This window comes from Muntiacus reevesi, chromosome 8 (genome assembly GCF_963930625.1).
Source record: "Muntiacus reevesi chromosome 8, mMunRee1.1, whole genome shotgun sequence".
NCBI lineage: Eukaryota > Metazoa > Chordata > Mammalia > Artiodactyla > Cervidae > Muntiacus > Muntiacus reevesi.
This window is the reverse complement of record NC_089256.1, coordinates 23476320-23546922: the sequence shown is the minus strand read 5'-3', so window position 1 is coordinate 23546922 and position 70603 is coordinate 23476320. Positions and strand designations below refer to the sequence as shown.

The 70603-nt window shown below is 53.0% G+C and overlaps 2 protein-coding genes across 2 annotated transcripts; one reads left to right on the top strand and one right to left on the bottom strand.

The window, feature by feature from the left end:
* The first annotated feature begins 12979 nt into the window (after positions 1-12979).
* LOC136173181 (stefin-C-like) lies at positions 12980-17887 on the top strand. The gene is made up of 3 exons (XM_065942630.1): positions 12980-13133; positions 16988-17089; positions 17547-17887. The coding sequence occupies exons 1-3, from the start codon at positions 13059-13061 to the stop codon at positions 17673-17675; spliced, it is 306 nt and encodes a 101-aa protein (XP_065798702.1). The 5' UTR covers positions 12980-13058; the 3' UTR covers positions 17676-17887.
* Positions 17888-24466: 6579 nt separating this feature from the next.
* On the bottom strand, positions 24467-55149 carry PDXK (pyridoxal kinase). Its single transcript, XM_065943603.1, has 11 exons — positions 54901-55149; positions 41557-41611; positions 38078-38182; positions 37367-37450; positions 36541-36587; positions 35412-35497; positions 34315-34360; positions 32194-32305; positions 31162-31298; positions 30039-30105; positions 24467-29772 (listed from the first exon to the last, which is right to left on the bottom strand). The coding sequence occupies exons 1-11, from the start codon at positions 54985-54987 to the stop codon at positions 29660-29662; spliced, it is 939 nt and encodes a 312-aa protein (XP_065799675.1). The 5' UTR covers positions 54988-55149; the 3' UTR covers positions 24467-29659.
* Positions 55150-70603: the final 15454 nt, after the last annotated feature.

Genomic DNA, 70603 nt, shown 5'->3' with positions numbered 1-70603 from the left:
GCCACTTCATTCTTTGTGGGGCTATTAATACTCCTCTGCTCTTCCCAGTAGCTGATGGGACACCTTGATTAGTTCTATGAAGACCTAGAAGACCTCCTAGAACTAACACATAAGACAGATGTTCTATTCATCTTTGGGGGTTGGAATGCAAAAGTGAAAAGTCAAGAGATATCTGGGGTAACAGGTAACTTTGGCCTTGGAGAACAACATGAGGCATGCCAAAGGCTAACTCAGTGCCACCAAGAGAATGCAATGAGACCTGGGGGACTCGTGTTTCAGTCTCATATTGAAGAAGGAATTCATAGGGCCTGGACTCCATCTCAGGCCTGTCCGTGCTGATCGTGCTCGGCTGCCTCTCCAGTGGACTCTGAACTCTCTGCTTAGTGCCTGTGGGAACAACAATGGAAGGATAAGACCCCCTCCAGACAGGGGAATCTTGAAGATCACATCCAGGTTGCTCATTACCTAAGAGAAAGCACACCGTAATCACCCCTGTCTCCGGACAGGTCATAAACTTTTCCCGTATCTATCAGGATGTAATCACAGGCTTATGGATTATTAACTGGTTGGAATGTAACTACGGGCTTATTGATTATTGACTGTTTGAACACATAACACTTGAATGATGGGGTTATTGTAGTTGTATTTACCTTACCTTTGTTTATGTAAGTCTCAAGGGAATTGAGGTGGTGGGTTTGGACATGTACACATAGGGTAGGTGGTGGGGTTGGACACGAACACATGGGGTATAAAAGATTTTCACAAATGCTGGACGGGGTCGTTGGCTAAGAGGAGACTCTGCCTTGGGCCCGCCGGTGTAATAAACTGCACTCCACTATCTGCATTGTCCTTCTGAGTGAGTCTGTTTCCCGGAACGCGTGGCTATAACATTTGGTGCATGGGCCGGGAAACTCCTCACTTTGAGGAGACAGGTCTCATTTGAGGCCACCCCGAGGTTTTGTGGCTTGAATCTCCTAGAGGGGGGAAGGCACCTCACCCCTCTGGAAGAATTCAGCCTTTCAAAGCCCGCTTTCTTTGCTTTGGCAGGTAGTGAATGGCAGCAGGGAACTGAGCGCTCAGGTGAGGAGGAGCCCACCCAGTAGGGCGGAAGAGGGGGCCTGATCACCCCCCTGGGAGGGACCAGAAGGGAGTCGCATAGGAAACTGGTTTGGGTTGGTGACAACAGCTGTTCGGCACTCAGGTCGACGGCCGTGCCAGGGATAAAGAGAGGGAACTTAGGGTTTAAGAAGGTCAGTCAGGAGGTGTGTCCACGCCGTCCTAGGGAACGTGCCGAGCTGTCGCCACAGGTTTTTCTTTTTTTACGAAGAGGATATTGATTTCTGCGTGCTCATATTCTGCCCTCCCCCAGGAGGTAACCATCTGCTGTGTGACCCATCATCTCCCCTGCCAGGGGAGACAGGTAAATTGGCTTCTCAGGAAGGCCCTGGGACGTGGGAATCCAGAGGTAAGAAAATGGGAGGAAGCGGATCTAAGGCCACTGTATTGGAGAATATGATTAAGAATTTTAAGAAAGGATTCGATGGAGACTATGGGAAGAAAATGACACCCGGCCGGCTCCGTACCCTTTGTGAAGTTGAATGGCCTTCAATGGGAGTTGGTTGGCCACCAGAGGGAACTATGGACTTAAACCTCATAAAGGCAGTCTATGCTATAGTTACGGGAAAGCCCGGACACCCTGATCAGTTCCCGTACATAGACTCTTGGCTGGGTATAGCCCAAGACACCCCCAGATGGGCCCGTTTTTATGCTCATGGCGGGGAAGGAAAAATCTTGATGGCCCAAAAGATAACCGAGGATGAGAAGGAAATTTTACAGGATCCTGAAGGAGATGAGCTTCCCCCACCGCCGTATTGGATGATGATTCCGCCTCCTAGTAACACGGTGGCCACCGGAGGAAACAGCCAGAGACCGGTAAGCCTCCTGGACTCCTCAGAGGTCCCGACAGCTCCACAGGTTGTAGAGCCGCCCTCCCGGCAGGCTCCAGCCTCAACTGGAGGGGCAATGAGCCCACCGGACTCTACCACCCCGGATGCTGCTCCTACGTTCCCTAAACTCTACCCTCCACTCCCGGTAAGTACTCCCGGACAAGGGGGAGGAACCACTGGAATTAAACAAAGGCTCCGCTCTGCAAAAGAGCCAGAGGAAAAAATACCCTTGCAGATGCCCCTCAGAGAAGTTCAGCAACCCCCAATGATAGGGGAGGATGGTAATTATCACCAAGCTCCTGTAACCTATTACTATCAGCCCTTTTCATCGACCGATATACTGAACTGGCAAAAACACACCCCCTCTTACTCGTTGGAACCCCAGGGCATGACTAGACTAATGGAGACTATTTTCCGCACTCATCGACCAACCTGGGACGATATAATGCAATTACTATCATCCCTCTTCAGTACAGAAGAGAGATATAGGATCCACACTGAGGCAAGGAAATGGTTACAGGAGATGGTCCCTGAGGGCACTGCTAACCCAGAGGGGTGGATAGAACAAGCCTTCCCCACTGACAGACCTAACTGGGACTATAATACAGAGGAGGGAAAAATCCAGTTAGAAAGATACCGGACAGCGATTATACAAGGGCTTAGAAGGGGAGCCCGGAGGCCGATGGACATGTCTAAACCAGCCGGAATAGTTCAGAAGTGAAACGAGTCACCCTCCGAATTTTACAAGAGACCTTGTGAGGCCTACAGACTCTATACACCCATGGATCCAGAAGCTACGGGCTCCCAGGTTGTTATAAACTCGTCATTCATCTCGCAAGCATTTCCTGACATAAAACGAAAGCTTCAAAAAACCGAGGGAGTTCTATCATGTCTAGCTCTCTGTTGATTGAGATAGCAGACAAGGTGTTCCGGAATAGGGACACGGAAATAGAAAAGAAATACGAGAAGAGGTATAAAGACGAGCAGAGGAGAACAGATGAGAGGTTTGCAATGTTGGCTGCTGCGCTTGGAAAGTCTTCCGGAGACTTCCACCGCCAAAGCAAAGAAGACCCCCCTAGCTTCGAGGTCAGGACAGCCCTCCAACCGGTCCCAACGGAGGCCATGGGCTCCATTACAGCCAAATCAATGTGCCCGATGCCGCGGGTTTGGTCATTGGAAGAATGAGTGCCCAGAAGGAAGAAGGGAAAATAAATACCTCCCAGTTGCAGAACTCACTAACATAGAGACTGAATAGAGATGCCGGGGCTCAAAGACATCAGGTCCCCGAGAGCCCATGGTAACTTTAAAAATTGGGGACCAAGACATTGACTTTATGGTGGACACCGGGGCAGAATTGTCTGTGGTAACTAAACCAGTGGTGCCACTGTCTAAAAGGACTGCTGCTGTAACTGGGGTTTCAGGAGAAGAAATGGTTAAGTCGTTTTGCCAGCCCAGAAAGTGTCAGATGGGGGGTCACCAAGTGACTCATGAGTTCCTCTATATCCCTGAGTGCCCAGTACCCCTGCTGGGGAGAGACTTACTCTCCAAACTGGGAGCACAAGTGACTTTCTCTCCTGAAGAGAGGCCCACTTTTCGGGTGGGCACAACAACCTACTTACTCTCCCTCTCTGTGCCCCCTCAAGACGAATGGAGGCTACATGAGCCTCCTGGAGATAAACAAGACCAGGCAACAGAGTTGGGGATAAGGCTGACTCAGCTGTTCCCTGAGGTCTGGGCCGAAGATAACCCCCCTGGGCTAGCTAGACACCAAGCCCCTGTAATAATAGAACTCAAACCTGGCGCAACCCCGGTGAGAAAGCGTCAATACCCAATACCCATAGAAGCCCGAATTGGGATTCTGCCTCACATCAACAGGCTAAAACAGGCAGGCATCCTGGTGGAATGTCAATCAGCCTGGAACACACCAATCTTGCCGGTAAAAAAGGAAGGAGGACAAGACTATAGGCCTGTGCAGGATCTCAGATTGGTCAATCAGGCCACTGTAACTCTGCACCCGACCGTCCCAAACCCCTATACCTTACTTAGCCTCCTCCCACCTAAGACAAGGATCTATACTTGTTTGGACCTCAAAGATGCCTTTTTCTGTATACGCCTAGCACCTGCATCACAACCCATCTTTGCCTTTGAATGGGAGGACCCCATCGGAGGCAATAAGCAGCAGCTCACCTGGACTCGCCTCCCGCAAGGATTCAAAAACGCTCCAACCATCTTTGGAGAAGCCTTGGCCTCGGACCTGGAACCTTTCCAGCCTGAAAGATATGGATGTTGGCTCCTGCAATATGTGGACGACCTCTTGCTGGCCGCGGAGACCTGGGACGAATGCTGGGAAGGGACCCAAGCGCTCCTCCAATTGCTGGCAGAAGAGGGATACCGAGTATCCAGGAAAAAGGCACAAATCTGCAAGGAGGAGGTAAGGTATTTGGGGTTTGTCTTAAGGGAAGGCACAAGGTTGCTGGACCAATCTAGAAAGGAAGTAATTCTGAGGCTCCCCACACCTAAGACTCGGCGGCAAGTCAGGGAGTTCCTAGGGGCCACTGGATTCTGCAGGATTTGGATTCCAAGGTACTCTCAAATAGCCCAGCCCTTATTTGAGCTCCTGACAGGGCCTGAAGAAAATCCTGTAAACTGGACTGAAAAACCGCAGGAAGCCTTTGAGGAGCTGAGGCTAGCAACCACCTCCGCCCCCGCCTTGGGATTGCCAGACCTCACCAAACCATTCACCTTGTATGTGACTGAGAAAGATAAAACAGCCATGGGGGTTTTGACTCAAACCTTGGGAACGTGGGACAGGCCAATAGCTTATCTTTCAAAGCGACTTGATAATGTTGCCACCGGTTGGCCTGGCTGTCTGCGGGCAGTGGCCGCAGTCGCCTTACTGGTACATGAGGCCACAAAGCTGACTTTCGGCCAGGACCTGATCATAAAGGTCCCACATGAAGTCAACACCCTCCTTCGAGGAGACCCCCACAAATGGCTGTCAAATTCCCGGATTATTCAATACCAGGGACTGCTATGCGAAAACCCCAACCTCCGTATTGAGCCTTGCCAGGGTTTAAACCCGGCAACGCTTCTCCCAGTGGGAGAAGGAGGACCCACTCACGATTGCAAGGAAGTCTTAGAGGAGGTCTATGCTAGCCGTCCAGACCTCCGAGACAGGCCAATTTCAAATCCTGACTGGACTCTGTATATTGATGGCATTAGCCTGGTAAAGCTAGGAGAGCGACTGTCAGGCTATGCTGTAGTTACAGAGAGGACTGTTATAGAGGCCGGCCCCTTCCCACAGCACTGGTCAGCCCAACGAGCAGAGTTATGGGCCTTAGTCCGGGCACTGCAGCTGTCAAAGGGCAAGAGAGTGAACGTCTACACTGACTCCCGGTATGCTTTCGCTACACTCCACGTACATGGGGCGCTATACCGGGAGAGAGGCCTTCTAACGGCCAATGGAAAGGACATTAAGAATAAGGAAGAGATCCTGATTCTGTTAGACGCTGTCTGGAGCCCCACGGAGGTAGCAGTCATGCACTGCCGTGGGCACCAGAAGGAAGACACCCCACTGGCTCGAGGAAATAGGCTGGCTGATGAGACCGCCAGACGAGCAGCCGAGGACAGGAAAGAATCTGGGGAAATCCCCATGAGGACATTTGTCCTAGCTGAGCTACCCGAGCTGGCCTTAGACTCCCCGACATACACCGAGGCTCAAAACCAGCTAGCTGAAGTGGAGGGAGCCACCAAAACAGAGAAAGGATGGTGGGAACTGCCAGGTGGTAAGCTACTAGTGCCTGAAAGGATGGCTCCCTCTCTGGTGAGCCAAGCTCATCGTATGACTCACCTAGGACATGACAAACTGGAGGACTTGATCCGAAGGTATTTTCTGGTTCCTCGCCTCTCCTCTCAATGTAGAACAGAATCCCAAAATTGCAACACCTGTTCTCAGATTAACGCCGCTCCAGGGTGCAGACCAAAACCCCCAGGCATCCAATTAAAAGGTACCCTTCCTTTTGAACATCTGGAAGTGGACTTCGCTGAGATGAAACCACATCGCCATTTTCGTTACCTGTTGGTCTTGGTATGTACATTCTCGGGATGGGTGGAGGCCTTCCCCACCCGAACTGAAAGAGCATCAGAAGTGGCTCGGAGTCTGCTAAGGGAGATAGTTCCTCGATTTGGATTCCCCACCAGCATAGGATCAGATAACGGGCCTGCCTTCATATCGGATCTGATACAACAAGTAAGTAAAGCCATGAATGTAAAATGGAAGTTACACACTGCCTACCGGCCTCAGAGCTCCGGAATGGTAGAACGAACTAACCGGACACTAAAGGAGACACTTTCTAAGTGGATTATAGAGACTGACTGTTCCTGGGTGGATTTACTTCCCATGGCCTTGCTCAAACTCAGGATGACCCCACGGTCCCATGGCTACTCTCCCTACGAAATTGTGTATGGGAGGCCTCCTCCCATAATAAGACAGGTAACAACTGATATACTTCAGGTAGGAGGAGACGGGATATCACAGCAGATGGAACAACTAGGTAAGGTAATTAATCAAGTAACTAAGTTTGTGCAAGAAAGAATACCGTTCCCCTTGGGGGAGCAAATGCATGAGTTTATACCAGGGGACCAGGTATGGGTGAAAGACTGGAAACATGACTCCCTAGCCCCCCGGTGGAAAGGTCCTTATACTGTTGTTTTAACCACTCCTACCGCAGTTAAAGTTGCAGGCATTGCCCCTTGGATCCATCACACCAGAGCGAAGAAGGCATACAACACTGACCCGGAGGACGCTGAGTGGACCACCCAGAAGGACCCCGCCGACCCACGAGGAACCAAGATCATTCTGAAGAGGAAGAAGAGAACGAGACCCCGGACGAGCCCTCTACAGGATGGAGCTGGGTAAACGACTCCTGCTGCTCGGCCTCATCAACGCAATTCTGAACCTGACCACTGCTCCTGCACAGGACAACGTCTTCATCTCGTGGGCACATTCTTACGCGAACTTCCACAACTCCTCCAACTGTTGGGTATATGGGGCCATGCCCCTGTCAGTAATGGACGGACTCCCCTGGTGGGTATCGCCACTCCGTTATGGGGACTTTATTCCACTGTGTTCCTTCTTAGAGCAACAGAAGGGAACTTTTCTCTCTCTCGCCAATCATAACCTTTCTTTGCTCTCCTGGTGTAAGAAGAAGCCATCAATGGGCCAGGGACATAGGGTTACATTTGACATGAACACCAGCCTTACAGAAGTAACAAAGGCTTATACCTCATATGTGAAAAATAAAAAGGAGAAGGGTTCTTTTACAAAAGGGGGACAGGCCTCCCAGTACCTTGAGCAATACTACCAGGTCTGGGATGAACATTTCTGCATGACTCCTGAGAAAGGACAGTTGATTACCCCTGCTACTATTTGCTGGGAACAAAAGGAACAGAAAATTGGATTTGGAGACCACCTCCTAGACCCAAAAGAATTAAAATATATGGGTTATTTGCCCCCTGAACAATGTAAACAAATCTTGGAAGTTACCTATCACCCCAATCAGTCTGTTCAGTGGCCCGGTTCCGACTGGAAATATAATCCTGGAATCCGGTGGGTAGCCCCCAATGGGACCCAGTGGCTCTGTGGGCTTAATTTATGGCCATGGTTACCAGTTGGCTGGGTGGGGCGTTGCACATTAGGATTTGCTTTCGCCCATGGCGGTATTAAGCCTGGCCTGCACCAGCCTCCAGTAAACCTGCCTTATCTGCATGCAAGATGGACACGATCTGTGTTCCAATGGTATGACTATCTTGCTGCCTTGTTTGTACCCTCTGTAGGGACAACGGATATCATGGTTAAGGTAGAGGCCTTAACTAATTTCACTAAACAGGCCCTCTTAGACAGTACAAAAGCCATTCAAGTTTTGAACGAAGAACAAATTCAGATGAGGAAGGCAGTAATTCAAAATAGGATGGCATTAGACATACTCACAGCAGCCCAAGGAGGGACTTGCGCCGTAATTAAAGTTGAATGTTGTGTGTATATCCCTGACCTGTCTGGAAATGTATCTACTGCCTTGAAGGATATGCAAAATCAAGTGAAAGCCATGTCTAATGAAAATATTCCCTTTTGGACTTCTGTTCTCTCCTGGGTAAAGGGAGACTGGTGGAAAACCATTGTAACTGTTGTTATAGTATTCTTAATCATACTGCTCTGTGGGCCCTGCTTCCTACAATGCCTTGTGAATTTTGTAACCCAGAGGTTGATAGCATTCTCTCATGTGGGTGGCAGGAGGGCTAAGGTACAATATATCTCAATGAATGATGCTCGTTATGGAAACTAAGAGCATCAAGAGGGGGGAATGAAGAAGGAATTCATAGGGCCTGGACTCCATCTCAGGCCTGTCCGTGCTGATCGTGCTCGGCTGCCTCTCCAGTGGACTCTGAACTCTCTGCTTAGTGCCTGTGGGAACAACAATGGAAGGATAAGACCCCCTCCAGACAGGGGAATCTTGAAGATCACATCCAGGTTGCTCATTACCTAAGAGGAAGCATACAGTAATCACCCCTGTCTCTGGACAGGTCATAAACTTTTCCTGTATCTATCAGGATGTAATCACAGGCTTATGGATTATTAACTGGTTGGAATGTAACTACGGGCTTATTGATTATTGACTGTTTGAACACATAACACTTGAATGATGGGGTTATTGTAGTTGTATTTACCCTACCTTTGTTTATGTAAATCTCGAGGGAATTGAGGTGGTGGGTTTGGACACATACACATGGGGTAGGTGGTGGGGTTGGACACGTACACATGGGGTAGGTGGTGGGTTTGGACATGTACACATGGGGTATAAAAGATTTTCACAAATGCTGGACGGGGTCCTTGGCTAAGAGGTGACTCTGCCTTGGGCCCGCCGGTGTAATAAACTGCACTCCACTATCTGCATTGTCCTTCTGAGTGAGTCTGTTTCCCGGAACGCGTGGCTATAACAATATCTGTTCATCTTTTTGTACAGTTCATGAGGTTCTCATGGCAGATTTACTGGGGTGCTTTGTCATTCTCTCCTCCTGTGGGGATTAACCGAGCAGTCAATGTTCAGATGGAGCCACAGACTCAGTGCCTGGTGCACATTCCTGAGTTGTTCCCAGATGCCATATCTACCCCCAGAAGGCGAAAAAAGCTAATAGCGTGAGGCCAGGCTGTAGCCATGACATCAGCTGTTCCAGCTTGGGCAGTACTGAGTCCAAGGTTAGCACAATTCCAAGATCTGGACCCAAGAGATGGGACTAACAGTCTTCCCCATCGCAATGTATATTTCTGTGGGCATCAAAGTACATGTACCTTGTTATGCTGGACTTATGAGCAGGCCACTCAATTGTCAGCAAAGGGTGCTACAGACCCAAGTCAACATCATCTCTGAATATACAGCACCATGTGTCAGCATGAAGAAGTTTCACAAGAAAGAGATTTCATCCCGATTCAGATTGGCTCAGTTCAGTTCAGTCACTCAGTCATGTCTGACTCTTTGCAACCCCATGGACTGTAGGACACCAGGCTTCACTGTCCATCACCAACTCCCAGAGTTTATTCAAACTCATGTCCATCGAGTCAGTGATGCCATCCAACCATCTCATAATCTGTCATCTCCTTCTCCTCCTGCTGTCCATCTTTCCTAGTATCAGGGTCTTTTCTAGTGAGTCAGTCCTTGGCATCAGGTGGCCAAACGATTGGAGCTTCAGCTTCAGCATCAGTCTTTCCAATGTATATTCAGAACTGATCTCCTTTAGGATTGACTGGTTTGATCACCTTGCAGTCCAAGGGACTTTCAAGAGTCTTCTCCAACAACACAGTTCAAAAGCATCAATTCTTTGGTGCTATTCTTTCTTTAAGGTCCAACTCTCTCATCCATATATGACTACTAGAAAAACCATAGCTTTGACTAGGTGGAACTTTATTGGCAAAGTAATGTCTATGCTCTTTAATATGCTGTCTGGGTTGGTCATAGCTTTACTTCCAAGAGAAGAAGATTTAATTTAATTTCGTTTAATTTCATGGCTACCGTCACCATCTGCAGTGATCTTGGAGGATCTCAAGGAAATAAAGTCTCTCACTTTTTCCATTGTTTCTCCATCTATTTGGCATGAAGTGATGGAACCGGATGTCATGATCTTTGTTTTCTGAATGCTGACTTTTAAGGCAGCTTTTTCACTCTCCTCTTTGATTTTCATCAAGAGGCTCTTTAGTTCCTCTTTGCTTTCTGCCATAAGGGTGGTGCCATTATCATATCTGAGGTTATTGATATTTCTCCCAGCAATCTTGATTCCAGCTTGTGCTTCATCCAGCCCAGCATTTCTCATGATGTACTGTGCATAGAAGTTAAATCAGCAGGGTGACAATATACAGCCTTGACGTACTCCTTTCCCAATTAGGAACCAGTCCATTCTTCCATGTCTGGTTTGAACTCTTGCTTCTTGACCTGCATACAGATTTCTTAGGAAGCAGGTACAGTGGTCTGGTATTCCCATCTCTTGAGCAATTTTCCAGTGTGTTCAGTTTGAGATTTAGTGCAGTCAATGAAGCAGAAGTAGATGTTTTTTTTGAATTCTCTTGCTTTTTCGATGATCCAGTGGGTGTTGACAATTTGATCTCTGGTTCTTCTGCCTTTTCTAAATCCAGCATGAACATCTGGAAGTTCTCGGTTCATGTATTACTGAAGCCTAGCTTGGAGAATTTTGAGCATTACTTTCCTAGCATGTGAGATGTGTGCAACTCTGCAGTAGTTTGATCATTCTTTGGCTTTGCCTTTCTTTGGGATTAAAATGAATCCTGTCCTTTTCCAGTTCTGTGGCCACTGCTGAGTTTTCCAAATTTGCTGGCATATTGAGTGCACCACTTTCACAGCATCATCTTTTAGGATTTGAAATATATCATAGAATTCCATCACCTACACTCACGTTATTTGTAGTGATGCTTCCTGAGGCCCACTTGACTTCACACTCTAGGATGTCTGGCTCTAGGTGATCATATCATTGTGGTTATCTGGGTCATTAGGATCTTTTTTGTCTAGTTCTTCTGTGGTATTCTTGCCACCTCTTAATATCTTCTGCTTCTGTGTCGTCCATACCATTTCTGTCCTTTACTGGGCCCATCTTTGCATGAAATGTTCCCTTGGTATCTCTGATTTTCTTGAAGAGATCTCTAGTTTTCCTCATTCTCTTGTTTTCCTCTATTTCTTTGCACTGGTCGCTTAGGAACACTTTCTTATCTGTCCCTGCTACTCTTTGGAACTCTGCATTCAGATGGATGTATCTTTCTTTTCTCCTTTGTCGTTCACATCTCTTCTTTTCTCAGCTATTCGTAAGCCCTCCTCAGACAACCATTTTGCCTTTTTCCATTTCTTTTTCTTGGGGATGGTGTTGATCACAGCATCTTGTACAATGTTACGAACATCATCCCTAGTTCTTCAGGAACGTTGTCTATCAGATCTAATCCCTTGAATCTATTTGTCTCTTCTACTGTATAATCATAAGGGATTTGATTTAGGTCATACCAGAATGGTCTAGTGGTTGTCCCTCCTTTTTTCAATTAAAGTCCTAATTTTGCAATAAGGTGTTCATGATGTGTGTCACAGTCAGCTCCCAGAATTGTTTTTGCTGACTCTATAGTTCTTCTCCATCTTTGGCTGGAAAGAAGATAATCAATCTGATTTCCACTCTGATTATGCAAAAATTATCTCGAGTCTGAAGTGTCTCAGGGCGGGAGCGTTGGGGGGGGGGGACAGTATATTTAGGGAACCATTGCCTGGAACCTCCACCCTCCCCCCACCCCCACCCCCAGGAAAAACACAATTACCAGGACTTGCCTGAGTTATCCCAAAATAGGATTTCCCTGTAAGGTGTGCATTACTGAGAAGCTGCTGCCAAAATCTAACTGGAGCCTTCTGTGGGGCCAGAAGGTGGCGGTGAGGCCAGGCTGCGCTGTGTCCTACCAACCTCCCAGAAACACTCCCACTGGAAACCATCTTGCCTGAGAGATGTGTGCGCCACCAGGAAGGGCCTCAGACCACACCTGGGCATCAGAGAGATGACTGACCGAAGACGACCTGGAAAGCTAACCCCCTCAATATCCAATCCGGTACTGGGCTGACCACGGGGCCGAGCACTTCTCCTGGGTTCCCCTGACTCTGCCGCCCGCCTCCCAGGCGCCCCTTCCCCACCAAGGCCTCAGCCTTGTCTCTCACTCCATGTGTCTGCTCAGATAATTGGTTTCCCAGTGTTACCCAAGAGCCCAGGCTTGGACCCTAGAAGCGTACCCCACCCCAGCCTGGGTAATAGTTGAACCAACTCTAAATCCTACCCCACACCCATCAGAACCAAGCCCTACTAAGTAACACCATGCATCTGACCCCCATGCCGTCGGAGGCCCTGGAGTCATCACCTCCCTGCCCCTGGACCAGCCTGTGGCTCTTCCTCCTCCCACGCCAGCCCTGCCTGTGTCACCGGTCACACGTCCATGATGTGCACAGCAGCCCACAGGACAGGCCAGAACGGGTAGGGCTCTGAGCCTGGCTGGGGGATGAGGGGCTGCAGGCAGGCACAGGCAGGTCCCACTGAGGCCCAGGTGGCCCCTGCCCCTCTCCTCCAGCTCCTCCAGGTGCTGAGCTGGTGGGGGCTTCTCTTCTCTCTGCCCTTGGCAACTCTCAGGTCCTGTTGCTCCCGTGTCTCCAGGCCTCTATGGAACCCCAAGAGTCAGAGACCCCCATCATCCTCCCATCTGAGTGGACCCCCTCTATCTGGAGATTCTGTCGGTGCTAACCCCCACTCCCACTCCCATCCTGCAGGGAGCTCCCACCCCTGCCTGTGACTCTGCCACCCACAGGAAGACACTGAAGTCCCGCCCCCCGCCCCCACCCCATGTCAGAGCTTGTTCCTGAATGGGACCAGGACTTCCTCTCCCTGTTCCCTGCCCGTCAACCCAGGCACCTCTCCTGGCTCCGCCCATGCATCACAGGACCATCCCTCCAAGTCTGGGAGTTTCCCATTAGCTCCCTAGTCCTGAGAGTGTCAGCAGCTCCTACAGGTCATCCGCCCAGCCTGCCCACTGCCAAGATGTTGGGGCCAAAGGTTGGTGGGTTCTCAGAGACTCAGGCTGCCACAGCCAAGACCCAGGCCATCGCTGATCAGGTAGGGCTGCTGCGGGCAGATGGGGTCCTGGGACCACGGTGGTCAGCAGTCATCACCTCTGGGACAGAGGCACTGCACCCTAGCACATCCCCTTCTCTCTTGAGAAGAGAGAGGGGGCAGAGGAGTTGGAGGGGGAGGCAAGGTGACATTTGGGGAAAAGCACATGGAGAAGAAAGGACACAGCAGGGGCTGAGGTCATCATGAGTGAGTCAGGGTCCCAGGCCTCCTAGACTCAGGCTGTTATTTTAGCCCTCCTGTAGGTTTGAAATGCTCTCCAGTGACACGTTTAGAGACTGAAAGTTGCTGGATCAAGTAGGCAGAGCCTTGATCAGACCCTGGCCAGCCGTCCAGCCCCTTTTCCAGGAAAACTCTTGCGCCCGAGGGTCATGTGGGGATGGGGTCTGTCCCCGTGACCTCATAAGGGAGAGAAGTTCAAGGCCTGGGGTGGGGTATTCGAGTTCTGATGAGAAGAGGAAACTTGAGACAGACGTCTGGGTCCCTTATCTTTCCCGCCCACCTCTGCCCTGCTCCCAGCTCCACTGCTGCCTCCTACATCCCAGGGCATGCTCTGCCGCGTCCTCTCTCCTACCAGGGCATGCACTCTGCTGCGACCTCGATCCTACCATCGGGACCATCTGATATCAGTCATGGAAGGGCTGAGTCAGTCTTGGGAGACCTTAGACTCTGAGGGATCTGGGGGACAGCCAGTGAGAGCCAGGCAGAGGGGTGTTCCCTCTTCTTCCCCTCCATGGCCACTCAGCCCAGCCCTCCCCGCCTCTTCTGGCTCTCCAGGCCTGAGAATCCCCGCTGGCTACGTGAGCCTTGCGTGAGGTTGAGCCCTCTCAGAAGACAAGGGTTTCTGCCTCCAGGGGCTGCACTTGGGGTCCATCCCGTGAGAGTCACATGTCAGGGCACCGTCCTCACTGCCCCTGAGAGCCAGGTGGCCACCTGTGTGCAGGGCGGGCTCTGTGAGGGGCAGGGGTACCGTCTGCGGCCTTTTGTACAGAAGCTTTCGTGAACAGATAAGGAGAAGTGAGGCCAGAGTTGAACCTGTACCCACCACATCCAGCCAGGCTTGCACAGAGCAGGGCTCTCCTGCTTCCACTCCTGAGACAGACAGAGAGGATGATTCCATCCCAGGACCCCAGGAGGGTCTGTGGGTGTCACTCACCCCCGGGTTGGGTAAACAGTCAGAGGGTCAGGTCCCTACAGCTCCGTGAAGAGGGAATGAACGGGTGAGTGTTGAGACAAGGGTGGGCCCTGACCCAGGGGACACACCCACATTGACCCCCCTGAGAGCCGTGGCAGCCTCCTGGAAGAGCAGGTGACCCACCTTCTCACTGCCTGACCCTCCGTGCTCCTGTCCATTCCCCCACCTAATCACCAGAGTGCGGCTCCCTGCAGGCACTTGCCAGGTGACTCACTGGCATGCATAATGGTGATGCCCTTGGCTCCCCAAGCAGCAGGTGCCTGGGCTTCAAAACTCCTCCGACCCCCAGAACTGGTCTGGGGACTTCTGCGCAGCCAGCTCCTATGGCTGCTGAGCACTCAGAAACCAGATTAGATCTCAAAGTCAAGACAAAGCAACCTGCTCTTCCTTCCTCAATAACAAGCTCAGTTCCCCAAAGGCCAAGACCCTAGAAAACCTGACTGATCCAAGGGTATTATTACCATCTGACACCAAAGACCGGAAACACCCTCTGCCCAAAGGCCCTGCATCCTAGGGAGACCGTCTAAGAAGGCAGCAAAGGACCCCTCTGGTGACCCAGGGGAGAAGAATTCACATGCAGGGGACCTGGGATCTATCCCTGGTCCAAGATGATACCACACAGCGCTGAGCAAGTAAGCCCAAGTGCCACAACTCCTGAGCCTGAGCTCCAGAACCAGGGAACTGAGACTCCTGAAGCCCCCATGCCTACAGCCTGTGCTCTCAACAGAAGCCCCCACTCTTGGAAACTAGAGAAAGCTGGCATGCAGCCTCAAAGACCCAAGACAGCCAGAAAAAACCAATATGTAAGTAAAAGTTAACAATGGAAAACCCAGAATTATGGCATGTTTAAAAAATAAAAACTAAAATTAAATGAAAGTTTAAAAGTAGAAAAGCATTTTTTTAACTGTAATAGTGCTTTATCTGTTGCAGAAGAAACTGAGATTCTTAAGAGAATGCTGGAAAAAGAAATGACAACCCATTCCAGTATTCTTGCCTGGACAATTTCATGAACAGAGAGCCAGGGAGGCTACCGTTCATGGGGTCGCAGAGTTGGGCACCAATGAGCAACTAACATTTTCACTTTCACTTTTTTCCCCAAGAGAATTAACACACCTCTATAAGATCAAACCAGCCAATCCTAAAGGAAATCAACCCTGCATATCCACTGGAAGGACTGATGGTGCAGCTGAAGCACCAGTCCTTTGGTCACCTGCTGGGAAGAACTGACTGAACAGAAAAGACCCTGACTGGGAAAAATGGAGGGCAGGAGGAGAAGGCATCAGCAGCTGAGATGGTTAGATAGCATCAGCCACTCAATGGAGAAGACTTTGAGTAAGCTCTGGCAGACTGGAGGACAGAGGAGCCTGGCGTGCCACAGTCCATGAGGTCACAAAGAGTCAGACATGACTCAGCAGCTGACCATTAACAACAGAAGACGGAAGACTGAATTTTTAATAAATATTTAGCTATTTTGGCTGTGCCACTTAGTTACTTGAAGCATGTGGACCTTCCTTGCGGCATGTAGGATACAGTTCACTGACCAGGAATAGAACCTGGGCCCCTTGCATTGTCGTCATTGAGTCTTACACACTAGATCACTGAGGAAGTCCCTGGACAATTATATTTAACATTCAATTTAGTTTAACTCTTTAAAATATTTTAATTTTCACTTTTAAAAGAGTAACTAAATAATGCTATGTACTCTTTCAAAAGAACTAAGTAAAAAGAAAAACAGGAAGCAACCTAGATGCCCATCAGCAGATGAATGGATAAGGAGGCTGTGGTACATATACACCATGGAATACTACTCAGCCATTAAAAAGAATTCATTTGAATCAGTACTAATGAGATGGATGAAACTGGAGCCCATTATACAGAGTGAAGTAAGCCAGAAAGATAAAGAACATTACAGCATACTAACACATATATATGGAATTTAGAAAGATGGTAATGATAACCCTATATGCAAAACAGAAAAAGAGACATGGAAGTACAGAACAGACTTTTGGACTCTGTGGGAGAAGGTGAGGGTGGGATGTTTCGAGAGAACAGCATGTATATTATCTATGGTGAAGCAGATCACCAGCCCAGGTGGGATGCATGAGACAAGTGCTCGGGCCTGGTGGGCTGGGAGGACCCAGAGGAGTCGGGTGGAGAGGGAGGTGGGAGGGGGGATCGGGATGGGGAATACGTGTAACTCTATGGCTGATTCATGTCAATGTATGACAAAACCCACTGCAATGTTGTGAAGTAATTAGCCTCCAACTAATAAAAAAAAATTTTTTTTTAAAGTATATCATTGTAGCAGAGAAAAAATAATTAAATTCTATAGAAAATGATAAAAATAATAATAATAATAAAGTGATGCTTACATTAAAAAAAAATGAAAAAGAAAAACAGGGTGTGAACTTATACACATGGTCTTGACGATGAAAATGTAAAATTTCCATCGTTGAAAAAGGAAAGAGAAATGATACAAAGAACAGTTTTCTGTCCTTTCTCATCAGAGTCAACAGCTGAGTGTGTGTGCTCAGCTGTGAAGAACAGACGTGCTCTAGAAAGAGTGTAGAATGTGGGCCCTAGAGTTGAGCTGTAACATCTAATACAGGTGAGCTCACCTGTCTCTCCCTTCTCCCTTCCCCAGGTGAAGTCCCAGCTGGAGGAAAAGGTGGACAAGAAGTTCCCAATGTTCAAGGCTGTGGAATTCAGGAGCCAGGTGGTCGCCGGAATGAACTACTTGATCAAGGTGGGGTGTCAGGCTCTTGGGAGAGTCTGGCTGAAGTGGGAGCTCACAGGTGCCCAGGGCAGGGGTGCTCAGCAGGGTTCTGTGGCAGCCCTCAGTTTCAGGGGTTTGGTGGCTGTCTAAAATGAGCATGCGTGTGCAAGCATGTGTGTGTGCACATATGTGCACGTGCGCATGTGTGTGCACGTGTGTGCTGCGGCCTCCTTGGAGAGGAGGACCTAGCCTCTCGGGTGCCTGAGGGCTCTGATGGAGCGCTGTGGGTGAGGGGTGCTGGCTGGGCACCGAGGGCATCCCTGCCCTTGAAGGAGGAAGGTGCAATGTCCTCAGCCCAGTCTCTGGGGACATGAAGGGACGCAGCCTCCGGGCATCCAGGCCCTTCCTGCCCGTCCAGCCAAATCCAGCGAATCAGGGGATGTGGGATGAGAGGCCCCACCTGCCCCTCACGGGACTCTCCTTTCAGGTTCAAGTGGACGAGGATGAGTTCGTGCACATCCGAGTGTTTGAAAGCCTCCCGCACGAGAGCAAGCCCGTGGCCTTGACCAGCTACCAGACCAACAAAGGCAGGCACGACGAGCTGGCGGAATTCTAGGCCCGATTTTGCAGAGTCTGTCGCCCACGTGGGTCTCTCCTCTGCAGACCTGTCTTGGACCAGACGCGGTGCCCCTTGGAGTGGGGTGGTGTCTGTGTTCTCTGCTTTCGCTATGTTCATTTTTTTCCTCCCAATCCTTGATTTTAACGAAATTTCTTTCGAGGAGGGCTTGTGTTATCTTTAAATAAATATGTGTTTTCTGTTTTCACAAATTGTCTATGTTGGGCTTTGTTTCTTCATCTGAAGCTCTGATCACAGCAGAGAAGTGTCAGCAGGTGAGAGGTGTCCTGGGTGGCGCCCCCGCTGGGCCTCCTGCAGCCTGAGACCCCTTCTCTGAGGAGCCGAGGTGGGGGAGAGGGTGGCCCAGGCGACGGTGGGCGGCAGGCACACCCAGGGTCCCGGGAGGCTCTGCTCTAACCACAGCTCCACACGCCGGCGTGGTGACGCAGTGTCGTGGCTCCAGGTCTCAGAACCCCCCACCCCACTCAGTACAGTAAGAGGGGCTGAGAAAATCCGACCCTAGAGCATTAGTTCAGGATGGACTCAGATACATTCTAGATGGACTCAGATATATTCACGCTTTTCTGCTTGGGTAGAGATGCACAGATGTGTGCAGGGGGGCAGTGACCCGCAGGGCCCGCTGAGTGCCACTTCCTGCGAGCCCAGCTCCAACTACCCACTGACTGCCTGGGGTATGCTGGGTCTGTCTCAAGGCTTCCTAGTTTCCGCAGCCGGTTACTACCTTTAGTGGGGTCAGTCCAGTGGTGTGTTTGCCGTGTGTGTGTGTTTGTGTACAGTAGAATAGAAAAGTGCTCCCTGCAATGTAAGACTAAACACGGGACAGTTCTATGAGGCTCAGGGTCCAGGGAGGCAGCCTGTTTCTGAGGGTCGGACTCTGTCACCTTCCTGGCTCCACTTTGTCTCCAGGGCAGGTGGTGTTTTGTGCCAGGCCTGTCACTGGAGGCTGGGAGGTGCAGGTCGTTAGGGTCGAATGCAGAGCAGGTGAGCACTCCTTGGGGAGCAAACAGACCCATGAGAGCAGGAGAAGGAGACTCTGAGTCAGGAGCTGTGTGTGTCCAGCTCTCTCCTGAGCTCTAGGATAGAAAACTTGCATCTCGGGCTGTTGGTCTGGGGAAACAGCAGCCAGCAAGCACATTTACAGTGACTTAAAATCAGCTGTATTTCCACCTGGAAACTTCCAGTGAAAAGCAGGGGATGGGGGATGCTCTGTAGGTGCCTAGACAGGGCCGACAGCCCTCATTTCACAGCAGGGAGCATCTCATAGCTGGGAGCACGGAGCACAGGGATGGATGCAGGTGTGACCACCGGGTTCAGACAGAGGGTCTCCCAGGTGTGTCCTGGGGGTGACAAGGTTTTGACACCAGAAGAGCTGGTGGTTGCAAACCATTGTTAATGCACTAAACACTGAAGTGTACACTGTCAATGGTGAACAGACTTTCCTGCCAGCCCACAGATTCAGACCCCACACTTCTACTGCAGGGACCACAGGTTTGACCCCTACCGGGGAACTAAGTTCCCACATGTCACACAGGGCTGCCCAAACTAAGTCAATTAAATTATTTTATATGCAAAACAGAAAAAGAGACACAGAAGTACAGAACAGACTTTTGAACTCTGGGGGAGAACGTGAGGGTGGGATGTTTTGAAAGAACAGCATGTATATTATCTATGGTAAAACAGACCACCAGCCCAGGTGGGATGCATGAGTCAAGTGCTCGGGCCTGGTGCACTGGGAGGACCCTGAGGAGTCGGGTGGAGAGGGAGGTGGGAGGGGGGATCGGGATGGGGAATACGTGTAACTATATGGCTGATTCATGTCAATGTATGACAAAACCCACTGAAATGTTGTGAAGTGATTGGCCTCCAACTAATAAAATAATATTTAAAAAAAAAAAAAAGGAGGGAACTTACTTGAAAAAATAAATAAAATAAAAAGAATAAACACAGTGGTAAAGTGTATGTTGTGTGAGACTAAACACAGTGGTAACGCGTATGTTGTGTAAATCACACCTCGGTAAGAAATTGACCAAAATGCCAAGAGGACCCCAGAGGCAGTCTGGGGCAGGGTGGCAGAGGGTTTCAGGGACTTCTGGGGGGTGCTCTCTCATTGCCCCCAGACCCAGTGTCCCCACCAGCCGTGGGTACTGACCTAGTGGACACCCCTGCTCTCTGGCCCCCAGCACCGGCTTCAGGGACCCCCAGGGGTACCTGGGCCCTAGCTGCTCCAAGGCTATCCTCTCCAGCCAGTCTCTCACTCAGCTCCAGCCCTTAATGGTCCCCCATCAGGAGGAGAATCTGCGCAGTCCCTCTCTGCACACCTGCAAAGGGCCCCTCAGGTCACCCACCCTGAGTACCCTCTGTTTCCTGGACCAGACTGAGGTTTGTGCACTGGGGAGACACAGACACAGTGGCCCACCCCACTCCCACCAGGCCAGCACCCCAGTCCTCAAGCTCTCCAGACAAGGAGGAGCGCATCCGTGTGGACAGGCACCTTCCCCATTCCCACCCCATCCTCTCTCAGCAGCCCTTGGGGGCTTCTTCCTCCCCTGTGCCCAGAATTTTGTGGATATGCTTGGAGGTTCTGCCGCCCGGGTCCCCAGACTGCTGAGTGGCTGGCCCTGTGTGATGTGGAGGCCATGTCCCTGCTGCGGGGCTGGGCGGAGGAGAGTGCGGGGCCCTCCAGGCTCCACTCAGAGAGAGCAGCCCGCGGGCACCAGCTCTCTGAGTGCCCTGGGAACACGGGGTCTCTACCAACAGATGAGGTCCGGGAGGTATGGCTGGTGGGGCTTGCGCCCTGCAGACACCTGTGGCCGTGACCATCTGTCTCATCCAGCTGGAGTGCCCAGGGGGCCCTAAGCGAGCTGCCCGAGGAGGCAGCAACTCCTGCTTCCCATCCTCACCAGAGCAGGGGTGCAGGGGCTCCAGGGCTTCAGAGCTTCCTGCTTCTCAATCCCCTCCACAGCGCAACCTGGTCAGGAGCCTTTCCTGGGCACAGCCGTGATGGACTCTGCCAAGCTGAGCGTTTGTGTGCCAGATCCCCTACTGGCAGGGGCAAGAGTGGACAGCAGGGCAGACGGGGCCCCTCTGTAGGGGAGCTTATGGTATCATGGGTGACCAGTCACTGATGGCTTCCCACTCAGATCCAACCTCCCCACCTGTCCTGAGGAAAGGGGGACTGTATAATTGGGACACATGAAAACCCACACTTCCCAGACTCCTTTACAGCAGGTGTGGTCACACAAGCGGGTGGGACTCAGGCACAGCCTGATCAAGGGGCTGCCATAGGGCCAGAGTCTGCTGCAGCTGGCGTGCTTTCCCAGAACTCCTCTCTCAGGAAGTTCTGTGTGACCACAGGGACTGGCTTGTAGGTCCACTGGGGCAGGGGGAGGTCCTGAGGGCCAGCTAGAGGACACGGCTCCTCAGGAGCCTGGTACCTGACCTGGCGTGGCGGGTGGGGAGAAGCGGAATTGCTGGGCCCCTTTGGTGGAACCTGACCACATCTGCGCTCCTTCTCCTCACTCTTCCCCATGGGGATGCTCACCTTTGCCACCTTTAAGGATAAATCACCAAGGAGCACACACGGGAAGGGCTGCCTGGTGGCTGGCCTGCCCAGGCCCTCAGGCTGCATGTGGCCCTGAACACTCAGAGTAGGAGGGAGAATTACAGTCTCACCCCGTACAAAGCTGTCTGTGGATATGGTGGCCTCCTGGCCATCGAGCAGGTATGCCTGGCAGGGTCTCTGGGGTGAGGGCATGATGGGCTTTTCCCATCATGGGAAGCATGGGCTCTTCCCATCAGGGGAAGCAGGCCAGGGGCTCAGACACGACATACGTCCCCAGGAGCCCAGACCGGGCCCAGGCCAGGGCACTGTTGGGTGACCCACCAGCAGCCAGCTCAGCAGTCCTGGGCGGTGTCTGCCCCAGAAGGTCTTTGTTTGGACTGGGGGGTGAGGGGACAGCCAGAGATGTAAGGGGGTGGAGCTTGGGAGATGAGCAGTCTGGCCACCTTCCTGGGTGGAGAGGCACAGCTTCCATCTGGACTGGAGCGCTGCAGGAGGGGAGGGGGGCACTCAGACGATTGTGGGGATCGGCGTACGCCTGAGACCTGCCCCACTAAAGTCCCCTGGGGATTCTGAAGAGCAGAGGGGTTGAGAGCTGGCAGGGCTAGCCCTGGGGGCCCTGGAGGAAGCGGTCAGGTTGGAGCCACATACCTGGCCGCGAGGCAGGGAGGCTGGGCTGCAGCCCTGACTCCTTTGCTTTGGGCCAGTGGCCAATCTGTGTTCCAGAGAGCCTCTCAGCAGAGCTGGGACCTTGGCTTATAGAGGTGGCTCTCCAGTCCCCAACTGTCTTCTCGTGGACTTCTTTTCTGAGGTCTTAGGGCCCACAGCCCAGGGTGACCTCATTTAACTGAACTGTATCTGCAAAGACCCTATTTCCAAATAATGCTGCACTCACAGGTTAGGATAGACACTCTGGGGACACAATTCAACTCACAACCGAAGTCACAGATGGCCCACATCAGCAGATGTTCTTCTGTTGTAGCTGACGCATGGCACCCAGACCCGTCTCCCACCCCGAGACTCCCACCCACCTGGTGCTGCCCAAGTCTGCTGGCAGCCAGGAGCTGGTCCTGTGCTCCCAGGGCATGTAGAGCCTTCCTAGCAGCCCAGGCTGTGCTTCCTTCTCCACGTGGCTGAAACCTGCCTGGTGACAGGCTTGGAGCAAAGGAGGCAGGGGAGGCCCATCTGAAAGGAACAAGCGTCAGCGTGTCTCAGGGATGCGACTGTTGCTTGGTCTCCAGATGAGGGTGCCGAGTTTCAGCAAAGGCAAGGGTGGTGGTCTGCTGCAGCATGGGGTATCCGGAAGAATTAGGGGTTGGGTTCAAGAGCCTCAGGTGCGTCCTTCAAGCATCCCTATCTCAGGCTTCGGGGCCCTCTCCTCCCCTATGAGGACCCTACTTTCAATGCACCGGGCTTCCCAGGTGGCCCAGTGGTAAAGAACTTGCCTGCCAATGCAGGATACGTGGGAGGTGCAGATTCAGTTCCTGGGTCAGGAAGATGCCCTGGCAAAGGAAACAACAATCCACTCCAATATTCTTGCCACTCCAGTATTCTTGCCTGCAGAATCCCATGGACAGAGGAGCCTGGTGGGCTACAGTCCATGGGGTTGCAAAGAGTCAGACATGACTGAGCAACTTAACAACAATCAACTTTCCATGCTATCCAACAATAATCGACTTCCCATGCAATCCACAGTCTTGGTTTCCAGGGCTGCCAGACCCCAGGTGTCTGCATTACTCGTCTGCCTCCTCACGTGTCTGCTTCCCTCAGCATCTCGTCAGGACACCAGGTACCAGACTGAGCCCCACCCTGCTGCAATGTGACCTCACCTTAACTAGTACATCTGCAAAGACCGTGTTTTCAAATGTCACACTCTGAGGTTCTGGTGGACCTTTTTGGAGGACACCATTGATCTGGGGGAGACATCTGTCAAAGCTAAACTTAAACATACTCTTCAAGGTTGCTACCTTCATAACAAGACCCTGAATTCTACACTCAAAGTGGGTAAACTGTGAAATGTGAATTGATCTCCATGAAACTTTAGTAAGGAAGTGGGGAGAGGGATGGATGGAGGGAGGGGAGAGTGCCTTGTCTCTTCTCCCCCCACTCCAAGGTCACACACAAGGGCCACACCCCGGGGAAAGCAGAGCAACAAGACAGAAGGGGCTGGGGCCAGCCTTGTGCTGGCTAAGACCCTGCTGCAGGGGCCAGCCTGAGTCTGCACCTCATGGGGAATTTATTCAATGCTGTAATTTAGGCAGAATTTTAAACAGGATGAGACTATGTGGCTGTGATCCTAGAAGCCCTGGGAAAGCTCCCTGCAATGCACGTTCTAGTGCCTGAATCCTACGGATGTACCCTACACAGCAAAAGGGACTTTGCAGATGTGTCTTAAAATGGAGTTGGTCCTGGAGTAGCCAGGTGGGCCCAGCATCATCACAGGGTCTCCATGAGAGGGAGACACGAGGGTGGGTGTGAAGGAGACTGAGAGGCTATGTTGCTAGCTCTGAAGGTGGAGGAGGAGCCATGAGCCAAGGGGCACAGGTGCCTCTAGAAAGATGGAAAAGGCAGGTTAGAGATTCTCTCTGGATCCCCAAGAAGGAACCAGAGCCGCCCACCCAGACATCTGGCCTCCAGACTGCCAAGGATAAATGTGTGTTGCTGTAAGCCCCTCAACTGGTGAGAATGTGTTATAGCAGCCACAGGATCGGTGTTCCAGCCTTGAGGGCTGCACTGGGCTGGCAGAAGGTGATTTGAGAAGTGGAGTCAGAGGTGCTTCCGACAGGACCCTGCATCCTTGCCTGCCTTCTCCCTGCCCGTCTGATGGAGCCTGGTGCTGCCTGGAAATGACCCTTGGACTTATTTACAAAGGTGTCAGTAGATGGCAGAGAGAGCAGGTACCGGCTGTGCTCACAAGACCAGTGTTGTCACCAACAAGACGTGAAGGAAGCTGGAAGGACCGTGAGACTTGGTCAGTGACCAAAGCTGCTCCTCAGAATCGGGCAGGAGGGGTGGGGAAAGGGACCTGCACTCTCTGATCCCCATCCCAATCCCAGGGGAAGCCCAGGGGCCTGGAGCCCACTGCCTGGAGCATCCAAACAAGCACCGCCCCCACTTCCTGGGGAGAAAACAGACAGGGTTAGATGGATAGGACGTCTGGCCACATGGGAACGAAGCTCCTCTGGGAAAAAGAAACCACACTTCAACAGCATCACCATGAAAATATTTATTTGTGATAATCATAAGTCAGTAAGACCAGAACAGACAGACACAGCCTCGACAGCGCTGCAAGGGGTTTATGTTTAAAACACATCCACAGGTGCACAGTAGGTGGGGCTGGCACATAGAGCACAGGGCTAGTGAAACCATCACCGGAACCGTAGGGAGCCCCTCTGGTCCCAAGGCTGTATCATTTCTCCCAGATTCTGGAAGGACAGGGTCGGCACCAACTGGCCTGAGTCAGAGCCTCAGGCCTCCTGCGGGTCCAGGTTTGGAACTGTTGCAGGAAACCCCGAGTGAAACTCTAGAAGTATGCAGCTTTGAAGCCAAAAACATTCAACACGCCACCTACACACCCTTATCCTTCAGGGGCTGTGTGGAGCGAAGTAAGAATTCACTTCTACCTCCCCAGCATCAACATTGACGCCTCCCATCACCAAGACAATGGTCCCAGGTATTTTGCAGAAATGCACAAATTGCCTCTATCCCCTTTTCACTCTTTGGGGGCACACTGGGGGTGCTGCTGCCAGGCTCATCCATTCCCTTTGTCCGTCCCTCCTCCATCCTGGTCATGACCCACACTCACCTGCCTCGTGCCAGAAGCTGGGGGCTGGGTGAGAAAGCAACAGTGGTCTAGACCTCGCTGACCCAGCTCTGTATCCTTGGGTGCACGAGGACCAGGACCCCTGTCTGGGGGGCTCCCGAGCAAAGGGCCCTAGGGCGGTGGGCCCCCTGTCTGCCTGATCCTGCCGGGTGGAGGGCAGCTCTCGCAGGACAGCGCTGCCCCCGGCCAGGCTGAGTGGCCCATGGCATGTCTTCCCAAGAGTGTTTCCTGCTGCAGAAAATTGGGCTGCTGAGGGGCTGGGAGCGTCCTTCCCTGCAACCCTGGAACTTGGGGCCCCTCCCTGAGCACAGGGCTCTGCTTGGCTCTGACAGTGGAGAGCTTTAAAAACACCTGTTTACTCTGCCAGGAGTTAAAAAGAAAATTCTTAAAAGAAGTTTCCATTCATATAAAGTTTTAAAATATTCTCTAAGCCAGACCTAAAATGATTTGCCAAACGACCAAACGAACACACGCTGTTGGGAGCAAAGACCTCTAGTGAAAGGCAGGAATGTAGCTTGTAAGACAACGTTTCTTGATCGGTGTCTTTGCACATTAAGAACAAGACGTCTTGCACCAAGAATGAACTGCAGGAGTCCAGGGGAAGACAGGAGCTAAGGAGAGCTCACGGTTTTAGGAACTGAGACCCTGGGCCATGTGGCAGACACACTCAGGGCCCCCCTCCCTATGCAGCGAACAGACTACAAACCCCAATTCCTGTTACGATCGCCAGACAGGAAAGCCCCTGAAGAAACACCCCTAGAAGGGTGGCTGCTGGGTGGCACCATGGGGAGTGGGAGAGGACCTGTGCCCTCACTGCCCCCTGCTGGCAGAGACCGGAAGCAAGGCAGGACTCAAACCAGGTGTTAAGCCGCTTTAGTAATGACTCTGTGTGACCCCACGGACTGTAACCCACCAGGCTCCTCTCTCCATGGGATTCTCCAGGCAAGAACACTGGAGTGGGTCGTGAAGCCCTTCTCCAGGGGATCTTCCCAACCTAGGGATCGAACCTGCGTCTCTTACGTCTTCTGCACCGGCAGGCGGCTTTTTACCACTAGTGCCACCTGGGAAGCTCTCCGAAAACAACAGAGCTGTCTACAAAAGCGGGCTCTTGCTCAGGACGCTCACGGCTGCAGAAGCAGACACAGATCCAGGCATGCCAGCTCTGCACAAGGCTGCAAGGCCACACGTGTGCAGGCGCTCGATCCCTGCTTGGTGGGGACCAGCCTGACCGGCTCTCACGGGCAGACCTGGAGAACATTGCAGGAGGGGGAGCGGGTCTTCTGGGGAGAGCACAAGCATCCTGACCAAGCACGGCTAAATTCAAGGCTTCCTGGCCTCGAGCCATAGACACGGGCTCCCAGAGGGAGAAAGCCCGCCTTCCCTCGGGCCAGGGGTCCCTCTGAGTGCCCCCTGGCACATCCACCTGCCACCTCCCTCAGTAGACACGGGAGTCAGCTCTTCAGGGAGGCTACTCGGGGTGATGAGAAGGGAAGCCCCCAGCAGCTGGGCAGCGGGAGGTGGTGTGGACCCGAAATGGGTGGGCCTGGGATCTCAGAACTGAGTCTGGGAGCCACGTGGCTGCCACCCAGACTCAGAAAGCCAGGACCACACGGCAGCGGCCCTGTGGGCACATACCTCTCTGCTCCTCAACACACTCCCCTTGTTCTGGCCCAGGCAGGTGCTGAGGGGTCCTGAGCAGACCCCTCCCCGCCCTAGAGGGAGACCTGAGACCAGGCGGGCAGCCAGGGCGGGCTATTCCGGCTTGGAGCACAGCCCAGTTCTGTGGTCACACGCACTGTGATTCACAGACGGGGGCCCCCACCGCCCCAGGCAGGTGGTCCCGAGGGCGGGTGCTCAGCGAGGTCCAGGGGCCTCCAGAGAGAAGTGTCCCCTCCTCTACAGTGAGAACTGAGGAGTGAGTTCAATCCTCAGCTGAGGAGTGGACAGGAGGTCTGAGCAATGAGAAGGTCAGGAGCCCCAAGACAGGCTCAGCCACTGTGAAATTAAACACACGGTAAAGACTGGGTCTGACAGATTTAAGGATAACAGAGCATCGTTTTCTACCATCGCTTGACACTGTTCACAAAAACGGCACAGACTAGCCTGGTTACCCCTGCAGGACTTGGCACTGATTCAAGGCTGGTTGAAGAAGAAGGACCATGTTTTGTAATCCATCTCTAAGGTCTCCAGGAGAAGGTCTGAAATCTACACCCTGGGAATAAGCAAGCAATTCAGGGCCAATATAGCTTTCATCTTAAATTACTATTTTCTATGTTACTCAACTATAGAAAGTAAAAAAAAAAAATAAAAAGGGTAATTCTAACTTGGACCCAAACTGTATCAGAACCCACTGCTATCAGGCATGGTAAGTTCTGGATGGGAAATTCTGAAGAGACAGCCAGGGCCTCTGCTTTCATCACCACAGATGGACTAGGTCCCCAGGGGAAGGCGCCTGAGACACACAGGTTCAGCAACTTCACAACAGACAAAGAGCGCACTTTGCTTGGGTGGGGAGGTTGGAGGTGGTTCTCACAGAAGCTAAGGGTCTCTCTGTGGGTCCCAAGCACCCCAGACACTCCCAGGAGCCCCAGTTTCCTTCTCCTAGTGCATGGGGCTTGGGCCTTGGCCTCTCCTCGCAGCTGTGGCTTCATAGTTCAAGGAGATGGAAGAGCTCACGGTTTTACTGGTAGAACAGCTCTGATTGTTCTGTGTATGATACTGCGAATTAAGAGCTAAATCCACAGTGGGGGCCAGGACTAAGAAAGCACACTGTTTGCCAAGCGCATTTTTCTTTAACTTCACAGTGCACACAAAACAAGCTGCTACCCCCAACACCATGTTTTTAGGGCGGGTTTTCACCATCTTGTTGAGATAATCAAGGTTCTTGCTTACAAGTGTAAGTCATCTTACACTTGCTCTCCCTAAGGTTTGTTTTTAAAAGATTTCCCCTGGGCTGGCAGTGTGGCCATCTCCCAGCTCTAGTTGGTAGTGACTGTCTTTTTCCACGAAGGGCTCTGTGAAGGCCAGAGCCCTGTGGGACTATGGTGGGTCCCTGGCCGCCCTACTGGGGGGCTGTCCCCCGCCAGGCCTTCCAGCGCCTCCTAGGCCAGCGGGCCCTGCAGGGACCAGGAAACAGGACAGGGACATGTGCCCTGACCCGCTGGCCACTGCAGGGAGCTGAGAACCCTGACCCTGGACAGAGGAACTAATGCCCGAGTCACAACATTCAGAACATGAGCGGAGTGGGGGAGAAAGACGAGAGTGGGTGCACAGTGTCCAGGGGAGACCAGCCTGCCTTCATCCGGGGGCATCTTCAACACAGGGAAGAAGGCGGCCCTGAGGCGGCGAGCATCCTGGAGACACAGGCCCGGCCTCAGGAGGGGGCCTGCCTGTGGGGCCGGGGCTGCCCTAGGAGAGCCTGCTTCCCCAGGGACGCCCATCTGGGCCCCGACATCCCGTAGTCTCCCTGCTTCCCTCCAGGTTGTGGGTTTCTGAGAGACGCAAACCCTGCAGGCCCCAGAGTCGGGGGTGGGCTCTGAGCATGGGGACACCCTGCCTGCATCCGTGCCGGGGGAGGGTCCTCAAAACTCTGGGCAGAGTGGAGCCGGGGAGGTCACCCGAGCAGCGGACGACTGGACTGGCGTCAGGACTGGTGCCCCACCCACAGTGCGGGGCGGGCGGAGCTGCACCTCGCTTCCCGGCACCTGGCGGGCTCGGGACACAGGCAGCAGGGGAGCGGGGGCAAGATAACTGGGTTGGGGCTGCACACACCAGCAGGGGGCCGGGCAGGAGCCCACCTCCGCCTTCTGGACACATCTGTCAGCAGCAGTGGGTGGCAAATACACAGCATGTGACTCACTGGCTCAACAATAAGGAGCCTGAAGACCCACAGGCGCCCTCGGCCACACTCCAGCCTCTGTCCCGTGGGGGTGCCTAGTGACGCTGAGTTACAAGGCAGCCCCCCTGCCTGAAACACGAGAGACGTGCAGATTTCCGGGGTCTTGGGAAGGTCCCCACCAAAGTGACTGTGCAGCGTTTGTGCGTCTGAGCTTCAGGAACTCGTTCATACCAAGAACAGAAGCAGAGACCCTGAAACCCTGGGGCTGCCCTGCAGCAAAGCAGGAGGCAAAACGTTCTGAATGGGGAACACAGAAGGCGAGCTCAGAGCAGGGATAAAGATAGGTACATCATTTTTCTGGACATGAACACTAACCCCTGACTCGCTGCGAGAGGCGGACACTGTGGTCTCCCTGGGCCCCGCGCTCAGGAAGGGGACGCGCCATGTGCCCCAAGCCAGCCCGGGGCCCAGAGACCTGAACACGGAGCTGGTTTTACAGGAACCTTGGGGGAGGGGAGCTGGGGGTCCCAAATTACACATCTCTGTGATCACTTTGTTATTTTTAAAAAGCACGACTGGCACATTTTCACAATTAAGACCAGTGGATGCTGGACACTCACGAAAGAAAAAAAATAGCAATAGCAAGTTTCAGTCACACCTCTAAGGCAGACGTTACATTTTTCACAAGGTCGGAGACGGAGACACCTGACACTGGGCGTGACGGAGGCGGGTTCGCCAGGCTCTCAGAGCACCGTGGCCTGGACGACGATCTCGGGGCTCTCGATGTCCTTCTTGCTCTGCACCATCCTCAGCTCCAGCTGGGCGGGGCTGGGTTTCACACCTTCCCCAGACTTGGCTGCAAGACAAGCAGAGCACTGACGACAGGGCCAGGGCGGGGGGTGTGGGGGGGAGTCATTCCGAATTTCTCTCTTCCTTCCCTTTGCCTTTGGGCTGAGTCCCCAACGTTCATCCCTGAGTGTCCATCTCAGCAGGGATGGACATGCTGCTCCTCCATGCTGCCCCTCCCCAGCCCTGAGGCCCCAGCCAGGGAGACAGTGGGAGCCTCGGCCCTGCATGACGCCGCCCCACACCTCTGCCCGCCCGCCTGCCTGCCAGGCCTACCTTTTGCACACTTGATGGTCCGCTGCAGAACATGGTGCATGGCTGACACAGTCTTCTCACAGGCTACCTGCAGGGGGGGGAGGACGCTGAGCCCCGCCCACACGGGGCGCTCTGCCCCCCAACCCCCATGCTGCCCGAATGGACACTGCCCACCAACAGGGCACTGGCTCCATGATCCCCCCACCAGGAGAGCCGAGCAGAGAGGACTGTGCACTAAACAGACCACAGGCAACTGTCAGGACTGCCTGGCACGTAGTAGGTGCTTAATAAGCCTTTTGGGAATGAATCTGTTATAAAGAACGCACAGGAAAGAGCTCCTGCCCCCAGGCTGGCCAGAGTCACTGCACGCTGGCCTTTCAAACTTAAAGACAGGGCTCAGCAGTGCCGAAGATGCAAGTGGACTCCCTCCCTGACAGTGGGATCTGGGCTGAGCTGAACTCAGGCTCGGCAGAGGGCGGCCCCATGAGGCCTCCATCTGGGCATCAGTGGGCCGTGAAGCAGGTCTGAGCTCACCCTCTGCCCTCCAGGGAGGAAGGAGGAAGAGAAACGGAAGAATGTTGGCTTGGAGTCACAGCCAACACTGCAGGTTTACCCAAGCCTTGCCGGTGACGGGAAGGGCCCTGTCCCACCCTGCATTTCACAATACAGAGCGGGGCACCCAGCCATGCTGACCAACGGGGAGGGTGCACACATGCCCCCCAGTGAAGGAAGGCAGTGCAGAGGGAGGTCAAAGGACACAGCTGTGATGCCTCTGCCTGACCACACAGCACACAGCAAGGACGCCATTCCCCAGGTTACCAACCCAGTTTTGCAAGTGCTCGCCTGGCCAGCACACAGGGGCACTGCAGACATTCACACACCAAGTGTGTGTGAGGGAGGGAGGGACAGACAGGGGACATTCAGGAAGAGATGGGTCTCCAGCAGGTCTGACCACAGGGACTGTGTTCTGGGATGCCCTGTCCCTGGATTCCCTCCCTGGGATGCTTCTAGACCTTGAGTTGCTGAGGCCGCAGATCCCGTGTCCCCACGAAGCCCTGAGATTTCGCTGGGCTCAGGACCCCCCGTGAGTCGGCCCGGTCAACTCCAGCATCTTAACGTGCTGTCCCCTTTGTGTCCCGCTGACCTTGAGGTTGTTGGGGTGCTTGTGTGTCCACGCCAAGAGCATGGCAGCGAAGAGGTCGCCGGTGCCCACGAAGACCGCATCCACCTTGTGCATCTCCATGCGGATGCGCTGCGTCACCATGGAGCCGTCGGGAGCCCCTGGGCGGAAAGAGTCCAGCATCTGGGGCCCCAGATCCTTGGCCGGCAGAGGCCCCCAGTGTGGCCTGGGAACTGGCCAGCCCTCCCCTGCACAGTGTCGGGGGCTCAGCGCGCCTGGATCCCCATGCTCCTCAGTGACCGCCCATCCCAAGTGAGAAAGTGAGGGATGGAGGCCCAGAGGGCTACACAGTCAGGGTGGCCTGTGGGGGACAGTGCGCAGCCTGAAGGAGAGGGGCCAGGACATGCTACGTGCTGCAGCAGGAGCCGCAGGGGGTCTAGAGTTGTAGGGACCCGGTGAACTGGCTGAGGTGGGGGTGTGTGTGCAGGCATGTGTGCATGTGCGTCTATGAGTGCAAGTGTCCTTCTGCACAGACAGAAAGCCACGCATGTGGGACTGCTCTCTGGGCCAGTGGGGTGACCCCAGCCTTCTGTCGTTTTACGCTATGGCAGCTGCATAATTAAAATACTGACACGGCAGAGCGTGCAATGAACTCCCAGTGATGTCAACACCAGGACCAGCTCTGGGGTCAGGTGGGGTGGGGGTGGGGAGACGCCTGGTTCCCCAGCAGCGGGGCTCCAGCTGGCTGGTCCCCATGACCCTGGAGTCTGTAAGAGGGGACGCTATCCGATACTGAGCTACCAGCTCGGCAAAGGATACGGAGCACTGTGTGATGGCCCTGGGGGAGCGGTCAGCACCCCACGCTCACTGGATCCCAATTCACGGAAACCTCTCCTGATTCTGTTTCCAGTCTGGTCTTGGGAGCAGAAAGCTGGCCACTGCCGAGTCAGGCAGAATTTTCTTTCCACTGAACCCAAACCTTGGAAGCCTCAAGGGACCCGCAGCAGGAGGGAGCGCAGCGCCGGTGGGGGGGGGGGTTGGGCGGGGACCACCTACGTGTCCTCTGGCTTCCCAGCGCCATCAGGTAGTCACTGCCCCTCGGGGGCAGCAGGTCTGAACTGGTGATGACCACCGTGTCCGGGCCCATGGAGTGCAGCATGTCCATCACCTGTGGGACACAGGGAGCGCGTTAGCCACGCCTCAGCCACTGCCAGGGGGCTGCCCCCGGCCCCCATATCCTTCAGACTTACAGAGTCTGGATGGGGGAGAGACAGAGGCTGAGGATGTGCGAGCCACACCCTGGCCTCGCCCGATGCCCCCCCACCGTCCCGCCGCCCAGCTTGGCCAGGTTACAGCCACGTCCCAGTTCCCCACCCCCACCCCAAGCTTCAAGTCCAAGGGTGCACGCCTGTCAGCCCCCACTCTGCACCCCACCTGTGCCCAAACCCTGGAGGAGGAAGCCAACCCGCCAGGCCATGGTCCTCCGTCTTCCCTCACCTGAGCTCTGGGGCAGCAGGAGCCACGCCCGGCAACCCCCAGGCAACGATAGATTCCACCCCATCCATCCTGGGAAGCTTCGAACTCATCTTTCATTCATTCAACAGACACATACCCTCTCTCTCCCCAGCAACACACGCGCTGGGGGGCACTGTGTGGCAACGTGCCGCTAAGCCAGAGCGGATGGAGGCGAGCGGGCAGGGCTCGTGCCAGGTGGGAGGAGGTGACGCCACTGCCGACCCAGGGCCTGCGGCAGGGGAGGCCGCCAGCCAGAGGGTCGTGTCCTGATGAGGAACAGACATCCTGTCTTCCCCGTGCCAGTGCCTCAGAGCAGCACAGATGATCCCACGGGTGGGGGCCCGGCCGAGCACAGACTCTGGGGGACGAGTCCTCCCCCACACTCACTCACGTGTGCACCCAGAGCACACCCATGCACATCCATCTGCATGCATCCACACACTATATGCACAGACACACAACACATGCACATACCCGAAATGTATGCATACCCTCCCCACACACTAGACATACACACCCTAAAGGCACGTACAGCACCACAAGGGGTCATGCCGTCAACACAGCACCCCTGCGCCAGGTACCAGAAACATCCTCCAGTTCCCAAGGTGGGCCAGTGCATTAGAGATGGGGTCATCCTGACACCCCTGGCCACTCAGAGCAAGACCCTCAAAGCAGCGAAGCAACTCCTCCCACCCCGCTCTCCTGCCCCAGCGAGCCCTCTGCCTATCAGGGAAACAGACACACAGTCCCACGGGTCCAGGTGTGATGACGACTGGCCGCCACCAGCTCTGACCCAGGGCCTTGGCTCCTCAGAGCGTGTTTCTTGGGCCATGAAGTGAGCACAGCCTCTGAAGAGGCCCAGACGTGGAAGGTGTGAGGCCCTGGAGGCCCTGGTGCTCTGCACACTCAGCCCAGGGGTGGTAAGCCCCAACTAAGGCGGAATCCTGGCGGGAGACCTATGGATCCTGAGCAAGTCCCGAGGGAAGGTTGAAAAGAACTCTGAAGAAATCTCACCCAGGGCTGCAGGGAGGCCCAGTCCACCCTTCCTGTCTGGACTCTCCCACTGTGGACTCCAGAAACGCCAGCCAGCCCCCGAGGGACAAGTCCATTCTGTGCAGGCAAATGGACTTGCTGGGCATTTGGCTTCACTCTCACTGTGTGCATACACTCACACGCACTCTCACACGTGCACACGGATGGGACACACACTGTAGACACACGCAGAGACTAGGGCAATGCCCACAAGCCTGGGAACCCCGAGGGCTGCCAGTCACCTCCAGAGGGTGGGGGACAGGCGGGAAGGGGTTCTCCTACAGAACAGACAGAACACGGTCAGCCCACCATCCTGGCCTCAGGGACCCAGAAAGCAAACTTCTGTTGTTCTAAGGCACCCCGTCTGCAGCACTTTGGGATGGCTGCCCCGGACCCTCCGACGGGGACAGCTGTGATGAGCAGTGGGTGCACCCAGATGCAGCAGGCACTAGGCTGCCCATGACCAACCAAGTAGCTGAAACAGCATTTACAACGTGTCCCTGGCTGGCTGATGGGAAGCCGGATGCTGGCCACGAGGGCACCATCGCCCATGCCGGAGAGTGCGTGGCTGTCCACCCCACGACGAGCAGGGCTATCTGTCCCACGCCAGGTTCAGGAAGGTCTCTTTACCTCTAGGGCGTCTTCCTGGCTGTGGATCTTTCTCCCAGTCAGCAACCTGGAAAACACACAGGCACAGGTGAGCCATCGCTTCCCCGGAGCCCACCTGTAAGAGTCCGGGGCTCTGGCGCACTGGTGATGCCTCCTGCCCACTGGGAACTGACTTGGCACCTGCCAGCCATCATGGACCAGGTGGATATCATGTCTGGGGTTTGACTCAGATTACTGAGCCGGCTTTAAAAGGGACTCACAAGTCACAGGGGTTGGTGAAGTCCCAGATTATGGTTGATGCTTGCACGTTAACAATGAGGAAGGGCGGCCAGGCATGGTCACAGCATAGTGCCCGTGAGGGCGGCCGCCGTCCACACAAACAGCTGTAACCGTGGTTTGCCACATTCGCACGAGCCACCAACCACTAGGGATATCTGGGCGAGCCGCCGTCCCTCAGGATCGACTTGTCCAAGTCAGGGAACCCCAGTCCCCAAGAATCCAGGAGCCCCATTTCTACTTTAAGGGGTGGTCTTGGAGCCTGAGGGGCTATGGCTGATGGTCCAACAGAGCCGGACGCTATGGGAACCCACTCACTGCAGCGCTTAGCCAGGCCCCACGGCCCAGGAGCCCACTTGTCACTCCCTGGGCACCTGGCTCCCCCAGACATCAGGTGGTGGCCAGACTGGGCATCCAAGGAAGGCCCCTGGACACTGGGCAGAGGGGCCGACATGGTCCTTTCAACCTCATGTGGAGATTTAGGACACGGGTTTCAAAGCTCCAGGGGGCAGCCTGCATCAGCTGCTGAGGGCTCTCCATCCCGTGGCTGTTGTCAGTCAGGTGTGCCCTCGGCTCCGCAGGGCACCTCTGTCCCTTCCTGTCCCCAAGAGGCTCCTGCTGTTCCGGAACACAGCTGGGGGTCAGCATGACCTTAGGGAGGCGGGGTGAGAAGGCGAACCACTGCTGCTGATGACCGGCACCCGCCCTGGTACTCAGGTGGGCCGGCGGCTCCCCGACACGGGAGGACCTGTCCCGCACACTGGGGGCTGCTCCGGCTCACCCCTGTCACTCTCCCCAAGGGGTAGGGGCCTGATGGCCCCGGGCTGGTTCAGGTGACTTACTCAGCCTCGAACTGGTTGGGGGTGATGATGTCTGCGACGGGTACCACCTTCTCTCTGTAAACGGGGAGGAGGTCATCGGGGACGTACTGTGGGGAGAAGATGGAGCAGGCTGACCCACGGGGGTGGGGGCAGGCTGACCCGTGGGGGTAGGGGTGGGACCTGGGGGGAGGGGGGCAGGCTGACCTGTGGGGGCGGGGGCAGGACGACCCGTGGGAGCAGGGGTGGGATCTGGTGGGAGGCGGGTAGGCTGACCCATGGGGGCGGGGGCAGGCTGACCCATGGGAGCAGGGGTGGGACCTGGGGGGAGGCGGGTAGGCTGACCCATGGGGGTGGGGACGGGAGTGGGGAGAGTGGGGGCAGGCTGACCCATGGGAGCAGGGGTGGGACCTGTGGGGAGGGGGGCAGGCTGACCCATGGGGGCGGGGGCAGGATGACCTAGGGGGGCTCGTGCTGCGGGGACCCCAAAGCAGGGCTGGGAGAGCCCTTCCATCCTGATGATCCAGGTCAGGTCCCCACCAGCAGCTTTCCACCCCCTCCCCATGATGCCACCACCCACTCTACCCCTGGTCAGGGGCCGGAGCCCCAGGCCCATGGCCAGTTGGTGTGTCACTGGTGGGCTAAGAGTGACTTCTATGCTTTCACATGGTTGCAGGGGGTAGGGGGGGGTCAAAAGGAAACCAGTACTTTGTGACTGAAGGCAAAAGAAGGGGGCAGCAGAGGGTGAGATGATTAGACAGCGTTAGTGACTCAATAGACATGAGTTTGCGTGAACTCCGGGAGATGGTGACGGACAGGGAAGCCTGGCGTGCTGCAGACCATGGGGTCACAAAGAGTGGGACACAACTTAGCGACTGAACAACAACATTTTGTGACACATGAAAACTAGAGCAAATTTAAGCTCAAGTGTCCGCTGATTAGAAAACAGCCACATTCATCCTTTTGCAAATTATCTGCAGCTGCTTGAGCTACAACAAGGACCCCTGCTCTCGGGCCTCCACAGAAGCCCCTCTGCTCCTTCCTGACAGGGAAGCCTTCAGGTCTGCAAGCAGCATCTCGCCCAGGTAGACCCTCAGAGGGCGCTGGTGCCTAGCCCCGTTGACCTCCCCTGAACACGCGGGGACACACTAACCATGGCGCCTTCTCCGTTGCGCTGGTCTCCCATCACGGGGTCGCACACTGTGGACACAAAGTTCCCCGTATCAGCAAACCTGCGGCTGTCCAGAGGAGCCCCCAGCTGGTTTGGTTAAGTCTCATGCACACAGCTAAAATAGGAAGAGTGCACTTCCCTGGAGGTGCAGTAGTTAAGAATCTGCCTGCCAGTGCAGGAGACATGGGTTCAATCCCTGGTCCAGGAAGATCCCACATGCTGTTGAGCAACCAAGCCTCTGCACCACAACTCCAGAGCCTGTGCTCCAGAGCCCGGGAGCCCATGTGCCAGCTACTGACGCTCGAGTGCCTTACAGCCCGTGATCCACGACAACACAGGCCCACCGCAATCAGAAGCCTGACCACCACAACCAACAGCAGCCCCCATCTGCTGCAATTAGAGACAGCCTGGGCGCAATGGCGACCCAGCCCTGCCAAAAATACATACATATTTAAAAAAATAAAACGGGAAAAACATAGCACCCCCATCCTCATTTTCCTCCTTACCTGGCATTTTACATTTTCTGTCGGGGCCCCACCTGGGAGTCTCTCATCCCAACCCCCCAGGGACCGGGTGGTCTCTCTCTCTCTCTCTCTCTCTCTCTCTCTCTCACACACACACACACACACACCCCCAACCTGATGCTGATCACAGCCTCTCTCATGCGCCCCAGACCGACACCAGATTCACGGTGAAGACGCCTTTCTGGCTCTCATCCCTGGAGGCCCAGCTGCTACACAGCCCAAGTGCCGGGAGGGGCAGAACGTGGAATGGGGGCACCCAGAAGGAAGAGGACCCCAGCACCTACCGTACACGAGCCTGGGGTTCTGCTGCTTCAGCTCCTGCACAATGTCCACCACCATGGCCAGGAAGGACTTGTCTCGTGTGTAGCCTTAGGGAGGGACAGAGACTCTTGTCACCCGACCACGGCAGAGGAAGACACAGCGCCATCACACCTACCTGCCTGGAGAGTGGCTGGCAGAGCCCAGATCTGCAGCCGAGACAAGCGTCCCAATTGCAGGCACCCAGGGGACATGGGCCATTTCCTGGGAGAAACGCTAACTTTTACAGGAGAGGAAGCAGCCATGGGTGAACGAGCAGCATTTTCCTTCCTCCCCTCCACTTTCCAGAATAAGCACGTTCACGTCTCAACACATGTATAAACAAACACAACCACGTGGGATTACACACCAGATGCCAACATGTTGCTCACAGGAGTGTTTTCATCCACGTCGCTCATAGGAGTGTTTTCGTCCCTGACCCCTTCCCAACACTGTACCTGTCCCCGGCCACGGGCACGGGGACCCCGGTGTGGAGATGTGGCACAGCCAGGATCCCCAAGGTCACTACCCGGACGTGGTGGTCACGAGGGCCCCGCTGAGCTCCTCCTGGAGGCACAACCGTCCCTCCTCGTGGGTGGCAGGAGAGGGAGCAGCCGGGTTGGGGTGCTCTGGGTCTCCCCACCAGCCCACCTGGGCGGGAGGCAGGCCTGGTTCCCCGTCCATGCCCCTGGGCTCACCTGTGAGCACGTAGTCATACTGATTCACGCTGTTCAGTTTCAGCCCGTCATACAGCTCCTGGAGCTCGCCTGAGTTCAGCACTTGGCCCTTCCAGTGTGAGTAGCCTGGTGGGGGAGCAGTGGGGGGCAGAGCAGACCACGTGAGTCCCCGATGCTGCGTGAGGTCACCCGGGCACAGAGACTCGGCGGGGCCCCCCCAAAGCACGTCCTGGGGTTGTTATCATTGAGTCAGGGGCCCACCTGCCCTCCCAGTGCAGTGAGGCCCACTCGGCAGCCCCTAAGGACATCTGTGCTGCCCGCGTTGCATTGACAGATGGGACGCAGGGCTGAGTGATTTCTCCCTGTCCTCCAGTCAGGCACCTGAGGGCGGCCCCACAGGTCACCGTCCTCAGCTTTGCCAGACTCTGCTGCGTGCGTCCCCTCTCCAGGCCAAGTGGCTTGAACAGTCACCTGGGCACCCTGGCAGGTAGGAGTTCTCGCATTCCTGCTCCCATTCAAGGTGAGCTGCAACCTATCCAAGTCTCAGGCCAAATCCTGACCGAAAGCCAGACATGAACTGGAAAGAGGCTGCAGCCGCCGGGCTTCTTGGCCTGACAGGCACCCAGGTGAAGCCCCTACCCAGGCAGGCAGTGGGCCCTCACCTGGTCACCCACCAAGGACACCCCAAAGTCCACCCATGGCAAGTTTGTCCCTGGCGGCCCTAATGCCAAGAGGTACCCCTTGAATGGATGGGTTTCTAAAGATATAAGGTAGAGCCTCAGGCCTGATTTCTGCAACAACAGCGTTGAGTACTGACCACAAGAACAGGACCGGCTATGGGCCTGGCGAAGGGCCTGCCGGGCCCACCACGTGCATGAGGGAGGGGTAAGGGCTTGGCTGCCACAGAGCAGCCTCTGAAAAAGCACATGGGGCCAAAGCCCGATGACCCATCAGCTGTCCTCCAGGAAAGCACGGCCTCTGGTGGACCCCCGTTCACGCGTCAGGGAGGGTCCCGAAGCAAGGTGACCCATCCCTCACCAGGCTGTCCCTACAGGTTCTGGTGTCTGCTAAGAGCCGGCAGCCCTGGCTGGATCCCCACAGGTGTTGCTGCCACAAAAGTCCATGGCCCAGGTGGGAGGAGCCACAGTCACTCCCGACCCGTGGCTTTCCGAACATCCTTCCAGACAGGGAGGGTTGTTGGTTGTGGTTCTTGTTGTGCAGGGCTTGTGGGATTTCAGTTCCCAAACCAGGGACTGAACCCGGACACTTGGCGGTGAAAGCACCAAATCCTAACCAAGGGACCACCGGGAATTCCTGACATCGTGGGGCTGGACTCCATCGCACGTGTCCTGCATTCTTGTCCGAGGACTGCTGTGATCAAGAACCACAGGCCCCTGCGGTCCTCGAGGCCAGAGTCCAGGATGGAAGTGTTGCAGGGCCGGCTCCTCTGCGCGCTCCACGGCCAGCTCCTCCTGCGTCCTCACGTGGTCATCCGTGTGTGTCTGTGTCCTGATCTTCTCTAAGGACACCAGTCAGATGGCAGCAGGGTCACCCCAGTGATCCCGCTTACCTTTAACTACCTCTTTAAAGGCCTCATCTCTAAACAGTCACATTTGAGGTTCTAGGAGTCAGGACCTGGACAGGTGAATCGAGGGGACACAGTGCAGTCCGTGACACGCAAGCCAGCTCCTGCGGGGTCTCAAACACCGCCCCCTCCCACCCGGGAGGCCAGCTTCCTAACGAGACGAGAAGGTTCAGGCTCACAACATTCAGAGCGCATCCCAGCTCCCCCCACAGCCCCCATCCCTCCTCTCCTAACTCAGGAGACCCTTCTGAAAGACGGGCACTGGGGTCCTCCATCCATCCCACTCAGCTTACAATTTACAAATGAAAGAAACTGCAGAGGCTGACCCCAAGGGACCCAGTTCCTCCCTGAGTACCTGATCCTGCCCCCCAGGGGGGTCACCACCAGGCCAGCAGCAGATCACAATCACACTGAACTCTACGTGCTGGACGGCCGGCCTGCCTCACCTACCAACCTCCAGCCCCATCCAGTTTCTTCCAGCTGCTGCCCAAGGGCTAGCATAGCGTGTAACAGGAAACCCAGCTGAAGGAGCAACCAGAGAATGCTGGCCGCAGGCAGGGGCTGCCCTGGAGGGGAGGCTTAAAGTCTAAGCCAAACTGGTTCTTTTACTTTAAAAACAAACAAAAAGAAAAAAGCAAAAAAGAGGGCGGAAAACCTATAAGCTCTGCGGAGGTTCACTGAACTGACAACTTCTGGGGACGCGTCCAAATGTCACTGTGCCCAGTACAATGGGGGAAGCAATGGCAGGAAAGGCTTTTTACTGAGCGCGGTATGTTCTCCATCTGAACCTGGCGTAGTTCCTCCTCCACTGATGTCTGTTACCCCCTCCCGCCAAGAACCAGGCACCTTTCCGCATATCCGATGCTGGGCCACCTGCCAGAGCTTCTGGGACGTTCCGGGCTCTGAGATTCCATCTGGGTTCATAGTAACTTCAAAGAAAGGACCTGGCGACATTTCCAAGAACTGAGAGGCTTTGTCCCCCTGCCGCCATGAGCTCAGGGCAGGGCGGCTCCGAGGCTACAGGGCCCTCGCCTGATGTCTCAGGGGCTTTCCAAGGGCCGAGACCTCACGAACCCAAGTCAGCAATCCCACGAGCTGGTCCTTGGGTCCCCCTACACAACAGCCTTCACTCAGTCTCCATGACCTTCCAAGTTCCAATGGGCAGATTCAAGCAGTTGTTCACATTAGGGAAGGGAGAGGATGTGAGAAACAAACAGTCAAGAGCAGCCTTGGGCAAGGTCCTGTTTCTCCATCGCCGAGTACACACAATAATGTCTCTGAGCTGTTTTGCAGATACTGAAAGCCACTCCAGATGGGAAAAGTTAACGATTAACCATGGTATGCTGCCCACAAGTATGCAGACCTCAGACTGGTTGGACCTGAAGGTTGATGATGTTGACTCCTACTTACCTTACCAACCACCCCTCAGAAGAATGTCGAGGTGATCACTTCCTCTTTTACTATAAAACTTGTCGCTGTCTTCCCCGAGTTGGGACACTTGCTTTTGAGGGCATGAGCCCACTGTGTCCCCCTTTGCCTGGCAAAGCAATAAAGCTTTCCTTTTCTACTTCACTCAGAACCATCTCTGAGATTTGATTTGGCACCAATGTTCAGAGAAGCTGAGCTTGCGGCAGTGCTCCAGCCCACGGTGTCACCGGGGAGTGGGGGGCGCCCTGAGCCGGTGCCTGGATCACCAACCTCAGCTCAAGGAGGAAACAGGGGACCAGATGACACGTCACCTGCCTGAGTCATCCAACCACCAAAGCAGATGAGCTGATTTAAACGTGTAGCTGGCAAACTCACCCCCATCATGTTCTATTTCCTGTAAGATGAGGGGGGCAGCCCCCCGAATCTAAGGGACCACTTCCCATGCCCACACCTGGCTCTGCCAGTATGGCTGAGACCAACACCTTACCTGTGTGGTTTGAAAACTGGACAGAGTTGACCGCATCGACCTCAAACCCCAAAACCTGCAAGATGGACAGAGAAGGAGGGGACGTAAGAGCGCCAGCGGGCATGCACTGGCACACAGCAGGTGCCTGACACGGCCTGGGACAGGCAGGAGGGTCTCCGACCTGAAGAACAGGAGGAGGGTCTCCCCAGGGCAACTTCAGCACCCACAACTGCAGGGATGAGCAGGGAGGTGACAGGGAGCGTAGGGAGCAGTCAGCCCGAAAGGCCGAGGCTCAGAGGCCATGGCCCACCTGCTGGAACTGCCACCAAATCAAAGTGCTCAGAGACCAGCATGGGATCCATCTGTTTAGACACAAAGAGGGCAGTCAGGCCCCCACCCGGATGGGAGGACAAGGCTGAGGGCTCCCACCCCCTTCCCCAAGAGCCTGGCTTGGAGCCCCTGCATTCTTGCAGGCCAGCTGGGGAGAAAGGCGCCCGGCTGGGGCCCAAGATCCAGAGACAACTGCAGCCACAGACCCACTCCTAGACAACAGGGACCCCACCCCACTGGGCCAGCCTCACTGGCCCCAGCTCAGGTCACCCGGCCACTGCTGGGGCTTGGATGCCCATCTGCGTCACCAGCCTCTCCAGAGCTCTAGGGGCACAGTGGGTAAGGGAGGGGAGGGTAGGCCTTGGTGCCTGGCACCCGCCCGCATGAGGCCGCAGGGGCCGCCTGTGTGCCCAGAAGGTCCCTCCTCCCCTCCTGGACTTGCCTGACCCCCCTCTGTGCTCCCCACCTTCGATAGGAGGTCTAGATCCCGTGCTCCCTCCTCCTCTCTCAGACTTGCCTGACCACCCTCTATACCCCCCCCCCACACACACACAAAGGAGGTCAAGACCTTGTGCAAAGTCCTCATCTCCTGGACTCGCCTGACTCCCCTCTATGCTCCCCACCTTCTACAGAAGGTCGAGATCCTGAGCTCCCTCCTCCTGTCTCAGACTTGCCTGGCTCCCCTCTATACCCACCCCACACACAGGAGGTCAAGACCTTGTGCAACCTCCTCCTCTCCTGGACTCGCCTGACCCACCTCTGTGTCCCGTCTCTCCCTACCCGCCTTCTACAGGCGGTCGAGACCCTGTGCTCTGGGGCTCGCAGCACAGAGCAGGGCCTGATGAGGGGGTCACCTGTTCACCAGACACACCACTCTTGACACCCCCACAAGCCCCTCACTCTGCACCCCAGCCCCGGTCCCCAGTCCCCTCCCTATGCCCAGCCAGGTCTCAGCTGGGAGGTTCACTTCCACCAGCAACCCCAGCAAAGAAGCCACGCTGGGTGGAGCGAGAAGACAGCGCCCTGTGCGGTGGGCAGTGTGGCAGACAGTGTGAGGGGCCCCAGGAGTCAGGGGCTTGTCCCTGATCCCCACTGCTGATGGGGGAGGAGGTGCCACCGCCGACCAGGGGGGCGGGAAGATGAGGCTAGGGTCGGGGGAGTGAGCCTCAGGGACCCACTGCCGGGACCCCCGTTAGACGTGGCCCCTGACCTTCAGGCACGCTCCCTCCGCTGAAGATGAGAACAAAGGCCCTTTGCCATAACTGGTCCAGTGGACAGACAGTCCCTGGCTGTCCCCACTTTCCTGTCCACCAGAAATTTACCAAACCCTCCCCCCTTGCCTTCACCTGAACACCAACAACTTCCGGGGGTCACCTCAATGTCCCCAAGCAAGCAAAGCTCTCTGGCCACCAGAGTGTCTGTCTGCTGCAGGTGTCGGGGCAGGACTGGGGGTCCCTCGGTGCAGATGTGGGCCACACCCCAGCTCTTCATGGGGGCTGTGGTTACCAGGCATGCTCCTCTTGTGAATTCATTGAGCTATACACTTATGAATTCTTTCTAAAAAGCCAGTATTATGAGGACTTAAATCAAGGAAAAATTCCACAGTCTTCTTAACCTAGAAAGTTAAAACTGGCAACTTGTGAATTTTCTGGCCAGATTTCAGGGCCTCCTAGACTGACAGAGCCCACGGTATTTCAGATTCCTAAATTCTAATAGAATTAGAAATAGATTTGAAGCAACGATGACACAAATCCTGAAAATCCTGCCAGAATACCCCGCTCCATTGCTTCTGGAAGCATAGATAATTAGTCCTTCAGAGCCAGCACACGCGAAGGAGCTATTTTCTGTTTTTAAATGAGTGTGCTAAGCGCCGGGCTGACATCTCCATTTCACAAACCAGCAGCTTATTTGTTGGCATGGTAGGGGCTCTGTCAAAGCCTCGTGCAGGGCCGGGCAGGTGCAGCCAAAAGCCAAGACACAGGGCCCGGCTTCCTGATGGGAAATGGGGGGCCCAGAGAAAGGAGGTGCCTGTTGTTAACACCTTGTCTTCCACTCAAACCTCTGCTTCTGGGCTCAGCTCTGCGATCTGGGGCTGGGACCCTGGATGGCACATCTGTGCTCAGCTAGGAGCTTCTGACGGGACACGGAGGGGGCGGTGGGGTGGGGAAAGACCAGAGATGGAGTCCAGCTCCTGCTGGTCACCTTCCCTAGCACCGTTTTTCTTTATCCACACAGGCGGAGCCCCTGGAAGCAACGGAACCCACTCTGATCTCTCCACTGCTCCCAGCACCCCCATCACACAGCCCTAAACATCCCGTCTCCCTCAGCTTTAAGTCCCGACTGTAAGCAGACAGGAAGGCAGTCCCTGGAGAAAGAACCAGGCATGGAGAGTCTAAATGTTTGGTTTATGCCATGTTGTGAGCCAAGCCTGGTCACAGCGCTTGCCCTTGAACAGGTCTCGGAAATTATTGATCTTCAGAGAATAAAAGAACGCAGGACAGTTATTGAGCAAGAGGACTAACAACAGCAAAAGAAACCAGTTAGATGTCAAGACCCCCAGCTCCACCTGCTCTCACTCCCCCCTCCCCCCTTGCTTGCCCTGACACAACCCCATTGAGTGTGGATGGGGCCACCAGGAGTCCGGTCTATTCACACGCACCCTTAGGAGCAGAGTTCTCTTTCCCTAAGAGAGATAAAAGCAAAGATAATCAAATGGGACCTAATTGAACTTGAAAGCTTCTGCACAGCAAAGGAAACCATAAGCAAACCAAAAAGAACCTACAGGCTGGGAGAAAATACGTGCAAACAAGGTGATCAACACGTGGAAGACTTGGTGTTCAGTCGCTGAGTCCTGTCTGACCCTTTGTGACCCCACGGACTGCAGCACGCCAGGCTTCCCTGTCCATCACCAACTCCCAGAGTTTGCTCAAATTCATGGTCATAGAGGTGGTGATACCAACGAAATAGTACTCAGCCAGAAACAGGGAATGAAATAATGCTATTTGCAGCACATGGATGGATGTAGAGATTATATACTAAGTGAAGTCAGACAAAGAAAGACAAATATTATATCATCACCTATATATGGATACTAAAAAGTAATACAAAACCAGAAACAGACTCACACAGAAAACAAACTTATGGGGAAAGGAAGCAGGGCAAGAGATCAGTTAGGAATATCGGGACATGTCACTACAACTAGAAGATAAACAAGGATTTACTCTATAACATAGATAATTATATTGAGTGTCTTATAATAAAGTATCATAGGAAAGAACACACGTGTATTAACTGGGTCACCATGCTACACCCCTGAAACTAGCACAGCATCATAAATCAACTACATTTCCACTTGAAAACAAGCCAAGCCAAGTTCTCTGATTGGGGCGGAAGAGGATGTCCGTGTGTTCTGAAGGAGAGGACTCAGCGTCCCGCTGGCCCTGCGCACGCAGGCTGTATGGGGAGCAAGGTCGCCGTGTGGCCACAAAGCTTGCCCAGCTCCAATGACCTGTACACCAGTGAGTCTGGTACCTGCCCCACCTCCCACCCCGATCAGCTGCGGCCACAACCTAGGCTCCGGCGGCCACTCAGCCTGTCTTCCAACCCAGACTGGCAGCCGGTGGTCAGCTGGCGGAATTATACCAGGGAAACCGGCCCTGCCCCACCCCCACCACTTTTTCACCATTTACCAGCAACAAGACTCGTTTTGAGAAAAAAGAGGAACTGGCTAGTTCAGCATGGGAAAGGGAGGGGAGGGAGGGGAGGGGAGGGGAGGCCTTCCGAGATCAGGGAGAACACCATCTCGAGCCTAACCCCCCCCCCTCCCCCAATGCCCCCAGCCCAGTGCCAGCCAGGGGCAGGTGCTGCGGGAATTCTCAAGCAGGCCTGTTTCAAGTCCTTGCTCCCATCCGGGAAACCTCTGTGCTATCCTTCCCCTGCTCCCCCAAAGCACCCCGCTGACACCAACCTTCGAGGGCTACCCGTGGGATGAGGCCCAGACCCCAGGCTGTGTGTCCCACCAGGCTGTGTGTCCCACCAACTGTGAATTCCACACCACTTGCTGAACCCCCAAAGCCCTTCTGCCTCTGGGCCTCTGTGAGCAGCCCCCAAGTCTGAAACAGCGACTCTTGGCTCCAAAACCCTGTTGGAAACCGTGTCTTCTCAGCCTCCACTAGAGCACCCAGGTTTGGTGGGGGGGGGCGGTTAGGAGTTTGGACTCCCTGCCACTGTGACTCCCTGGGATGAGTCCATTGCCCTGTGGGCCTCTGAATGCAGGCTGGGGGCCAAAGCCAGGCTTCGGGCTCCACTTCAGAGAGAACTAGAGTCTCAGCCAAGAGGCTCCATGTCCAGCTGGTCTGCTGCCCACCGAGGTCGTGCCAGTTCAAGTTCACTCAGCTGCTGAGGAAACCTGGCTCCAAGAGACCATGTCTAAGGCTGGGGACACAGTCTCAGGCCCGGGACGGCCAACGAGATGCACAGACAAATGGAGGCCCTTTGGGCATCAGACAGGGCCTGCTCCTCAACCCCAAGCTCCAGCTTCCCACCTCTCCCCCAGGGCAGGGGAGACCCCAACGGCTGGCGGGCACGCCCATCCAGAAGAGCACATTCAGAAGCTCCAGGGGTGTCCGCCACAAAGGACAGTGACATCAAAGACAACGTCCACGCAGGCCCCCGCGTCCCAGCAACGTGAACCTCAGTCCACCCTTTAGGCACAGCATCCCTCCTGAGGGCAGCTACACGCGCCGGGGACCTAAAGCCACATCTGAGCCCCCCATCCGTGCTCCTGCCTGGATGTTGCATCATCAACCACCGCTGACAGCCAGGCACACACAGTGGGAGCACGCAGAACAGACAGCAGGGAAGCCCAGGCCACCCAGCTTCCTCCACGGGAGGGTCAGGGCTGGGCAGCAAAAGGGCTCACTTCACCATCTTCAAAACCTTCACCGAGGCTTGTTTTGCGAAACCTTTTTAGTCACTCTCCAAGGAGATCAGAACTAGCAAAGAGGGGACACAGGAAAGCCATGTGCCTGTGGTCCAACTGATCAGCCTTGGGTACTCCAGGGTCCCTTTCTCCACTCGTCCCTGGTGAGCCCGACCACTCAGCCCAACTTGCAACCACCCACCCCGTGTCTCCCACGGGAGCTCCGACGGGGAACAGCCCTGTGTCCCCCGAGAAGTGCTGCCCCCCCCCCCGCCCCCGCCTGGCTCGCCTTAAGTCCCAAGGCCACCTTCGCCCCACATGCGCCCTCGTCTCCTGGGCGGCCGGCCCCGGACCCCCTCACCCTGGCTCCAGCCCTGCTCCCAGTGCAGTGCACCCACCCCAGCTGCCAGGCCCCGCACACTCGCTGGTCAGGTTCAGCTGGGCACGGCCCTAAAAGAGGAGGTCTTGGCCCAAGCGCCCGGCAGCACCGGCTACAGACGGGGGACAGGGTGGCAGGGGATGGGAGGGGCTGCCCCTCCTCGGCCAGGGGACGGGAGGGGCTGCCCCTCCTCGGCCGACCCCACGACTCTGTCCCAAGGCCGTGGCCCCACACATTCCTCTCTCCTGGACAAACTCCATCCACTCTACCCTTGGCGGCACTCTCCCGGAGCACTCTGAGCAGAGCTGGCTGCTCTTATTTCAAAAGCTCCATGGGGGTGAGCCCCAGGGACATCCAGGCCCATGAGCCACACTGACGGGGGGCCCTCTCTGCGCGGTCACAGCAGCACCTGCTCGCGAACACCTGCTCAGGTCTCCAGGCCAGCGGCCTCCCAGCACAGACCCTTCCAGAGAGGTCCCTGTGAGGGGTGGTCACGCCAGCATGAGGCAGGGTGCCACACCACACAACTGCACACGCACACCCACATGTACACACCCAAAGCTGAGCACACACAACACACGCGCACACATGGGTATACCCCCACACGCTGCAGACCATTAAGTTCTTGCTCTCAGCCCCAAACTAAGAAAGGGTTACAAAATCAAGATATTGAGCAATTCTGGACATTCTTGCGAAAATCTAAAAGGCAGGAGAAATGCGGAAGCAAACCTAAGTTCCAGGGTGGGGACACACTGGATGAGACAGGAACTTTCAGGGTGAAGCAAGCAGCGCACAGGCGTCCCAGGTCACCGGGTTCCAGCCCTGGCGCACTCCCCTGGGAAGTGACAGGGGGCCCGAGGCGGGGCAGGAAGAAGCTGTGCTTTGGGGCACTGACTCCCTAGCACTGTCTGCCAATGCATGTGTCACCGTGAAAACCTCTAAGGCAAACACTACATCTTTTAAAGGGCAGGTGACATCCTTCCAGCATCTTTCAAGCACAGTCCTGCTAGAAAACGTCCTTTTCGTCCAAGGAATTCTAAGGAAAAAGCGCAATGATTTTCCAAGGACCAGGTGTTTTAAGACAAATCAAGAGAGCCTCTGAACAGGGCCACTTAACAGCTCAGGTGGTTCTTAAAGGGGAGAGGGGGAAAATAAGCTGCTTATGGCCGGAAGCGTCCTCATCATCACCGGTCACAAGCCTCTAGGAGAGGCCGGGGTGAGCCGGCCATATTTGCTTGCTGGGCAGCTCTGCGGCCTCTGCTCAGGTCCTGTGGCCCCATCACTAGGCAGGGAGGGTCTGAACCTAGGTTTCCAGTCCAGGGGCCTCTCTGTACAGTCTGCTGCCTCCCAGCCTACCCCTTCCTGCGGGGTGTCCAAGCCAGTCCACTGGCAAACAGGCCTGGCTTTGAGGTCCCTGCACAAGAAACCGCCTCCAGCCCTGCCGGATGTCTCGGCTCTGCTTCTGCACCAAGGGGTCTGGAGAGTCAGAGAACGAGGTGGGTTTCTATAGGCTCCCGAATGAGACAACCCCTGACCCACCTTCCACAGCTGCCTGTAGTCTCGGCAACATGGAAGTGAAAAGGGTTCTGAGCTAAGGACCCAAATCAGATTCTCAAGGTCACAGAATTATCTATGTGCCCTCTACCCCCAGCATGAGGGCCTCAAGTGACCCCAGCAGAGGTCCTGGGTGCCCAAGGCCGCCGTGCCAAACCAGACACAGCCTCAGAAGGAAGCAGACACCACACATCTGGCAAGAGGCCAGCTACCACCTGCCTGGCCACCCTCAGAAAGACTCATCTGCTCAGCAGAGTGGCTGCTGGCATCGCAAGTGCTGGCCGCCCTGGCAGAAGTGCCTGGCGGCTGGAGGGAGACACGGGAGTCACGGCTGAGGCAGCAGCTCGACTCCCACCTGCGCTGTTCTTCCCAGAAAGGACAGTTTTTGGATGCTGGAGCTTTAATTAAACACCCAATTTGTGCCACTTTTAAATCTCTCTGAACAGGCTCCTTTTAACTCACAGTGAATTGAACAGCAGCCCCTAAAATACATACTGGCTGAGGATGCATGCACATACCGAACTGGAAATTGGGTCTGGCAAGATACAGTCAAGTTAAGCACCTCAAGCTAAGATGGCCCTGGATTATGTCAGTAGACCCCACACCCAATGACAAAGGCGCTTATTTGAGACACACACAGAAGCAGGCCATGCAACAAGAGGCACGGACTGGAGTGATGTGGCCACAAGCCAAGGATGCCTGGAGCCCCCTAGAAGCTGCAAGAGGCAGGAAGGACCCTCCCCTCCAGTCTCTGGGAAAGGGATCACGGCCCTGTCAACACCCTGACTTCAGACTCTTGGCCTCTAAATTGTGGGAGAATAAATCCATGATTTTAAGCTCCTCTTTGTGGTACTCTGTTATGGCCACCCCCCAGAAACTCATACAGAGCCTAAGCCTCATGTATCTGCTATACTTTTACTTCTCTTTTTCTCTTTTTGACTGTACCACGTGGCATGCAGGATCTTACTTCCCAGACCAGGGATCAAACCCAGGCCCCCTACATTGGGAGCCCAGAGTCTTAACCACTAGACAACCAGGGAAGACCCCTGCTGTGTTTTCACACACAAAAAACAAAACAGAAAGCAATATGGTAGGAGTGGGGTTGTGGGGCTGCTGGGCAAAGGGAGTCAAGTGGAAGTGTTAGTCACTTAGTTATGTCCAACTCTTTGCAACCCCATGGACTGTAGCCCGCCAGGCTCCTCTGTCCAAGGAATTCTCGAGGCAAGAATACAGGAGAGGGTAGCCACTCCCTTCTCCACAGGATCTTCAGATTCTTTACTGTTTGAGCCACCAAGAGGATGGGTGGGACCTATAAAAACACAGGAGGAGCTGCTGGATCAACAGGCCTGTCTTCCCTTACACAGTGGGGACTCAGAAGAAGTATACTTCCAGCCAGGAAGAACGTGTTTCCTACTTCCAAGAGGAAAGCAGCCCGCAGAGTCCAGGGTGGGAGGAGGCCACACTGGGTCCATCCACCCCTTCCCTTTTCTCTCCCTAGAAGCAAGGTCAGAACAGTGAGAGGTCCCAGGGTCTGCCCAGGGAAGGGGCTCCGGAAGCATCACAGACATGATGCCCTTGACCTGCAGCCCCCACCTCCAGAGACAGGACAGGAAGGCACGAGCTCACCCTCTCGCTTCCCTCGCTCACTGCTGACGTGGGATCAGCCTGTCCATGGCTCTACCTGCTGTTGCTGGTCACAGCAGCACATGCCCCTCAGCCGCTAAAATGGACTATGAACTCGAGCCGCGAAACAAATCCAAAACCAGGGTCAAGGTTCTGGTCCTTTCTCTTCTGTGTTAACATTTTTCTCTGCCCAGGGAAGGCAGCTGCCTGCAGGCTACCCACCTGAGATCACCACTACTGTGCTGTGGTACTAAGTGTTAATTGCTAAGTTGCGTCTGACACTTTTTGGCCCTTTGGACTGTAGCCTGTGAGTGATAATCGCTCAACTGTGTACAACTCTTTGTGACCCCATGGGCTATAGCCTGCTAGGTTCCTCTGTTCATGGGATTCTCCAGGCAAGAATACTGAAGGGGGTTGCCATTTCCTTCTTCAGGAGATCATTCCCACCCGGGGATCAAATCCGGGTCTCCTACATTGCAGGCAGACTCTAAACCATCTGGGCCACCAGGAAAGCCTGTGGGGACCTGGCAAAAAGCTGTTTGAGAACCAGAGCCCTGAAGCCCAGACATCCAGCTTGCAGACATCTAGCCAGGACAACCCTGGGAGTGGTGGAAGGTCCCTGGGCAGGGATCCACACTGCACCCCACCACAAGCAGAACCTGGGAGCTTGGCACCACGTGATCACTAACAGGCCTGTTCTCACTGTGCAGATGAGGCTGAGAATGTCTGGGGGGCACGGCCACCCCTGAGCCGTTTCTCCAAGACCCGGGCATCGGGTCAGCACCCCTCCACCGGCAGCCTCTCCACCCCGCACAAGTGCATATTCTGTCTCCCCAAGTGTGTGTGGCCCAGCCAGACCCCACCTTCTCCTGCCATTTCCAAGCTCTCTTCCCATAGTCAGCTGTGTGGGTAACCCCACCTGTGGCGTCTCCAGCTGTACAACATCCATCAAAATTCAGAACATTTTCCCCACTTGGCACAGCTCTGTAGTCAGGGGACACCTGCTGGAATTGTGCAAGGCACGGCCACTTCCCGGCTCTGCTCACCCCCAACCCATCCTTGCCCCATGCCCTGCCCCTCTGTGATCCAGCAGTGCTCACACGTTGGGTGGGGAGCAAAATGCCTGCAGGAGACCCCACGGAGCCTCCTGCAGCCTTGACAAGAGCTCGGCAGCCTAGCCAAAGCAAGCATGCACAGACTTATGGACGCTGGACAAGGAAGCACTAAATGGCCAAGGGGAGAAAGTGTACAGTGAGCTAAGGAAAACCTCTGGAAATTATTCTCATATTGGCTGAACTGTGTGTCCCAAGTGGGACCTTAAATGAAGACCGCGTGAGTGCTCCCACAGTTGAAACAAAGTTTATTATTCTGAGAGTCAATTCCTAGGCAGGTTGATAAGAAGTCTGGGGGTCCCCAAGGAGAGAGGGGTCTGGAATTCTCAAGGAAGAGGAAAGGACAAACTTTTTTTCCCCCTCTACATTCCTTAGGATTATATAACAATAAAGTGTCCTGCTTGAGGGCAGTTTCTGGGAAAAAAACTGTTCTGTAAAAAAAATTAGTTCTGGCTAATCCTGTTATCTTAAAACGTAAATTATGGGAGTGAGTCTAGTAAGGTCTTTACAACCTCCAGACATTCTTTTGATTCACCGTAATAACTAATTAGAAGTATATGACTCCATTGCTAATGCTAGTGAGGGGGCACTCTTTCTGCCCCCTTCTATGTCTATGTCAGAAGCTTTCTCTATCTCTTTTATACTTTGATCCAGGCCTGATGGAGGCCCTGGCCTCCCTTAGATGCCCCAGGCACACTTGGCTGCCCACTGGCCCTACTACCTCCCTGTCTGGTTTTTCTGCAGAGAGGACTAAGAAAAGCACCCTAGGCATTGGGGCCACCTCACTCAGCAGCCAGCACCTCCGAGGCACCTCCCAGGGATGGTCACCCTTATTGGGTCCTTGGAGTCAGGCACTATGCCCATTCCACAGATGAGGCAACTGAGCACTAGAGAGCTCAGGGTGGAAGGTAGCCTCTTCAAGTCCCCAGCTTAAGAATGAGCCTCCAGGGGAGTGGGAATAAAGAGTAACAAAAGAGCCTGGCTTACTTCCAGTTTTCAGGGTTAAGTCTAAGCCACAGCAGTGGCCCATCTGAGGAATTCAGGATAAAAAAAACAGGGGCAGGTACTCAGTGCTTTGGGTAAACAGATTAGATGCAAATCTCAGAAAGAATTTCATGTTTTGAGAGAACAGCATCGAAACACGTATATTATCTATAGTGAAACAGATCACCAGCCCAGGTTGGATGCATGAGACAAGTGCTCGGGCCTGGTGCACTGGGAAGACCCACAGGGATTGGATAGAGAGGGAGGTGGGAGGGGGGATCAGGATGGGGAATGCATGTAAATCCATGGTTGATTCATGTCAATGTGACAAAACCCACTACAATACTGTAAAGTAATTAGCCTCCAACTAATAAAAATAAATGAAAAAAAAAAAAAGAATTTCAATGACTCCAAATTCCTGCGTCTTTTCATACTTAGAATAACACTAAAATCAATAATTTAAGATATCTCTTCTTATCTGATTAGCAGCAATCTTTTATCCAGAAGTAAGCTTGAATGCAAGTATTTCCCACCTCCCAAAACCTCATGGACAAACTGGCCTCTCGCTGACCTCTCTGGAGCAGTGCCCTGAGAGGCTGTCTCCTGGGCTACAGTCCTCAGTAACTCCATGACTAAAACTCACAACTCCCTTGCTGTGTGTTCTTCTTTAAGTAGGCAAGAGGAAGTGCTGGAATGGATTAAGTCAGAGACAGCTGTTACCCCCACCCGGGGGATACAGAAGGGGGATGGCACCGCCAACGTCTGTCCCTGAAGACCACAGGTAAGGATGCTGGATAGAGAGGAGACCTCAGGTAAGAACCAAGGTTCAGTCCTTCAGAGGCCCTTCCCAAGGGGAGTGGTCTGGAGGAACATCCCATCAAGTAATTGGCAAAGGACATGTTGGTCTGCAAGTTTAGGTCAGTACCTAGAAATCAAGGAACAGATGATCAGAGGAACAACTTGCCCAGGGAAAGAGAAAGAAGGAGCGGCCGCAGGGAGAGACAGAGGCCCAGGGAAGCAGCAGAGTCTACACACCTCTGCACACTTCTGCCAAGGGCGGCTCCCTTCAGGCAGGGTGCAGGCGGATCATATCTGGTAGTGAACTGCCTGGTTCCACCTTCTGGGGCTGCCCTTGCTTCAGGGATCCTGCACTTTCACCCCAGCACTGTCCCACCAGAGGCCCTGCCCAAGCAATCAGTGACCAAGAGCTGGGGCCCCGGGACCAGTCCCGGAGTGCACCCTGGCTGCCCCCACGGGTTGCACCCGCTGGTGGGAACAGGAGGGCCAAGGACCTCACATTATCTCCATGGGTGTTCACAGATCACAGGCAGCCGGCCAGGCAGGTCAGTTGGACTTGAACCCTTGTACCATTCCACCTTCAAGCCTTTGTTCCACTGCCTCCTCCTCGGGAGACGGGCAGGCCAGCCTCAGGTCGGCCCTCAAGCTCTACTGAAGAATTCCAACCCTTCCCACAGCCCCTCCAGCCAGCTGGCACCTACAGGCCATTGTGACTGGGTGACCCTTTATGATCTTGAGGGTCCAGCACAGGGCCCTCATGTACAGCCTGCATAGCAGGGGCCAGACACTAGCTCCAGGTTCGAGAATCGGACCCAGGGACAATGGGCCAAAGATGCATGGTCCAAGAGAGCCACCAGCCCGGACGCACAGCCTCCTGCTCGGCCCACAGGGCAAGGAAGTGATGGTGAGCCCAAGGCTGACACCCCATTGCACCCAGGCCTCATCCTGACCCTCCAAGGGGCCACCCAACCACAACCTCGGGGCTGAGACAGGAAGTAGCGAGTATCACTGATGAACCACAGAGAGACCGTGAGCCCCTCCAGGAGTACAGGTGGGGGAAGCGGGAAGCCCGTGGGCACCCTAGTAGGGAAAGGCTGACACATGTAGGAAGCGGCTTCTAGAGCCAGACCCTGCACGGCCTGAACTGCCCTCTGGGCTTTACTTCGGAGCCAACACCGGCAGGTAGGCCCCCTCCGTCCCATCCCCTCCTGGCGACCGCCCCCCAACGGGCAGTCGCAGGGTGGAGCCTCCGGACCCGCAGGGGGCGGGGACCGGATGGGGACCGATCGCCCACCAGGTAAGCAGTGCAGAGACCTGCTTGCTCAGCGCCCACTTTCGCTGGGTCTCCGGCCGCTGCTCCGCATTTTCCCTTCCCCAGGGTCGGGCCGGTGGGAAAGGGCGGGGGCTGGCGGGTGCTCACAGCACGCTCCCGGGGGCTTCATTCTAACCGAGCGTCCCCACCCCCGCCCCATTCCACCCGCCGGGGTCCAAGTGCGGCCCCGCCCCCGCCCCTGCAAAGTGCTCGCCTCCCCCGCCCGCGTCTGGAACCCCGCGCTCCAGATCATCCGGGCTGCCGGGCCAAGGTCACGCGGCCCGGCGGCAGCCACCCCTTCGCTGGCCCGCACGGCCGGGCGCGGGGACACCGCCGGGTTACGTAAGCGTACCTGCAGCGGGAACGTGGCCGCCCGGTTGCCCACGTAGCCGCGGACGACGTGGCTTTGAATGGAGAGCACCCGGCACTCCTCCTCCATGCCGGGCCTTCCGCGGCGGCGCGGGGCCGGGGGGTCAGCGTCTCCGCCGCGCGCTCCGCTCGGCTTCTGCCACGCTCGGGATCCGCTCCGCCGCGGCCCGGATCGGCGCAGGCGCTCGGATCGGACAACAGACCGCCTCCCTCTGACCTCAGCGCGGCTGGGAACCCGCGGGTCCCGCGCTGCGCCGGGGCGGGCCGGGGGCGGGGCATTCGCCTGTCCCCGCCCACTCCCGCCCCTCCGGGGCAAATTGTCTACCGCAACCCAGGCCCGGGCAACCCACCCGCATCTCTGCGCTACCGGCACGTGCGCGGCCACCCTCCAAAACGCCGGCTTGCACTTTCAGTTTTACCCGGTGGGGCGCTGCAGGCTGCGCCGGCCTTCCTTCATTCATCGGTTCCTCCAGTCCTTCATTCACTCCACACAGGTCCGCCCCCTGGCCTGCACCACGCCTCTAACCCCGGGGCCGCACACTGCCTGCGAGGCAGGACCACGAGCCCGACCGACAAGGGCCCGGGCGGAGGAAAAACACGGGCGAGGCGCCCCGGAAGTGGGTGCGGACAGGGATGTCTGCAAGTGGGCTGCTGGGCGTGGAGTTACCGGGACTACCTTCCCCAGGTCCTGGTGGAGCGCGGTGCCTAGCCCCAACTCCAGGCCCCGCAAGGCCAGGAACTCGCATGCGGTCCACCGCCCCTGCGGCCACCGCGCCGACCGGCGCTAGAATGCACGGGCCCTGCGACCCTCCGGCAGGACCAAGGATCCAGGCCTGCCTTGCTACCCGGGCGCCCCTACCTAGGGCATGCACTCATGATCCACGGCCAAGTTACCCTGCAGAGGCCTGGGGGGCGGACGCCTCCACCACCGTGAAAACTTTGGAGACCCAAGGACCCAGTTCCCCCACCTTGGACACATGACTGGCCTCCTCAGGGAGTGCTGGGCCGAGCCCCGTGGCCAGTGCCCATCCCACCCACCCTGGGCAATGTCCCCCATCAGACCTATTGGCAGGGACAAACCCATGTGGGGGGGGGGGGGCTAGTCTGTTACCCAAGGCAAGTAAGATCATGTGTGCCACACACAGGGAGGTCAAACAAATCTACCCTAGTTTGGAGCAGAGGAAGTTTTACTGCTGGGCGGAGTCAGGAGAACACAGTGGTGGTGGTGGTTTAATCGCTAAGTCCTGTGTGACTCTTGCAACCCCATGGACTATAGCCCGCCAGGTTCCTCTGTTCATGGAATTCTCCAGGCAAGAATACTGGAGAGGGTTGCCATTTCTGGTACCCAAAACCCTCAACTCCTTCATGATTTTGTCGACTAAAAAAGATGCACAAGTTGAGAGTTGTGAGTGAAGTTTTATTCTGGACAAAATGAGGACTGCAGCCCAGGAGGCAGCACCTCAGATAGCTCTGAGAGACTGTTCCAAAGAGGCAGTGGGAGAAGGTCAGTGTGTGAGATTTTGGTGAAGGAGTTCAATACAATTAAGTGCTTACTTTACAAGAGTTTTCCACTAAATGGGAGGAGCTGCTGTCACCATGAAGGGATTCAGTTCTTTCTAGATATGAGGAGATGCAAGGTATGGGATCACAAAATCTGTTCCTGAAAATATACAACGATCTAAAGACCTGTCCTACCAGGTTCTCTGGAGCAGAGAGTGCCTCTCTCCACCCTGATCTCCCTCAGGGGGTGTTGAAGGTCGGCCAGCAGCACAGGGTTCAGTCTCCACAGAATTCAGCTCAGTCATTCAGTCGGGTCCGACTCTTTGTGACCCCATGGATTGCAGCACAAATATTGTCACCCTGCTTATTTAACTTATATGAAGAGTACATCATGTGAAATGACAAGCTGGAATCAAGATTGCCAGGAGAAATACCAATAACCTCAGATATGCAGATGACACCACCCTTATGGCAGAGAACAAAGAGGAACTAAAGAGCCTCTTGATGAAAGTAAAAGAAGAGAGTGAAAAAGCTGGCCTAAAACTCAACATTCAGAAAACTAAGATCATGGCATCCGGTCCCATCACTTCATGGCAAATAGATGGGGAAACAATGGAAACAGAGACAGACTTTACTTTTTTGTGTTCCAAAATCACTGCAGATGGTGACTGCAGCCATGAAATTAAAAGATGTTTGCTCCTTGGAAGAAAAGCTATGGCCAACTTAGCATATTAGAAAGCAGAGACATTATTTTGCCAACAAAGGTCCATCTAGTCAAAGCTATGGTTTTTCCAGTAGTCATGTATGGATGTGAGCATTGGTGTGTAAAGAAAGCTGAGCACGAAGAACTGATGCTTTTGAACTGTGGTGTTGGAGAAGATTCTTGAGAGTTTCTTGGACTGCAAGGAGATCAAACCAGTCAATCCTAAAGGAAAACAGTCCTGAATATTCATTGGAAGGATTGATGCTGAAGCTGAAACTCCAGTGCTTTGGCCACCTGATGCAAAGAACTGACTCATTGGAAAAGACCCTGATGCTGGGAAAGATTGAAGGCGGGAGGAAAGGGGGACAAAAGAGATGGTTGGATGGCATCACTGACTCGATGGACATGAGTTTGAGCAAGCTCTGGGAGTTGGTGATGGACAGGGAAGCCTGGTGTGCTGCAGTCCATGGGGTCGGAAAGAGTCAGGCATGACTAGGCGTCTGAACTGAAATGAACTGAAGAACTAACCACCCATATTTCATGGCTTCCCACCTTCTGAGATGGCTCACACTCTGTGGAGTATGTTTCTCCCAAGGTCTTTCTTGCTTTCTGAGAGGGGCTATGTATGGAATATGTATCTAACTAAATCCACTTGTTACCTCTCAGTTTGTCTCTCCCTGAATTCTTTCTGGGACGCGACATAAGAACCTGAACTTTATTAACTAACACCAGATGCATCCAATCCCAGGACAGTGGGTTCAAGCTCCAATCTGGATTGTGTAGTTTCAGAACCACGCAGTCTGGATTGGATTCCAGCTTCTCTGATGGCCGCAACATTTCTCAGTCCAAGTCAGATCAACCCTTGGTCTCAGTGTCCCCATTTCCTCAGGCAGAGTTGTAATCATAGTATCAACATTCAAACAATGTTTAAGGGCATTCAACAAATTGACCTGAGTCACCAGCTGAAGACATCCCCTCGAATGAGTGACTGTTCAGTATGAGGTTCCTCTTCTCTGACGCTAAACCCAGTTCCCCTACCCTGCTGAAACAGAAGTTGGTGGAAAATTTCTCTTTTCTCATGACTGCTGGACTCCAGGTGCTATTTTTATGAATGAAGAATCTAGTTTGGAATCCTTCCATGTTTAAGAAGTTGCTCCGTTGCTGAGGAACAGGCTTGGGATGTTTCCAGTTCCAGAATGTCTTTCTTAAGAGACAACAACCAAACCTGAAACCTGGATTACCAGTTTTGTTTTTTTAAATTAAGTAGGTAATTTATTTTTGCTTTATCTTGGAAATGTGTGTATGCTCAGGCACTCAGTCGTGTCCGAGTCTTTGCAACCCCCTGGGCTGTAGCCCACCAGTCTCCTCTGTCCATGGGATTTCCCAGGCAAGAATACTGGAGTGGGTTGCTATTTCCTCCTCCAGAGGATCTTGCTGACCCGGGGATTGAATCTGAGTCTCCTGTGTCTCTTGCATTGGCAGGCAGATTCTTTACCAGCACGCCATCTGGGAAGCCCTAATCTTGGGAATAGTCAAGATTTTTTGAACCTTAAACATACTTTGGGGTCTTTCCTGGTGGTCCAGTGGTAGACAGCTTGTGTTGCAATGAAGGAAACGTAGGTTTGATCCCTGCTCTGGGCTCCCCTGGTAGCTCAGACGGTAAAGCATCTGCCTACAATGTGGGAGACCCGGGTTCGATCCCTGGGTTGGGAAGATCCCCTGGAGAAGGAAATGGCAATTCACTCCAGTATTCTTGCCTGGAAAATCCCATGGACTGAGGATCCTGGTAGGCTATAGTTCATGGGGTCACAGAGTCGGACACGACTGAGCGACTTCATTTTCTTCTGGGAACTAAGATCACATTTGCTGTGGGCAACTAAGCCAGTGTGCGCCACTAGAGAAAGCCCACATGCCCCCAGGAAGATCCAGCTCAGCCAAAAAAAAAAAAAAGGGAAATAAATAAATAAAACACTTTGGGCCACCAGAAAATGCCCTAGATTCTTTTCTGGGCTGTCAGTGTCAGTTGACATTTTAATTCTCAAACACGCTTGTCTGGTTTGAAACTCACCTTGCTGTCTTCAGGTCACTGAGCTGATCCTTGTGATAGCCTCTGAGGCACCACTCTAAACAGCTGCAAGCCACTGGAGAGTTTTCAGCCAAGCGTTCATGGATGTGTGCGCTGACTCCCAGTGCAAGTCCCTAAGGGGCCACCACTGCTCTGCATCCCCACCCACAGAAATAACCTCAAGCCTCACCCTCTGTTCCCAGCCCACCTTCACTCCAGTGTTCCCTCTCTCTCCAGTGATACTCTGATTAAGAACAGATTCACAATCTGGGCCAACAGCCAAGAGTTTTAGACCCTCAAGGGAGCTCCTGGGGCAAATGATTCACTGAGAAGAAGAGAGAGCATGAGGGAATTTTCTTTCACTGAATTCATCATCTTCTGTGGGGCATTTGGATTTTCCTGTCATCTAACTGGAAACAAGGTTTGTTGTCCTCAGCAGTTTGACTTTGATGTAGTGACTGCTTTTCTTTCCCTTCCCTGTGCCCCACAGAGGTTCTTAAACATCATTCACCGATTCTCTAGTTATAAGAGAAATGAGTGTTGTGGAAAGCTGGGGGAGGTTACAAACATTAAGAAGAAGAAAACAGAAACTTGTCAGAGTCCCAGTGTCTTGAGGGTGTGTGGCTTTCTTCACTCTATGCACATCTGTCTGGTTTTACACCATACCTGGAAAGTATCTGATACATGGTCAGTGCTCATGAAATGTACTAATGTTTGACACATTAAACATTGGGATTTACTGTACTGTGTATACACATAATATTGTATTTTCATACATTCAAGGTTGTCTCCAGTATTTCTCCATGGTATTTCATGACAACATTATTTTCATCACATGGAGTTACAAGAATTTGTTTAATCGTCTGTTATTTGATAGTCAGTCTGTCTCCAGCTTCTCAGTGTTAAAAATATTTAACTGGACTTGTTTTTGTCCTTGTTCAGTCACCAAGTCATGTCCAACTCCTTGCTACCCCATAGAGTGCAGCATGCCAGTCTTCCCTGTCCTTCACCATCTCCTGGAACCTGCTCAAACTCATGTCCATCTAGTTGGTGATGCCATCCAACCATCTCGTTCTGTCATCCCTTTCTCCTCTGGCCTTCAATCTTTCCCAGCATCAGGGTCTTTTCCAATGAGTAAGTTCTTCTCATCAGGTAGCCAAAGTATTGGAGCTTCAACTTCAGCAACAGTCCTTCCAATGAATATTCAGGGTTGATTTCCTTTAGGATAGACTGGTTTGACTTCCTTGCAGTCCAAGGGATTCTCAGGCGTCTTCTCCAGCAGCACAATTTGAAAGCATTGATTCTTCGGTGCTCAGCTTTCTTTATGGTCCAACTCTCACATCCTTACATGACTACTGAAAAAACCATAGCTTTGACCAGATGGACCTTTGTTAGCAATGTAATGTCTCTGCTTTTTAATATGATGTCTAGGTTTGTCATAGGTTTCCTTCCCAAGAGCAAGCATCTTTTAATTAAAATTAAGAACCTGCTCTACCTGTATATATATTCTTTTTCATATTCTTTTCCATTATAGTTTGTCACAGAGTTTTGAATATAGGTAACTGTGCTCTGTAGTAGAAACTCGTCTGGTTACTTTCTTAGCATAGATTCTTTGAAGTGGAATGACAGATAAAAGGATAGTTTATCTTAGATTCCTAACATATATTGCCAAATTATACTCTAGGAAAGTGTGTATTTGGCACTCCTGTTAGTGACTAATATTTTTAGCACAGACTTGTCAGGACTAAGTATCTTTTTTTTTTTTTTCAGTGGGTTTTGTCATACATTGATATGAATCAGCCATAGAGTTACACGAAAGGACTAAGTATCTTTTTAAAGGATGCTTGAAAACTGGAAAACAAAAAACCAGATTTTTTTCTGGGTGCATTGCATGGCATGCAGGATCTTAGTTCCCTGGTCAGGGACCAAATCTATGCCCCCTGCAATGGAAACCTGGAACCCTAACCACTGGACCACCAGGGAATTCCCACAGGAGACATTTTTAGATAAGAACTTGTGTAACTTCTCCCTAGAGTTTTATAGAAGCTATATATGAAAATAAAAGGAATTGATCTAATTGTAGAAGCTGAATTTTTAGAGTGCTAGCCAAGGATTCCAAGAATGGATACGTGGTTGAAATAAGGAGGCGTTTCTTTGGGTGTGTTAGGATTGCAGCCTGGGAGACACAGATTCAAGAAACACTTGAATTGTGTCCTGCAGGACTGACTGTACAATGGGAGACTTAGAAATGTCAAAAAAAAATGCAAAATTACAAAAATTGTTTGCCAAGAACTGGGACTGGAGATGGTGAAACTAAGGGTGCTTGTTAAATAAAGCTGGTTGGAGTTCAAAAGGATTATGTAGTTGAGAAGTGGGGGCAGGAGCTTTGAAACTCCAAGGTTGCCATTGGCAGCTGCTAGGAATTACTGTGTTGGAGATGGTTTGCAGTGTCCCCAAGTCTGACACAGTTCAGAAAATACAGGTTCTTGGTGATGCAGGAATTTGTCTGAAACCACACCCACCATGGCCACCCGGCTCCAACCTGCATGTCTGAACCAAGTTACTGAAGAGGTATAAGGGGACTTCCCTGGTGGTCCAGTAGCCACTGGACTGCCTGCCAATGCAGAGGACGTGGGTTAAATCCCTGGTCTGGGAAGATTCCACATGCTGAAAAGGCAACTAAGCCCGTGTGCTACAACTAAATGCGAGTGCCCTGGAGCCCTGCTCCATGACCAGAGAAGCCATGAAAGTCAGAAGCTGGTGCACCACAATTAGAGAGTGGCCTCTGCTCGCCGCAAGTAGAGAAAGCTAGGGCACGCCCAAAACTAGATGTATAAAAATTAATTAATTTAAAAAAAGATGTATTGGTCTTCTGGGTGCTTCTGATAATCACACTAAACGAGTCAGTGCTCCTCAGCCCAGGGCTCATCCAGACCTGCTCATGCAGCAGGAGAGGCCATGAGAGCTACCAGCCACCCACTTATGGTGCTTATTAAGGAATGTGCTGGCCAAGGTGCACCCTCAGCTCAGCAGCGCCTCATCTGGAAAACATGGGTAATAACAGCATTCTGAGGGCATATTTCCAGGGGAATCACATTCACTGGAGCTTCCCTGGTATCTCAGGCAGTAAACAATCTGCCTGCAATGCAGGAGACCTGGGTTTGATCCCTGGGTCTGGAAGATCCCCTGAGGAAGGGAACAGCTACTCACTCCAGTATTCTTGCCTGGAGAATCCCATGGACAGGAGCCTGGCGGGATACAGTCCATGGGGTCACAAAGAGTGGGACACAACTGAAGCAACTAACACAACATATTGACTGGCTTCCCAGGTGGCACTAGTGGTGAAGAACCCGCCTGCCAATGCAGCAGGAGATGTAAGAGACTCGGGTTCAATCCCTAAGTTGGGATGATCTTCTAAAGAAAGGAATGGCAACCCACTCCAGTATTCTTGCCTGGAGAATCCTATGGACAGAGGAGCCTAGCAGGCTACAGTCCATGGGGTTGCATAGCGTTGGACTTGGCTGAAGTGACTTTAGCATACATGCAAGCACATGAGATGATACACATGGGGCATACAATAAATGCTGCTGGTTAGTAAAATCAGCTCTTCCCACTAGACTGTAACTCCGTTAGGGCAGAGGCCAGTGCTATCCTATTCCCTGGCATCCATACTATGCCTGGCCAGTGGTAGTCAGGGGTTAGATGGAGGGAAGGGTGGGTAAATCAATCAGCTGGTTATAAAAAATGCAAGTCTCAAAAAAAATTAAACATAGGCTTGCCAGATGACCAGCAATTCCATGTCTGGGTACATGTCCCAGAGAACTAAAAGCAGAGACTCAAACAGGTATTTGCACATTTATGTTCTGTGCCGGCATTATTTACAATAGCCAAAAAGTGGAAAAGGTCCAACAAAGGTCCGTATAGCCAAAGCTGTGGTTTTTCCAGTAGTCATGTACAGATGTGAGAGTTGGACCATAAAGAAGGATGAGCGCCAAAGAATTGATGCTGGAGAAGACTCTTGAGAGTCCCTTGGACTGCAAGGAGATCAAACTAGTCAATCCTAAAGGAAAAGAAAGTGGAAGTCACTCAGTCATGTCTGACTCTGCAACACCATGAATAGTCCATGGAATTCTCCAGGCCAGAATACTGGAATGGGTAGCAGTTCTCTTCTCTAGGGGATCTTCCCAACCCAGGGATCAAACCCAGGTCTCCTGCATTGCAGGCAGATTCTTTCCCAGCTGAGCCACCAGGGAAGCCCACCTTATAGGAAGTCAACCCTGAATATTCATTAGAAGGACTGATGGTGAAGTTGAAGCTCCAATACTTTGGCCACCTGATGTGAAGAGCCACATTATTAGAAAAGACCCTGATGGTGGAAAAGATTGAGAGCAGGAGGAAAAGGGGGCAATAGAGGATGAGATGGTTGGATGTCATCACTGACTCTATGGACATGAGTTTGAGCAAACTCTGGGAGATGGTGATGGACAGGGAAGCCTGGCATGCTGCAGTCCATGGGTTCGCAAAGAATCAGACAGGACTCAGTGACTGGACAAAAACAAAACAGTGGAAACAATGGAAATATCCATGAAAGCATGACTGTATAAACTAAATGTGGTGTGTACATAGAATGCAATATTATTCAACCTTAAAAAGGAAGGAAATCCTGACATGTACAGTGTGGATGAAACTTGAGAACATTATGCTCAGTGATATAAACCAGCCACAAAAGGACAAATACTATATGAGTCTGCTTACATGAGGTACTGAGATTAGTCAAAATCAGAGAGATAGAAAGTAGATTGGTGGGTGCCAGGACCTACGTGGATGGGAATGGAGAGTTAGTATTTAATGGGTATAGAGTTACCAGTTTAAAAGATGAAGAGAATTGGGACTTCTAGTGGCCCCTAGATTAAGAATCTGCTTTCCAGTGCAGAGGAGCTGGGTTTGATCTTTGGGTGGGAAACCAAGATCCCACATGCCATAGGATGTGTACCACACCTAGATCAAAGCCCTCCCACTGCAATGATGAGATCCCATGTGCTGCATATGAGACTCTGCAGCCAAAAACTAAACACTGAAAAACAAAAGATGAAAAGAGGTATGGAGAGAAACTGTGGTGATGTCTGCGCAGCATTATGACTATATTTAATACCACCGAGCTGGACACTTACAAGTGGAAAGTTTAAATTTTGTATACTTTACTATAGGAAAAAATGGACAAGCAAGCTCAATGCATTATCAAATAGCATGAAGGCAAATTCCCCACTCTAGGAGCTGACACATCAGATTTTAGTGAAACAAATGCAGTGACAAGTCAAGGGGGTTAAAACATAATGTTCACCGAGAACAAAACATACAAGAAGAGGTATGGCCCGGGTTCTGGTTCACCCAGGTGCTGGGCAGGTGGAGTGGGGCCAGGACACCACCACGCCAACCAGAAGCTCCCAGCTGGAGTGGCCTGGTGCTTGGACCACGCAAAGTCATGCCTGCTCGTCTTGGGCAGCCAGTCCCCAGAGGGTCTCTCTGCTGTGAGGCCCCAGGATGGAGGGGCACCCAGATGTCATCACGGGGGCTGCATCCCCAACCTCCGTCCCTTCAGTTTCCCCACCTTCTTCCTGCCTCTCTCAGAGGATGCTTCAGCCTGGCCTCCGCTGGCCTTCCACCTTCCTCCTCTGACCTTTGCTGATTCTCCTGCTGTCCGGGCACCCTCAGAGCTTCCTGGGCAGGCTGTCTCATTGGCAGGCAGCACCCGGTGATGCCCCTGTGACCTACATGTCTGTTAGCAGGACTCTTGGGCTCGGCTGGGCACTGCCCAGGAGGAACCAGGAGCTCAGCAGCCATGTGCAAGCCACCATGCCTCTGGGTGAGGGTCACGCCCAGACAGAGCTGGGCCAGCCTGGCCCTGCCCCTCAGAGCAGGCTGAGCAGGCGGGAACAGATGGTTTTGTTCCCCAGACAACACCAATGCCTGTCACAAGGTCACACACTGCGGGACTGCAGTCCTATGAAACATCCAGAGTGGGCAACTCTACGGGTCCTTAGAGACACCAAGCAGATGAGTGGTTGCTCACAGCTAGGGTTTGGGCGGAGAACGGGAGTGATGACAAATAAGGACAGGATTTTGGAGGGTTATGCCAAAAATTTCTAAAACTAGGTTATTCTAGGATTGCACGGTTCTATGAATGTACTAAAAATTATTAAAATGTGCATTTTAAATAGGTGAACTCTATCAGGTGAATATTTCAATAATTGTTTTTAGGGACTTTACCAGTGGTCCAATGGCTAAGACTCTGTGCTCCCAGTGCAAGGGGCCTGAGTTCAACCCCTGATCAAGGAACTAGATCCCACATGCTGCAACTGAGATCCTGCATGCCACAGCTAAGACCCACAACAGTTAAATAAATAAATAAATATTTTTTAAAAAATCTGAATAAAGTTGGGTTTAAAAAATTTTTTTAAATGACATTCTAAGCAAAACAAAAAGAAGAAAACTGAATGCTTCAAAGAGAAATCCAGAAGAAAATAGATACACAGGGGAGGTCATTCTTCCAAAACAATGTTTTCTTTCTCTCTTTCTTCCTGAGCCTGCCTGACTGACAGGGAGGGCAGCCCCCCAACTTGCTGTCTCAGGTGAGGAGAGGAAGAAAAGATCCAGAAATGCTTCTGAGCTGATACCCGGGGAACTTCCCTTAACATTTCTTGGGCTTCCCTGGTGGCTCAGTGGTAAAGGATCCACCTGCCAGTTCAGGAGACACGGGTTCGATCCTTGATCTGGGAAGATCCCACATGCTGAGGTGCAACTAAGCCGACGGATCACGACAGCTGAGCCTGTGCTGTGGAGCCTGTGTGCCACAAGAGAAGCCACTGCAATGAGAAGCCCGTGCACCGCAACTGGAGAGTGGCTCCTGCTGCTGCTGCTGCTGCTAAGTCGCTTCAGTCATGTCCGACTCTGTGCGACCCCATAGGCGGCAGCCCACCAGGCTCCCCTGTCGTTGGGATTCTCCAGGCAAGAACACTGGAGTGGAGAGAGTAGCTCCTGGCTGGTTGCAATTAGAGAAAAGTTCTCACAGTAAGGAAGACCCAGCACAGCCAAAAAGAAATACATGCATAAATAAATAACATTTCTTGCAAGGCAGGTCTACTGGCAACAAATGCCCTCGGGTTTTGCTTATTTCAATGGATATCGATCTCTTTGGTGGTTTTTCTTTGAGCACAGTGACTATTTCATTCCACCCTCCTGTTCCCGTGGTTTCTGAGGACACTCAGATGTAACCCTGGTCCTTGTGCCTCTATAGGTAAGGTGGTTTTTCCCTCTGTCCTCTTTAAACTTTTCTCTGTCTTTGATCTCCTGCAGTTTGAATATGATATGCCTGAGTATAGAGGTTTTTTGGCATTTATCCTGTTTGGTGTTCTCTTAGCTCCTTGGATCTGTAGTTTGATGTCTGTTGTTGATTTTCTAAAGTTATCAGCCACCATTATTCTGGTCATTTCATCTCTTTCTTTCATCTCCTGGTATTTCCATATATGGGCTTTCCTCATAGCTCAGTCCGTAAAGAATCTGCCTGCATTGCAGGAGACCTGGATTCAATTCCTGGGTCAGGAAGATCCCCTGGAGAAGGAAATGGCAACCCACTCCAGTATTCTTTTCTGGAGAATCCCATAGACAGAGGAGCCTGACAGGCTAGAGTCCATGGGGCCGCAAGAGTTGGACACGACTAAACCAACAATTTCCACAATATGTATTCAATTGTCCTACAGTTCTTGGCTCTTCTGTTCATTGTTTTTCATTCTTTTTCCTCTATGTGTTTGAGTTGGTCTCTACTGACATATCTTCAAGTTCAGTGAGTCCCTCCTTGGTCACATCAGTCTGATGTCTCCATCGTCTGTGTGGCCCTGCAGGGCAGCTGTCTCTTGTTTGCTGCTCTGAGTAACAGAGTCCTGTCTTTCATTTGTCTGAGTGTCATTGTGTAGTGTCCCACCACCAAATAAAATCTTTACATCTTATAAAACACTGATAAAGAACCAGCGTCCAAAATACACAAAGAATTCTTGAAACTCAATAATAAGAAAATAAACACTCCAATTAACAATGAGCCAAAGATCTGAACAGACACCTCACCAAAGAAGATAAGCAGATAAGCATGTGAAAATTTCTCAACATTGTATGCCATCAGGGAATGCAAATTAAAACAATATCACCTATTAAGACAGCTAAAGCCTGGAACCTTGACAATACCAAGTGCTGATGAGGGTGTGGAGCAATAGGAAGTCATTCATTGCTGGTGGGAATTAAAATGGTATAGTCACTTTGGAACACAGTTTGGCTAATAAAGTTTAATAAAGCTACGCATAGTTTTACCACACAATGCAGTGATTGCACTCCTTGATACTTACCTACTAAGTGGAAAACTTAGGTTCACACAAAAACATGTACACAGACATTCATAACAGATTTATTCCAGTTATTATTCCAGTTGTCAGCAGTGGGAACAACCAAGACACCCACAGTATATGAATTATCCATTAACAAAGTGAGGTCAGTCCACAGAGTGGGCTGTTATTCAGAAGTTAAACAAAAAACGTGGAAGAAACTTAAAGGCACATTGCTATGTGGAAGGAGCCAATCTGAAAAGGCTACAAACTATGTGATTCTAACTAAATGATGTTCTGGCAATTGTAAAACTAGAGGGTAGTAAGAGAAAGTCAGTGGTAGCCAAGGGTGGGAAGGGGGAGGGATGAATAGGCAGAATACAGGGTGGTTTTAGTCTCTGTATGAGACTATCAGTGGTGGACGTGTATCATCACAAATTTATCAAAATCCACAGAATGTCCAACACCAAGAGTGAATCCTATTGTAAATCAAGAACTTAGTTAATAACAGTGTTATAACCCTGATTCATTAATTGTAACAAAATACTACACTAATTCCAGAGGTTAATAATAGAGGAACCCTTGTATGTGCAAGGGAGTATGGAGAAATTCTCTCTACTGTCAGAACTATTCTAAACAAACAAGCTCTATGAATTAAAGTAACACAAGCTTATAAATAAAAATTGTGTGCAATTCTATGACCCCTTGATAATATTTTGATGTAAATTCAGAATTTTTATGGTTCCCCCCCCCTTTTTTTTTAAAGAGTAGAAGAGTCGGGGGATTCCCTGGTGGACTAGTGATTGGGACTCTGCTCTCCCACTGCCAGGGCTCTGGGTTCAATCCCTGGTCAGGGACTAAAATCCCAAGTGCCTTGTGGTGTGGCAAAAAAGAAAAATAAGAGGGTAGAAGAGTCAGATCTCTTGTGCTATTTTTTAAATATTTACTTATTATTTTTGGCTGTGCCGGGTCTTAGTTGTGACATGTGGGATATTTAGTTGCAGCATGTGAACCCTTAGCTGTGATATGTGGGATCCAGTTCCCTGACCAGGGATCCAACCTGGGCCTGTAGCACTGGGAGTGCAGAGTCTTAGCCACTGTACCACGAGGGAAGTCCGTCTCACGCTATTTTATATCCTGCCATTTTCACTGATGTATTAGTTCAGTTCAGCCACTCAGTCGTGTTCAATTCTTTGTGACCCCATGGACTGCAGCAGGCCAGGCTTTCTTTCTTTCACCAACTCCCGGAGCCTGCTAAAACTCATGTATGGTGGTGTGCATCTTTCCATATCAATAATTATTTTATATCATCATTTCTCATGACTATATTTTACTTGAATGGATGCATATTCAGTTTTTTTCTTCAGCACATCCTAGTCTCAGTTAATGGATGTTTAAGTTGTTACTGTTTCACAAGTTTAAGTTGTTACTGTTTCACAAGAATAGTTTTGTTTAAGCTACATGAATTCAACTACAAGTGCTCAGCCAAAGAAAAGGGAGTGAAACCACCCATTATTAACAAAAGGAAAGGCAAGACATGGAAACAACCTAAATGTCCAATGATAGATGAGTGAATAAAGAAAATGTGGCACAAAAATGTAATGGAATATTTGCTGTTCAGTCACTAAGTTGTATCCAATTCTGTGATCTAGTGGACTGCAGCCCACCAGGTTCCTCTGTCCATGGGGTTCTCCAGGTAAGAATATTGGAGTGGGTTTCCATTTCCTGCCCCAGGTGGTCTTCCTGGAGCAGGGATTGAACCTGAATCTCCTGCACTGAGGAGGAGAACCCAGTGGGTTCTTTACCACTGAGCCACCAGGGAAGCCCAGTGGGATGTGCTGTGCTGCGCTAAGTCCCTTCTGTCGTGTCTGACTCTTTGCAACTCCATAGACTGGAGCCCATCAGGCTCCTCTGTCCATGGGATTCTCCAGGTACGAATACGGGAGTGGGTTGCTATGCCCTCCTCCAGGAGATCTTTCTGACCCAGGGATTGAACCCATGTCTTCTTCATCTCCTGCATTACAGGCAGATTCTTTACTGCTGAGCCACTGGGGAAGCCCCAAGGGGATACTACTCAGCCATTAAAAAAAAAAAAAAAAAGAACTAATACCATTTGCAGCAACATGGATGGGCCCAGAGATGATCATATTAAGTGAAATAAGAAAAACAAATACCATATGATATCACTTATATGTAGAATCTAAAATATGATGTAAATGAACACATCTATGAAGCAGCAACAGAATCACAGACATAGAGAATGGGTTTGTGGTTGCCAAGTGGGAGGGGGTGAAGGAGGGATGGCCTTGACATTTGGCATTAGTAGGTGTGCACTAGTGTACATAGGATGGATAAACAAGGTCCTACGGTATAGCACAGAGAACTATATTCAATATCCTGGAGTACACCATAATGAAAAAATATATATGTATGTAGAACTAAGTGGGCTTCCCTTGTGGCTCAGCTGGTAAAGAATCCGCCTGTAATTCGGGAGACCTGGGTTTGATCCCTGGGTTGGGAAGATCCCCTGGAGAAGGGAAAGGCTACCCACTCCAGTATTCTGGCCTGGAGAAGTCCATGGACTGTATAGGCCAAGGGGTCACAGAGAGTCACACAACTGAGCGACTTTCACTTTCACGTAGAACTAAATCACTTTTTATGTGTGAATATGTACTAATCACTTTGTTGTACAGCAGAAATTAACATTATAAATCAACTATACCTCAGTAAAAAAAAAAAAAGTAAAGGCAGTGGGTATGGGTGTGGCTGGTGGTCTGGGGTGGGGCCCCCCACTCCTCAGCTTCTCTCCTTCCGCCGTTTGCCCAAGGGGAGCACAGATGAGCTGAGCCAGTCTCTCGCAATCAGGCACAGTTTTTCTGAGCAACATGACCTGGACACACAAGTCAGACATTTCTCTGGCCATCATCTGGAGCACTAATGCCCCATTCCCAACACTGGACAGACAGCCTTCATGAAGCTCCCAGGCCAATTTTGACCTCACCCAAGTTTCACCAGCATGGTAACTATAGACTCAGCCCCTGCACTAGAA

Bases quoted from the DNA above. Each gene is read 5' to 3' on its own strand.
- LOC136173181 (XM_065942630.1), top strand. From the start codon at position 13,059: ATGTTGGGGCCAAAGGTTGGTGGGTTCTCAGAGACTCAGGCTGCCACA. The intron at 13,134-16,987 runs GTAGGGCTGCTG...TCCCTTCCCCAG, and splicing joins CCCAGGCCATCGCTGATCAG to GTGAAGTCCCAGCTGGAGGA. The intron at 17,090-17,546 runs GTGGGGTGTCAG...CTCTCCTTTCAG, and splicing joins GAATGAACTACTTGATCAAG to GTTCAAGTGGACGAGGATGA.
- PDXK (XM_065943603.1), bottom strand. From the start codon at position 54,987: ATGGAGGAGGAGTGCCGGGTGCTCTCCATTCAAAGCCACGTCGTCCGC. The intron at 41,612-54,900 runs GTACGCTTACGT...TCCATCTTGCAG, and splicing joins CGGCCACGTTCCCGCTGCAG to GTTTTGGGGTTTGAGGTCGA. The intron at 31,299-32,193 runs GTAGGTGGTCCC...CTTTCCGCCCAG, and splicing joins GCTGGGAAGCCAGAGGACAC to GGGCTCCCGACGGCTCCATG.